This window comes from Lissotriton vulgaris, chromosome 3_1 (assembly GCF_964263255.1).
Source record: "Lissotriton vulgaris chromosome 3_1, aLisVul1.2, whole genome shotgun sequence".
Classification (NCBI taxonomy): Eukaryota; Metazoa; Chordata; class Amphibia; order Caudata; family Salamandridae; genus Lissotriton; species Lissotriton vulgaris.
This window is the reverse complement of record NC_141689.1, coordinates 1,013,736,016-1,013,808,104: the sequence shown is the minus strand read 5'-3', so window position 1 is coordinate 1,013,808,104 and position 72,089 is coordinate 1,013,736,016.

The following is a 72,089-nucleotide window of genomic DNA, read 5'->3' as shown; positions in this document are numbered from 1 at the left end:
TATACACCACACAAAGGCGCACACGCAATCCTGTAACTCGTACAGGCACTCATCCAAATGCAGATGAGATACGCCATGCACAATGCTCTTGAAATCAAAAGCCAGGGAGAGCAGCTGTGTGATCACAGAGCATACCCCACACAAAGGCGCACAGGCAATCCGGTAAATCGTACAGGTACTCGTCCAAATACAGGTGAGATATGTCACGCGCAATGTGCTTGAAATTAAAAGCCAGGGAGAGTACAAAACAAGGAAGTAGTCCCTAAATAAAAAGATAACAGCCCAGCAGCAGACCTAAACTGTAGTTGGTCGGTGCTGCTTCCTGCAAAACGGAAGCAAAACGGAAATACCTTTCGGACCACCAGCCAATCAATGAGTGAGGTAAGAGGAGCAATGGCAGATTTAACCAATGGCAAGCAAAAAAACAAATAGAAACGCAATGGGTGGAGTTTCACCACTAATACTGTTTACTTGATGCCTCGGAGATGCCGCGCATGCGCTGCCTATGCGAGACCTAAAAAAGGAGTACTGTAGTCATGAATAAAACATAAGAAAATGTGCTGTGCCTGTATATAATTATAAAGTAGTAATACTTGTTAGATATGTATTAGGAAGTGTTTTTCAATGTGGTTTTTAACTTATATGATCAGTTTGCATATGTTTCAATGGTGAGATATGGGTTTTCTGGTTCCTGATAGTTATATGTACAATGAGACTGTTGAGTTTACTTAACGATGCAGAAAACTATATACTTTTGGAAAGATGGCCTGAAGGTGTATGTTTTTTATGAAATCCCATATATGTTTACATGATGATCTATGTTCTTAATGGCTGTTGAAAGTTTTAAGTATATAGTGAGGGTTGTGTGTTTCTTTGTGCATGCTATGTTTAAAATTGGGGAGGGGTATAGGGAAGAATGCCTTTGCAGAGTTTGTGTGGTAGCTTCACTTGCCATGTAACTCTTCTTTGAGAAATTCTGAATATAAGTTTTAAAGATACAAGAAATATTTGAGAAATGATGTATGTAAGCCATTAGGAAAAGGTTTTCTGCTTTCAAAAGGTGAGAATTGTTGTTTTCAGTTTTGGAAATGTATTGATGCTTATGGACAGTGAGTAACAACAGAGCAATATACTCTTAGAGATCCATGTATGCAATTATATATCAATTGTGATGTCTAGACATGCACCCTTTTCAATCACAAAGGCACTAATGTACTCATTGAACTACACAGCCAACTCCCATGTGTTCATCCAATCACCCAGATGGTATCAATATAGTTACGTGAATACACAGGCAATAACTGTGCAGCTATGGAACCACTGATGTAGTTCCTTTATACTCTGGGAATCATGAAGGCACTGCCTATATTCTGAGGTAATTATGTAGGCACTATCTATGCACTCATCCATTCATTCAGGGAGCATTGGTGTACTCAACCAGAAACACATGTCTTTACAAGTTTAGTGAGGAATATGTATTCTTTTAGACCCTCATGCTGAATTCTATATGCAATCTGTCACACACTGTTCGCATGTACTCAGAAGAATTTGTGAACTGTATGCTGTGATGCACATTAATGTGCAGATTTTTATATGGAGTGTTTCCCAAAACTTAAATCTGACACATCTAAGTAGAAAAGTATTAAAACACTAAACGTACCGGTGACACAGTTGTAGAAAGGCACAGAAATAGGTCTTACGTTGTGTTTTTGGATTTACCGTATTGAGACACTGTACGTACTTTTACACTTTGGTTGATGTTTATTTTAGAATTGAGTACATAAGGGATAAAGTGGTCTTTTAGCGTGTGTAAGTTAGAAATGAGGTATGGTCCAGCTGTGTTGTTGGAGAGGGTTGTATAATATTGAAAGATAAATAATAAATTAAGTTTTGTGTTTTGGTTTAGGTTTGGTACATTGAAGTAAGTGCTTGTAGTTATGTAGGTAGATTGATTTGTTCATTTAAAACTGCAACATAACATCAAAACGATCTTTGTATTATGTGTAAGCCAGTAGTAAAGTAGCTGGTACATTGGCTAAAAATAAAATTCAAATATAGTTTTGTTTTCTTTCCAGAATGATATCTGCATGATAACATACAGAGTGCATGCAAAAGCTCACAGGGAAAAGGAACAGAAGCAAGTACAGTATCTATGCAGAACTGAGACTCAAAAGGGGCAAAATGAGGAAAAAGTGCTAAACGAAAAAAGAGCTATTGGCAAGAGAGCAAACTAATTTCTTAAAATATATGTGGACATTTTCAAAGATTATGAAATCATGAAAATAAAATTCAAACTATGAGAAAGAATAACAATGGACAACGTCTATTTAGGAAGAACAGGAAATAATGTAACAAAGATGTATATACCTTACCCAGGAGACAGAAGCAGTTTGAGGAAATCTGAGCTAGGATGTTTTGTAGAAGAGTAGTTATAAATCTACTAAGAAATATTAAGAAGTATAGAGGAAGGAGACATGCATTGAAACAGAAATAACAAGTTGAGAGGGTAGTTGATAAGGCATTTGCTTTGAAGGTGAAGGTTTATATTTTGATTATAAATAGAATGAAGACTCTTGACAAAATGGTTTTGTACTCAAGGACACAAAACCAGAAAAACAGATTAGTGAATAGAAGTAACATTTGTACAGGTTTTTGTGGAGAATTCATACATACTTCTAGTACAGAATCTTTTGAATCTTTCTTTAATGAAGAAAGCTGTCTCTGGGATAATAGATTAGATCATGCTTTTGATTACCGAGGACGATATTAATAAATGAAGAATGGCATTCCTATAGTGAAAGAGGTGATGGTACCTACAAATGTAGAACAAGTTATTGGAGAACAAGTACAAGGAAGGCAGAGTCAGGTGCCGGTATAGAAATGGAACTGTAGTAGTGTTTGTAGTATTCAACAGCAATTCATTGTTATATTAAGGACATTTCAAAAAATCTTTCTAAGGTGAAGTTTAAAAACAGAAAATAAATACTTTACAAGGATTGGATCCTTGCAATATTAGAAAGCATACAGATTTGCAGGGACACTGACTAGCTTGTTTATCAAACAAGCATTTACAATGCAGTAGGTCTCGCAATTACACAAGTTTAAGCTATTGGTATTGTAAATGACAATGCCTTTTATTTATGTTTTTAAAACAAAAATAAAAGGCCTTGTTATTTGCAATGTCAATAGCTTAAACTCGCGTAAATGCGAGACCTATTGCGTTACAAATGCTTGTTTCAAGTGACACCAGCAGTTTAAGTGGGAATAAAAGGTGTATCTTTGCCCGCAGGCTCTTTCTACTGTGGATCCGGGGACATGTGGGGGCAGAAAAGAAAAAGCTGAATAGAATAACTACCTAGCTGAGATCCAGGATATATATCTCCAGTTGGGAGGGAAGCTGTTCTGCCCACCTTCCACAGACTGCCTCTGTGGAACAAGCGCTCTCGATCCGTTGCACATTGAGCGTGCCCAAAACGTCAGGGTAGACAACACAGGTTTGCCGAACTCATTAAAATCTCCTTTATTGTCTGGCCGGGCTCTACCTAACCTGACGTTAAGCAGCACGCACCTGACGTCCGTGAAAATGGAGGATGTCACGCAATCCTTGCCCAAAATATATTTAAAGGGCAAGAAAGAGAAATGCATTTCGGGGTATTGTTAAACTGCGACTCTGACTTTATCACACAGAGTTCCTCGACAGTCTCTCGTGGGAACTGTCTTTCTCAGGTGCTGTATGACATGTTGTGAAGCAGCTCTCTGTATAGAGCAGCATATGCACTGCCTGGGTCCATACTAGAGACTACTTTAGATTAATTTCATTGGATAGCGGCTCTGCTCCACCCTGTGGCAATTTTAATTGTAAGTGTATTCATATAGCGCTTACTGCCCTTGGCGAGGAGTTGAAGAGCTTTATGGCATGCAGCAGGCTGCTCTGGAAGGTTAATTGAGTCATTGAACCTTCTCCTGATGCATGTGTGGCGAGCAGTCTCAAACAGTATCCTGTGTCACTGAAGCCTGTCTAAGGCAAGAGCAGTGTCCGCACCCCATCCTGTGGCACCAGAGTTTTTATCGGGATATGTGGCATCAGCAGATTCTATACTGTATCCTGTTTCACCAGCGCTTGCCTATGTCTCAAGCAGTCTCTGTATCCAACACTTTACTTTTAGCTTGTTTCTTCTGAAAATGTTAGGAATAGCTGAGTGTGTGGCTCAGTTTCACTCGAGTCATAAATCTTCGACAACGCCCCTGGCCTCTGTCTCGGTGGACAGGAGGAGGAAAGTATTCCCTCAGAAAACAAGCGCCCAAGGAGCACCTTGGAAAGCCTTGGGGCACTGCAGGGGTAGCCTTTGTGCCCAGGATTGTGCATGGAGTAACCACAGTCTATCCATGCAGCCTATTTCTTCTGAAAGGGCTGTGTAAGGATTTACACCACCCTCCTCATTTGCTTGGCTGGAAAATGCCAAACATTCACTTTTTAAAACACATCAAAGTTGGAGAGAAAAGCTACTCCAGATGCAACCAAAAAATTACACTCAAGAAAAAATTTCCATTCACATTATAAATCTCGGCTTTTGACACATTACCAAATCTCTGTTCATGAAAAGTAGTGGGCAGTTCACTCCAGGTGAGGGCCTCTCTACTATGGACAAACTCGCCACAGTAGGAGCAACTTTCCATTGCAAGAGTGAAGTTCTCGGCAGTAGGTCAACACTTCTCTACTTTCGGAAAACATCTCTACTCTGCAAGACAGCACATCCTCAAGTCCAGAGAGGACTTTGCCACTGAACGAAAGCCCATTGCCAATCCAAAGATCATCTTTCCTCCACAAAAGTGAACAATGCTGCTGCCAGAGAACACCTCACAGATGTACAAAATGCCACCCTCCATTCGGAACAGTACACTCCCGGCTGCATGAGAAAACATCTTCAATGACAAAGAGCACCTTACTACTGAGCAAAAGCCCATTCTTGCTTTAGAACAATCCCTCCTAAGGTGTCTCTACCGAAGGATGGACTCACTCCTCCGAAGGAACCCGTGTACATTAATGGGTCAATGAGAAAACTGCCAAAGAACCTCAATACAGTAAGGACAGCTTTTCTAGTCCTTTTGATAATCTCACAGCTCTGCTAATACTTCTAAATGGCATCTCCGCCTCCTCCAAGCAGTGAGCACGTCCACAGCTCTGTCAAGAGACTGGAACCCTACGGGACAGAACACCCTGCTATTCAAGAAGATGGGCCTGAGCAGCTATGTCAATGCAGCTAACTTCTAATGCCTGCCATGCTATGCCATTCATTTAGTAGGACACCGACATTCCTGCCACTGCATCTCAAACCTAAAGCACAGCATTTTCCACCATTTCACTGGTGAGCCCCTGAGCAAACATGTGGGCATATGTGTGCAAACACGTCCTGTGGCCATTTTAAGTTGGGGAATTAATTCCTCTTCAATCCTGAGGGTCCCTGGGGCCAACTAGCCCACCAAGAACCTCCAGTATGTGCTAGGGAGCTGCGTTGCAGAGAGGTGTTCAGAGGCAACGTCTCTTTTTTCACCTCTCTGCAACGCAGCTCTGTGGCATGTACTGGAGGTATGTGGTGGGCTAGTTGGACCCCAGGGACCCTCTAGTACTGTGCCAGGAGGCACATATGCAGACCGGTGGAGAAAGGACACACTTGATGATTATACAGGTAGTTCCTGCATGATTCTTTGAGTGTCATTGCCAAGGGCACACAGGGAATAATAGACATATTTTACATAAAGTTTCAGTGTAGCTATTTAGTAAGATACTAATTTAACTTTCTCCATTGTATACATTTGTCGAAATAAATGTATCAAAAATGCATTTTCCTTCTTCACAGCAACACCGAAGGTTGCAATGACATCAGTAGTCACAAATACAAATAACGAAATGATAAACAGATATTTAAACATATTTTACACAAAGTTTGAATCTAGCTGTTTATTAACATTGTTTAACTTTATTTTAACAACACATTTAACAAAAACAACAATTAAAAATAATAACTTTCAACATATGAAATCACGAATAGAACATAAATACAAAACACCCATAAAACTACCATTCTTACCCAAACTCAACAGGAATCAAAAACTGCTCCAAAGCTAATACATTGCACACTATGTGAACTCTAGAGGGATGAATACAAAATATTAATGTGGGATGACATCCATGGTCTATCATCATAAACCTTAACATACAAAACATCTCCAACTGGCAATCAATTAGAGGGAAGCTGGAGGACCATCTACATCAGTGGCCCCAGCAACACTTCTCACCCAGAAAGTCATTTGAGAGGTGCAGACTACCGCAACTGATATGGCTCCAGAATTTTCAAGAATGGCCACATGCTATACCACAAAAAAAAAAAAAAAAAAACAGAAAATCATGTCACTGAGTATCATTGGATAATACCCTTTTCAACTAAAAAAATAAAAAGAACACACCCATTTATCTATCTTGAACATTCTTTAAGAGGAGTACATAGTGAGCACAAGACATTGCCAAGGGGTACTAATAAAAAATTATTTGGTGGAACAACGTCCATGCTTTACCATCTAAAACATACCAAATTAATAGTGTAAAAGCAGCTCGAAGGCAACGCAAGGCTGAAGGACCCTGAACTTCAATACCAGCCAGAACAGCACTGGACAGAGAGTCCCTTCAGAGGTCCAATCTCAACTTCCACATTTGGGTCCACAGTTATCCGGGACGGCATAATACCCCATGGATTGTGGAGTTGTAGTGAGTGCTGGAGAGCAGTCCATAAGAGCCGTTCGCAATGCTGCAAAGAATTATTAATGTAATGTTTGGTTCTTTTAGCCCTTCACAGATTTTCTACATTAGCAGGCCTTTTATTATCTTAGAAAATGGGTATCTAATAGCTATGTGGTATTCATTTTATTATCTTCTAATTTATTGTAACACTAGTTACATATAACTTGCTGTATGGACAAGTCAAAGCATTCTTCTACAAATAAATACTCAGCTAACTTTTGGCAGTTATCATTTTTTACTTTTTTACTTTTTAAATACAAGTCAACTGTCTGATTTTAAATCTTCTAGTGAGTGTGGCAACACTATATACAAACTTACTCTGGTTTTTAGACCACACTGTGTAAAAGTTTGTAATCTCTTCTTCAAAACTGTTGACTGCAATATCTGTGTCCTGTTCTACAACTCCTCCTCTTAACAACTCTTCATTTTCCCTAGAATCATGCTGAGGACCAAAGAAATGAATCTGCACATCATCACAAAATTTTTCTAGATCTGCCATAGTACCATACAAAAGTACTCCATGTATTTCTCCTAAACATAAAGCATGAGTTTTGATATAGTACAGCCTCCTAACTAAAATTTGCATTGTTCATTGTTAAGTGGTGTACAATTAACTTTCTGAAAAGATGAAAAGTGCTTTGGCACACTTTTTAGGTCTCGCTAGCGAACGCAGCGCAGCGCAGCTGCTTCACTAACGAGATCTATTGTCGTCGCTTCCCTTTGCGAAGGGAGACAAACCATGTGCGCACCCGCCGCCGGACAGGCGATGTGCACGCGCATGGCGTCTCCCACCGCGCGCCTGATTTATTACGGCTAGGCCGCTCGCTTGGTGTTCAAAAGAAGGAATCATGGAATGCTGTCTATTATTCAGGTGCATAGATAGAAGTGTGTGAGGCTGAGTGCTGGAACAGCACGGGATGCGAAGTGTGAGGACGTGTGAACATTGATGGCTCTGCACGGGGGCTCAGCAGTCGGATAGCATGAAATACCTAGTGTGAGGATGTAGGAACCTTGATGGAGTGGGCGGGGTCTCAGCATCCGGAATGCATGGAATTGTGTCTGGAATTATTCGGGGGCACAGACAGAAGTGTGCGAGGCTGAGTACTGGAATAGCACGGAATGCTGTAAATGTATAAATCTGTCCCTGAGCTCGGTACTGGAATTGTTCGAAATTATGTTATGATTCAGCCGACTGGCGGGACTCTGCAGGGGTTCATCATTCAAATGAGCAGAGATGAGTTTGAGTTCAGTACTGGAACAGCATACAATGTTATGTACTGTGATTCAGGTGCACTGACAGATGTATGCTAGGGCTCAGTGTCTTGGACGAGCCTCCCTACTGAAACATTCCCAGGCATGCTCAGGGGCTCAGGTCCGGCCCCTCCCTTCACCACTGTGCAAATTCGCCCCCTGGCACATTGTAAATTGGGGAAGTAATTTCCCTTGAATACTGAGGGTCTCTTGGGGCAAACTAGCCCACCAGGTACCTCCAGTATGTGCCAGGGAGGTGCGTTGCAGAGAGATGTTCAAAGGCCACGCCCCTTTTTAACACCTCTCTGCAATGCAGCTCTGTGGCGCTTACTGGAGGTACCTTGTGAGATAGTTGGACCCCAGGCACCCTCAGGATTCAAGGAGACTTAATCTCCCAACTTAAAACGCCCACAGGCGCGTTTGCACAGTGGTGAAGGGAGGGGCAGGGCCTGAGGTGACATGTGCAAACACAACCTGTGGTGCGTTTTAAGTTGGGGAATTAATTCCTCTTCAATTCTGAGGGTCCCTGGGGGCCAACACCCCCACCAGGTACCTCCAGTAAGGGCCACAGAGCTGCGTTGCAGAGAGGTGGGCCAGGCCACTCCCCTTTTCATACCTCTCTGCAACGCAGCTCTGTGGCGCTTACTGGCTGTACCTGGTTGGCTAGTTGGAACCCAGGGATTGTCAGGATTCAAGGGGACTTAATTTCCCAATTTGAAACGGCCACAGGGCATGTTTGCACACGTCACCTCAGGCCCCCCTCCTATCACCACTGTGCAAACGCGCCCCGTAGCGTTTTATTATTTCAATACTTTTTTTTTTACATACATATAAACGTACACATAAAACATACACTTCTTATGGAAAACTCGTTACAGGGTTTCAGCCAAGGCTCGCTGATTTGTGTGACGCAACTTTACATATTTTTCCGTGCAAGGTTGACCCCCTTATCCAATTGTCCCCTTATTAGGTAGGGGGGTGAGAAGGAGGAAAGAGGGAGAAAGTAGAAAGTATGAAGAAAAGATACAAGAAGTTTGTTATTCCTGCCATCGTCTCGGCTCCCTAAAATGGGGGTATGCTGTACTAGGCTGGTGGCTACGTGTTGGTATTATTTATGGTGGGTCATAAGTGTCCAGGTATTTCTCTAGGGTCTCCTACATGCCCCTGTGTGGTTGCTTCCATGGTGATTGTTGGAGGGCGGTTGAGTCAGCCCCCCTTAGATATGTCCCCCAATTGAGATAGCCATTGAACGTTGCCTTTGATGTGTCTTTCCATTTGGAGAGGACTATTTTAACTGCCGCTGTGATTATCAGGTCCACTAGGTCTCTGTCTTGTTGTGAGGCTAGCTCAGTGGTTAGGAATGCAGTTGTGAGGGAGGCAAATTCTGGTTTGATTGTGCATCCTAGTGTTTTGTTTATGAATTTGAAAATTTTGGCCCAGAATTCTCTGACCCTGGAACAGTGGTATAGTAGGTGTGCAAGGTCGCCCTTCTCCTTGTCACAGTTCCAGCAAAGGTTGTTTTCTGTGAGCCCTAAAGTCACCAGACGGGCTGGTGTCCAATAGATATTGTGCAGTAGCCAGAATTTTGTTTGTGCTAGTGTTGGGGTTATTTTGTTTATTGTGGGGGAAGACCATAGAAATTGATGCTCTCTTTCGCTGAGCTTAGTCACTAGCTCTTTCTCCCAGTATGCAGTTGCCTTATTGTTTAGTTTTGTGGTGCCAGGACGTAAAAGGCGGTATAGGTGTGATACCTGGTGCCCTGTTCTGTTAATGTTAGTCATGTACTGGATGATTGAGGGTTTGTGCTTACTGAGTTTCGCTTTAGACAGGGCGGTTCTAATTTTAAGGAAGTTGCAAAATTCTAACTCAGGGAGGTTAAGCTTTGTTTTTAGCATGTTAAAGGTGGCTGGGTTATCCTCCACATCTAGTTGGTAGGGGTAAGAGATGCCCTTTCTTTTCCATGTCTCTATGGATATTGGTTTTCCCCTGTATCTTATCTTTCTGTTCCCCCACAGTGATTCCCATCTCATGTTTTTTATGCTGATGTCCATTTTCTGGTCTACTTAGAGTAGGGCGTTGCGTATGTTTTTGAGTATTGGGTTTGAGGGTTGTGTGTGTTTGTTGGCTGTGAGGAGGGTTATGGGCTCTTGGTTGTTTAGTAAGCTCCTCTCAATCTTGAGCCACATTGGTGTATATTCTTGTTCCGGGAGAACCCAGTATGCCCCTTGTTTTGCCAGGAAGGCAGTTTGGAACGTTTTGAACTCCATGAGGTTCAAACCCCCCAGCTTCTTATGCAGCCTAAGCTTCTTTAGGCTTATCCTCTCTCTCTTATCTCTCCACAGGAATTTGTTGATCAGCTGGTCTATCTTCTGGTGGAAATCATCTGTTAGTATTGTGGGAAGCATATTGGCTAAGTAGTTGACCATTGGTGTAATCATCATTTTTATTGTTTCTATCCTCCCCCACCATGTTATGTATCTGGGTTACCATACTTCCAGGAGCCCTTTTATTTTTGCAACCAATTGGCTCTCATTCTAGTCTAGTGTGCTCCTGAGGTCCCTGCCGAATTGTATGCCCAGGTATTTAATGAATCCAGTCTGCCAAGCAAGGCCCGAATCCCAGAGTGTTTCTTTGGTGGTGTGGATATTAAGGTGTTTACACTCTGATTTGTCTTTGTTTAGCTTGTATCCAGAGTCGATAGAGTACCTTCCTATGGTCTCCATTAGGGCATTGATAGATGTTTGGGGCCTCTCCGTGATTATGAGTATTTCATCCGCGTATGCAGCTATTTTAACTGTCACATCATTGATGGGAAAGCCCCTTCATCTCTTCATTGGCATCGATTTCTCTGATCAGAGGGTCTAGGGCCAGCAGGAACAGTGAGGGCAACAGAGGACAGCCCTGTCTTGTCCCCAGCTGCAGGTTGATCGGTTCTGAGACCGCTCCATTGATTACTATCCTCGTGCTAGAGTTTTTGTTTAGGGCCATTATTCTGTTCATGAATGCCTCCCCCAGGTTTAAAGTCTGCATGCATTGCTCCAGGAAGCGCCAGGATACCCTATCAAACGCTTTCTCGGCGTCTAATGTTATCGCCACCGCAGGCTCATCAGTCGTCACTGCTTGCTTTAGTATGTGACACAGGAGCCTTGTGTTGTTGTGCGACATGCGTGTCTTTAGCAATCCTACTTGTGCATTGCATATTAACTGTGGCAGTACTCTGTTTAGTTTTTGCCTACATTTTATAATCGACATTGATTAGTGAGATAGGCCTATAGTTTTGGGGTAGCTGTGTGTTTTTGCCTTCCTTTGGGATTACTACTATGTTTGCTTCCGACATGGTCTGGGTCACCGCTCCTGCCTTGTCTTGGTGGTTGAAAGTTTTCTTCATGGTAGGGGTCAGTAGGCCTAGAAATGTTTTATAGAATGTGGCCGTGTAGCCATCCGGGCCCGGGGCCTTGTTGTCCTTAAGAGACTTCCCTGACCCCTCAATTTCAGCATCGCTTATCTCTTGCACTAGGCTCCGTGCTTCCTTGTCTGTTATCTTAGGTAGGCTTAGTCTTTCCAGGTTCTCTGTGCATCCTTCCTCATCCAATGACTGGTCTTTGTTGTATAGGTCCTGATAAAATTCGCTGAATGTTTTAGCATCTCTTTGTGCCTCGTGTGTGTGATGTTTTTCGAGTCAGTGATTGATGATATGGTGTGTTGCTTTTGCTAGTGTTTCAAGTGAGAAGCTAGAATCCTACCTGCCTTGTTTGCTTCACAGAGGTTTATTGCCTTATACTTGTTTACCCATAGTCCTGCCCTTTCGCTCAGGATTTTATTGAATTTGTGTTTCCTTCTTGTGAGCACTGTTAAGGTGGTGCTGTTCTTTGTATCTGTGATGTGGGCTGTTTCTAATCTTTTTATCTCTTCTTCCAGTTGGTCTAGTTGTACTTTTGCCCTCTTATTCATTTACCCCGTAATCTCTATTATTGTGCCCCTGATTGTAGCCTTAAGTGTGTCCCATATTGTTGAGTCTTATGTATTCTTTAATGTCTTCTTCTGTTTTACTTTTGTTACTCTCATCTTTCAGGACATCACCGTTGAACCTCCATCTACATGGCAAATCCTCGTTGTGCCGTCCGCTTAATCAATCAATCAATCAGTACATTTATAGAGCGCGCTACTCACCCGTGAGGGTCTCAAGGTGCTGGAGGGAGGGGGGGTCGCTACTGCTCGAAAAGCCAGTTCTTGAGGTGTTTTCTTAAGGTAAGATGGTCCTCGGTCCGTCGTAGGTGTACGGGGAGGGAGTTCCATGTTTTGGCTGCCAGGTAGGAGAATGATCTTCCTTCGGTGGTGGTTCTGCGGATCCGTGGGACGGTGGCGAGGGCGAGGCTGGCAGATCGTAGCTGGTGGGTGGGGGTGTAGAACGATAGGCGGTTGTTGAGGTATTCGGGGCTATTGTCGTGGAGTGGTTTGTGTGCATATGTGAGGATCCTGAACGTGATCCTTTTGTTGACGGGGAGCCAGTGCAGGTTTCTCAGGTGGGCGGATATGTGGTTGTGGCTGGGGATGTCGAGGATGAGTCGTACGGAGGTGTTCTGTATTTGCTGGAGTCGTTTCTGTAGTTTAGCTGTGGTTCCTGCGTATAGGGCATTTCCGTAGTCCAGTCGGCTGGTGACGAGGGCCTGGATGACGGTTTTTCTGGTTTCGGTAGGGATCCACCGAAAGATCTTACGGAGCATGCGCAGGGTGTTGAAGCAAGATGATGAGACGGCGTTGACTTGCTTGGTCATTGTGAGGGAGGAGTCCAGGATGAATCCCAGGTTGCGTGCATGGTCCATGGGTTTTGGTGCTGAGCCCAGAGCTGTGGGCCACCAGGAGTCGTCCCAGGCAGAAGGGGATTGTCCGAGGATGAGGACCTCCGTCTTGTCTGAGTTCAATTTCAGGCGACTGAGTTTCATCCATTCTGCGACTTCTTTCATTCCTTCCTGGAGGTTGGTTTTGGCGGTGGCTGGGTCTTTGGTGAGGGAGAATATCAGTTGGGTGTCGTCGCCGTAGGAGATGATGTTGATGTTGAGTTTGCGTGCAATGGCGGCAATGGGGCTCATGTAGATACTGAAGAGGGTCGGGCCGAGCGAGGAGCCTTGGGGTACGCCACAGATGATCTTGGTGGCCGCTGAGCGGAAAGGAGGTAGGCGGACTCTCTGTCGGAGAGGAATGCAGTGATCCAGTCCAGAGCCTTTCCTTGGATCCCTGTGTTGAAGAGGCGGGTTATCAGGGTGTGGTGGCATACGGTGTCGAAGGTGGCCAAGAGGTCTAGGAGGATGAGAGCGGTTGTTTCTCTGTTGTCCATCAGGGTCCTGATGTCGTCGGTGACTGCGATGAGGGCGGTCTCGGTGCTGTGGTTGGCTCGAAATCCAGACTGGGACGGGTCGAGCGAGTTGTTTGCCTCAAGGAAAGCAGTCAGCTGTTTATTGAAGCTCTTGTCGATTACTTTAGCCGGGAAGGGAAGAAGAGAGATGGTGCGGAAGTTCTTGAGGTCTTTGGGGTCCGCTGTGGGTTTCTTCAGAAGGGCGTTGATTTCTGCGTGCTTCCAGCTCTCAGGGAAGGTGGCTGATGTGAAGGAGTTGTTTATGATGTTCCGGAGGTGGGGTGCGATGATGATGTCGGCTTTGTTGAAGATGTGGTGGGGGCAAGGGTCAGAGGGGGAGCCCGAGTGGATGGTGTTCATGACGTGGGTGGTGTCTTCAGTGCTGATGGGGGTCCAGGCGCTGAGGATGGTGGTGGTTTTCAGTGGTTCGGTGGCTGGAGGCGGAGTCTGGGGTCCAAAGCTGTCATGTATGTCTGTGATTTTGCGGTAGAAGAACGTGGCGAGGGAGTTGCAGAGGTCTTGTGATGGTGTGATGTCGTTGCTGGTGCTGGGTTTGGAGAGCTCTTTGACAATGCTGTTCCTTGCTGTTGTGGGTGTTGCTGTCTAGCCGCTCGTTGAACGATGCCCTTTTTGGTGATCCACTGTGTGAGGTTGCGGGCTGCGTTGTTGGTGTCCGCTGTGTCGGCTGGTGGGTTCTGGCTCAGTGATGAGAGGAGCTGGTCTGTGGTGATTTTGCTCCAGCATCTGCGGGGAATTTGTTGCGTGTGGAGGTGGGAGGTAGTATTTTTGAAGGTGAAGTGGATGCATCTGTGGTCGGTCCAGTGTAGCCTGGTGGAGTGGCTGAAGGAGACGTAGTTGCTGGGGGTAAAAATGGGGTCGAGCGTGTGGCCAGCTAGGTCTGTGGGGGTGTTCACCAGCTGCTTCAGTCCGAGGTTGTTGAGGTTGTCGAGTAGGGTGGTTTTGTTGTTGTCGTTGTTTTTCTCCAGGTGGAAATTCAGGTCCCCTAGGAGGATGTATTCTGGTGAGGTAGGGCGTGCGGGCTGATGAAGTCGGCGATGGTTTCGCTGAATTGTGTGCGCGGACCCGGGGGTCTGTAGATGAGTGTTCCTCTAAGGGTGGTCTTGGGGTCGGTGTGAATCTGGAAGTGTAGGTGTTCGGCGGCAGAGAGTGTGTCTTCGTTGTTGGTCGTGATGTTGATGGTGTTCCTGTAGATAATGGCGATTCCTCCTTCGGTTTGGTTGACGCGGTCCTTCCGGGTGATCTTGTAGCCGTCCGGGATGGCTATGGCGATGTCTGGGGCCGTATTATTGTGCCCCTGATTGTAGCCTTAAGTGTGTCCCATATTGTTGAGTCTTATGTATTCTTTAATGTCTTCTTCTGTTTTACTTTTGTTACTCTCATCTTTCAGGACATCACTATGGCATCACATGGCTATGGCGATGTCTGGGGCCGAGGAGGCATTCATCCAGGTTTCCGTGAGGAAGGCAATGTCTGGAGCTGTTGTGTCGAGAAGGTCCCAGAGTTATACGGCGTGCTTGTGGACGGAGCGGGTGTTGAGGAGGATGCACTTGAGGTGATTGTTGGTGATGTTAGGTCCGGTGGGAGGTCTGCCGGTTCGGAGGCAGGTGAATTTGCAGGCTTGACAGGTGAAGGGTCCCTGAGTTCACTTCGGGTTGCTCTGTAGCAGGCGGGTTGACGTCCGGTGCTGAGTGCGTTGAGGGCGGAGGAGTCGTATCTCAGTCGAGTTCCCTGGCTCCGGTGGTGGCCAGGGGTTCTGGCGCTGGGCGCGGTCAGATGGGCGCAGATGGGCTTGCCCGCTTCACGGCCTCCATAAGAGGGGCTGTGGGAGGGAGGGGCAGCTGAGAGGCGGAAGTGGGGCGGAAAGTGGGAACGGCGGGGGGCGGGGCCGGAGGGACGCAGCGGCAGGGAGAGGGCACAGAGGGGAGCGGGGGAGTGGGGGACTGGGCACAGGTTCTGAAACGAGGCAAAAGGGGAACAGAAGGCAAAAGGGGGTACAAGGAGCAATCAAAGAATCACAGAATGCAAAAACAAAATACAGTAACACAAGTAAGATACAGTAAGCAGAAGGGGGACTCACACAGCAGCGGCAGGGGCAGAGGGGACAGCGGGTGCAGCGTCACAGGAGGACCATGGGGAGGCTGGGGAGCGACCTACCTGAGGACAGGGTAAAAGGCCACTCAGCAGTAGGCTGATGCACGAGTGGTCTGAGATAGTCCTAGCCGCTATGTCTGAGTGGTCTATTAAGTGGGTGGGAGTGCTTGATATTAAAATGTAATCTATTCTACTGTAGGAGTTGTGAGGGTTGGAGTAGAATGTGTTGTCTCTGGTTACTGGGTGATCTAATCGCCAAGGGTCCTTGAGATTGTATTTGTTGCAGATGTTCTTTAAGGTGACCTGTGCTTTGGGCGGTAGAGAGTTGGAGTGTGACTGTCTGTCTAATGTATGGTCTTATGCTAGGTTGAAATCACCTGCCAGGACTAGTAATTCAGTCTGGGGGATTATCTCCAGTCTTCTCGAGACCCCCTCCCAAAATTCTGGGTCGTCTTTGTTCGGCCCGTATATGTTAGCAATATGACAGGTCTCTTCCCCTCTTTTCAGCTGTGTGATAAGTATCCTCCCTTTCTCGTTGCATTGTTGGTCCACTATGTTAATGTTGGAGTTCCTAGCCATCAGCGTAATCAGCCCCTGTTTCTTCCCAGATGCTGGGGAGCAGGCCATCTGCTCGATCCACCTCGCACTCAATCTTTGTGAGTCCTCTAATGTGAGTCTGGTTTCCTGCAGTAGTAGAACATCCCCTTTGGGCTTTGATAAATAGTCTAGGGTCTTTTTCCTTTTTATTGGGTTTTTGAGGCCTTTAACATTTAGAGACACTATTTTTAGGCTCGTCGCTATTGAGTAACTGCTGTTATGTGTCATTGATGCTTGGTGCCAGTCGCCTTTCCTCCTTCGTGTCTGGAGTTGGCTAACCTGTGTTTCACCTTTATTAGCACTATGTGGTATCTGTACTTTGTTGTGTCGGGCCACTCCCCCTCCCCTTCCCCCCAGGTTCCGATTCCATGTTCCTTCTTGTCATTGAAGGAAAAGTGGATAGTAAAGTGTTAGAGTAGAGGACAATGGATAACATATAAGCATATAGACTAGACAGACAGTACAGACAGCCCTACCCCCTCTCTGGTCCCCCTCCCCACCTCCCTCCACCTTGTAAAAAAACTTGTACAATGGGCGTGCGACGCAATATCCCCACTCCGTCCCTCCCGAGAGCTTATATTCTTGATTTCTGTTGTTGCCTTCCCATCCTTTTATGTTTTATTCTTCATTGTGGACCACCCAAATACTGATTGAACTAAGCTCAAATAACATTGGGGTTCACAGTTAGTAGGGGGAATTTTGATGTCCGCTATAGTTTATCTGCTTAATCGTCTCTGAGCAGGCAGCCTATTCTAGTCGCAGACATTTGGGAGGCACTATTGTAATCTTCTCTTATTTAACAGTCTCCCCTTCCGCCCTTGTGCTCTCCCCCCTTCTCCCGTCACTTCTTTCCCCCAAAGTGCTACTTCCTTAGTAGGAAAAGGATATAGTGTTCTCTGAAGTTCCTGTCCTTAGGTGCCTCTAGTCTGTCCACCAGCTCCTTCCTTGCCCTCTATGGTGTTCTGCCGCGTTGGTTCTTCTTGTGTTGTCATGGACGTTTTGAGGTAGTTAGTTTGTTTCATATTTGAGGTAGATGTGTTGTTGTTTCTTCATTTCGGTCATTGGTAGTTCGCTGTGTTCGCCTGCTGTCTTCCTGAGGTAGATGTGGTTCTATATTGTGTTTTCTGATGCCTCGTTATGGCCCTTCTGTTACTCAACTCTCGGTTCTGGTGACGCTCTTCTTTTACTCGTTCCTGCCTGCGCTGTTTACATTTCTTGTGGTGTCGTTCCTCTCAAATACCTGCTGAGCTCTGTTGGGTCTTCAAAGAGCAGCGTCTTTCCTTTATCCACGATTCTGAATCTTGCAGGACCGGAAAAAGAGAATGTTTTGCTCTCTTTCCTCAGTTTGTCTCTCAGCGCTAAGAAACCTTTTCTTGTGTGTGTCTACCGTTGTCTTTGAGTAGTCCTGTGTGAGGATTATTTTGTGCCCGTTCCATTGCATGTTCTGTGACTTTCTCGCCGCCCCAAAGATAGCTTCAATGTGCATAGAGCGTATCGGTTTGCATATTATTGGGCGCGGTCCTGCCCGGTTTGACAATTTGGTGGTTGGAACTCTATATGCTTTGTCAAGCTCAAGTGGGCGGCTAAATTCGATTCCCGTTATTTTTGGGGTCAGCTCCTCCACCAGGGCCATACAAGACCCTGCTTTGTCCTCAAACCCCTCCGGAACTCCCAGAATTCTTATGTTGCCGTTCCTGTGTTTGTCCTCCAACTCAGCAGTCTGCCTTTGTAGCATTAGTGTGGTGTTCGATAGTGCACTAAGGGTTTTATTTGTTGGCTGATCACCATCCTCAATATCGCTCAACTACAGACAGCCTGTTGTTTGCGCCGTGGATATCTGCTCCCATGGCTGCCAGTTCCAGCTGGATTGTGTCAGTGGTCTGCTTTGTTGTTTTGGCCAATTCATGGACCTCGGCCAGTTTTCTTATGATCATGTCCAGTGTGGTGTTTATGTCTTACTTTTGTTTAATGGGGGAGTCTGTTTGCAAGTCTCCCTTCTTCTTTTCTTGTTGCTGTACTTTCCCCTCCGTTCCGGCCATGGCTGTTAGACCCCTTCTGGTTAGGTGGAGTTTGTATCTCTTGTCCTCCTTCCTTCTGCTCTGTGATTAGTTGTCTGCGCAGTGGCAGGGAAGATAGGGGCCGAGGCAAAGGCAGCGTTAGGGGCAGTGCGTGTGATTGTGATTGTGGTAGGGATATGCTCACACTCTGAGTTTCTGCGTAGTCTCCCCGAGTTAAGACTCTTGCCTCTCGCCCTTTCTTCTGCTCTCGGGACCTCCATGCCGCTCTTGTGGTAGCCACCGCCCCAGTTCTAAGAACTGTTTTTGCTGTTCAGTGCTGTGTTTTCCTTCTTTCCCCAGCCTCTTAGGTCTCTGCCTGATTGGCGTGTAGCTGGCCTTGGTATATTTCCTGCGTTAGAGCTTCTCTGTATTTGGTGGTACTTGGTATTAACATGCTTGCTCCTCCGCTTAGTAGGGTAGTGGTTGTTTCTTTCTGGGGTATTGCGGGATGGTGTCGCTGATGTGAGATCCCTCGGACTGATCACTGAGAGGGCAATCCTGTGTACAATTAGTAGGCTTGCCTGTTTGGAGCTCACTGTTTCTCTTTTGTCTTTGTTGGGATGCTCCCCTTATTTGCAAGTACTGTTGTGGTTTCCCGGCACCCTCTTTTTATTTTTTTTTGTTTGTTTTCAAGATGTGCCTAGCAGGGGTGGGCTCAGTCTTTCACCTCTATTAAACGATTGCGGTACGAAATTGTCCCCCCGTGCTGCACTGTATCTCCTTGCTCTATCGTAGCAGACCGTAGCAATTGCAGCCCCGCTCTCTACTTTTGGTTTTGTTTTTCTTTGTTGATGTGTTCGATTTTTACTCTTCCGCTTTCAGCTCACCACTACTCGGCGCCCGATGCTTCCCCGACCCTCCCTTCCTTCACGCATCTGCCTCAGCACTACCTTAGACTTGTTAGGTACTGGTGTGTTGGTGAGTCAGGTTTAGCCTCTCTCGGACTCTTTAAAATGGCGACCACCTCGTTATCCTTGCTATCGTCAGCTCAGCACTACCCCGCCTCTCCACACACCTCTCAGGTTTCTCTGCGCCTTGCTGCTTTGTTTATTGGGTTGCTGTTGTCACCCTGGTTCACAGCATCTTCTTTTTTTTGAAGAAGAAAATGGCGGCCTCCTGTGCAGTTGCGGTTTCGCTTTACTGCGCCCCGGTCTATGTGCGCTGTAATCTCTTCTCTGTTTGCCGTGTGCGCTTACCGGGGGAGAGCGGGTGGCTCTGCTCGTGTCCCAGACTGCTTCTCCTCTCCCGCTTCTTCCTTGTCTTGCCAGGAGTTAGCGGTCACCCGGAATCGCCTTTAGCAGATGGCCGCCATCTTTGGAGATCTTCATGTTTTTCTCCGCGCGGGCTTTCTCGCAGCCGGACTATTCCGACACCCTCCTCGGTGCTTATTTCTCAGATCTGTTTGGCAGCTCTGGCATGCTTTCTTACTTTGCTCCCAGGGTACGACGGAGCAGAGATCTTAGGTGGGTTTCACCATTGCTGTTCCACTGCCCCGCTTCTTTGTGCATTTCTTTTGCTTCTTTATGTGCGTTTTTCTTCTTTCTTCACATGTCCTACCTCTGTAGGCATAGTTAGAAACTAGGATTTGCAAAACCTTTGAACTTCACCGAATAAAAAGTAGGTTTCAGGCACGTTATAGTTAGAAATAAGCTTTTAAAAAACCTTGGAAATTCACTGAAAAAACCATAGGTTTAAGGGGTGTTATAGTTAGATGGACTTTCACTCGTACAAAACCATAGAAATTCCTCCGTTATAGTTAGTTCTGCTAACTATAACTCACGCCCACGCAATGCACTACTGATGATGTCACATATTACATCACTCATGACATGGTCAGTGACATCACAGATGACATCACTGATGACATTTCAAATGGCATCACTGATAACATCATCCATGTGATAAATTGATGCATCTTCTCACACCCTAATATAACCTTTGATATACCCATTATAAATTACAAACTGCCATTCTCTAAACCATAGACACTCCAACCGCAATATCTACATACACACTCACTGATTCTTAGGTTTACACACACACCCACTCACTCACCCGTACAGTTACTCATACTTATGGTCACTCAATACAGGACTATCATATGCACTCATACACCTATATGCACTCACACACCACCACTCATCCATAGAGGTACTCACACACCTAGTCATTCATGCAAATAATTAATCACACTGCCATTTACTTACCTATACAGTTAAACACACACCAGATCAATCACTCATACAAATACTAGCACATTCTTACACTCTTATACAATCACTGATACAAGCACACACTCATCCATACATCCACTTTCAGAATCACACTCTCACTTATAGCCATTTATATACTGCAACACACATCTATACTGCCTTTCACATATGTAGTTACTCACACAAGTACCACTGAGATATACATTCACTCACTAACACACCCATACACACACTCACCCACCGATACAGTCCATCACAGATGCACTCTTGAAACCATGCACCCAGTGAATCACCCACTCACACATCTATGCACAGAGTCACATACACCCCACCCACGTAAACACTCAGGCACCCATACAGATACTCAGACAGCCAATCAATAACACATATAGACACTCATGTAGCTATTCACAAACCCATGTATCCGGTTACCCACCAACAGACAGACAGGTACAGACATTCACACAGTTAAGTCACTAATCCATGCATTCAGTAAGATCTGTCTAATCACTCACTTATAGAGTCCGTCACGTACCTACTAAATCATCCATTCTGACACTTATACACCCACTTCTTCAATAGGCCTTTCTCTATATATTAAACATATTTAAACTTTACAGAAACACACAGTCACTGGATGATGTCATCAGTGATGTCATTTGAGATGTCATCAGTGATGTCACTGACCATGTCATGAGTGATGTAATATGTGACGTCCTCAGCAGTGCATTGCGGGAGCGGAAGTTACAGTTAGCAGAACTAACTACAACGGAGGAATTTCTATGGTTTTGTATGAGTGAAATGTCTAGCTAACTATAACACCCATAAAACCTATGGTTTTTTTCAGTGCATTTCTAATGTTTTTTAAGTGCTAATTTCTAACTACAACGTGCCTGAAACCTATGTTTTTTTCAGTGAAAAAAAATATATATATAAAGACTGAAGCAGCCAAGTGGTGGGAATGCACATCTCTCAAAAAATACTTTGATGTTGGCAGAGTACCCAGAGGCCTAAGAATTCTGGTAGCGCCCACGTATGAGGATCCCGACCCAGCTATGCTGCAGGAGGGGGCCGATAATAGCGCTGAATCATCGAGCACCATGCTGCGCATCCTGGTAAAATATGCCACTTCGGACAGGGAAAAGTTACTCCTAAAAATCAACCATCTCATGGAAGAGTTGGCAAAAGTGTCAAACCAGGAGCTGGTCAAAAAAGGATTGGAGGATATTAACACAAGAGTACAAAAACTTGAAAGCACCATCAAAACCAGAAAAGCGGAAAAATTCTAGAGAGATAGAAATGACTATCTGCAAGGCCGAATCTACACCTTTGCAAGGAAATTTGAAAATATACGCAGGCAGCAACATTCTGGTTCAGGTGGCGCTCCCTCTTGCCCCCAGGTGTTGAGCGAATCTGAAATAAGCTCAGGTGCAGAGTCGGAACCAGAAACAGGAGTAAACGCAAACACAACAAAGACCATCCCAACACCTATGGATGAGTTTGCTTTTTTACGAATGGAAAGACTAATGAGCCTAAGACCCAGAACGCAAAGGGGAAACACGAGCACAAATATCCAAACCAATCGAGCAGCAGAAGAAGGAAAGACAGACGCCGGGGCTGAAATGGCAAAAATAACAAAAACCACATACAGACACAACAGGAGACGATGAACACAGACATTTCAACCACAAACACAGTCATAAATATAACAACAATGGAGCTGACAACTGAAGAAATAAAGACTTTGACACTGGGACTTTCTTTTTGTAAAGAAACCAATTTTAACTATGCTGAAACAAGGATTGATCTCTACCAGTTTACACGCAAACTGAAACTGCAAAAACACTTCTCATCACAAAAAGTTAAAACGCAAGAAATCGGGTGTGCAACGGATCGAATGGCTAATCCACACCCCATGAGAGTGGCAGACTTTGAGGCATTGAAAGATATCACAGAACTGGAATTGAACTTGGAAGATGGTAGTTTAACAAATACCCAAACAGGGCAACTATCTAACATCCAAATCCACGCCACTGAAAAAAGTCTATTCAGACCAAAATCAACGTTCCACTCCCCAACGCCCAGAGATAATATCGACATGTTTGTGGACAAAGTTGTAAATGACCTCAAGGAATTGGCCATCTTGAGCAGTAATCATTTCAACAAAAATATCAATAACCAGAGGAAAAAATATGACACACTGATGTAAAAGCTGAGACAAAGACCCGACATTGTAGTCCGCAATGCGGACAAAGGAGGAAACATTGTACTTTGGCCCTTTGAGATGTATGAAAAAGAGGCTCTCCTCCAACTACAAGACAAAGAATGCTACATTAGAACTAATAGCACAAACATCTACAATATCAAGGAAAGATATCACTCATGCCTTTACAACTGGAGAGGGAAAGGACTCATCTCTAACAAGAGCTGGATTTCCTCAAAAATGATTATCCAGTTACACCACAACTGTATTTACTCCCTAAAGTCCACAAAAATCCCAGCTGCCCACCAGGAAGACCTATAATTTCTGCTATAGGCAGTCTCTTTGAAAATACAAGCAAATACATTGACTTTTTTCTCCAACCCATAGTCAGATCTTTGCCAGCCTATGTTTAGGACACTGGGGATTTCTTAAATTGTATGTATTACTATGTTTGGGATCAAGAATTCTGCTTTGTCACCTTAGATGTCCAGAGCTTATATACAAGCATTAGTATATGGTTTAAAAGCAGTGCAACATTTCCTTGGCAATTTCCTTGGCATTAGTCTTTTCCAACACACTTTAATGCTGGTACATATGGCAGAGTGGTGCCTGCAGAACAATACCTTCACTTACCACAAGTTACTGTACAAGCAAATACAGGGGACCGCATGGGTACTTGCTTCGCCCCCAGCCATGCTAATTTGCATATGGGCTGGTGGAGGAGCAAGTACTCATGACCCAACACCTTGATACCATCACCAATAATATTGTCTTATACAGACGCTACATAGATGATATATTCATCCTATGGCGAGGTAGAGAAGAAAGTGCACTGCAATTCTCCAGAGACATCAACTTAAACAACCTGAATCTGAAATTTACATGCACAGCTAGTAGAAACAGCATTACCTTCTTAGACTTAGAGGTTTTCCATGAGGGAGGCGAAATACACACTCGCACCAACAGAAAAGAAACGGCAGGGAACACCATTTTGCACTCAACAAGCTCCCATCCTCTAAGTTTAAAAGAGAGCATACCTTATGCTGAATGCATAAGAATGAAACGAAATTGCAAGCTAGCTGTAGACCTCCAAAAAAGCACAGACAACCTCTGCACCAGACTTAAGGAAAGAGGCTATAGTTCTACCACCCTTAACAAAGCAAGACAAAAAAGTGAACGCCTGGATAGGTCGGTCTTGCTCCAAAGAAAGTCAGAAACAACTAATAACAAGAAACCAACAACCACTAATGCCACGCCTAGACTAATTACAGGGTTCAACATACATCACAAAAACATCAGAAAAATCCTGCATAGGCATTGGCATTTGACTAAAAATGACACTGTCATAGGACAAAACTGTGCCAAACTACCTCAATTAACATTCAGAAGAGCAACCTCAATGAGTCAGGAATTGGGCAATTGCGCACCATCGGCTCCCACTAAAGAAATCTGGTTACATTCCCAGCCGGGTTTCTACAAATGTACCAAGTGCAAAGCATGCCAACATGGGGTAAACACGAAAGCAGTCAAGTTCCCCTTCAGAAAGTCCCCATTTAAAATCAGACAGCACTACACATGCAAAACTGACTTTGCTGTGTACGTCCTTAAGTGCTCCTGCAATTTAATATACGTGGGGAGTACCATTCATCCAGCTCATGTGAGGATCCTGCAACACCTCAGAGCGATAACCAACGATGATCCCGCGTCTCCTGTGGCCCACCATATCAATGCTCACCACAATGGCAAGACAGAAAATCTAACATACTTTGTACTAGACAGTGTAGCACCAAATCCCAGGGGAGGGAACAGACAGCAGAAATTAAGACAGCTCGAATCCAAATACATTATCGAGCTCAACAGCAAGATCCCCTTTGGGCTTAACGCTGATGAAGCACTCAGTGTACATCTTTGACTATGAACCCCACTTAAACAACGTAACCCTCTCTTCACCGTCTTATTTAATTTCCCATTCCTGCAGATAAACATCTAGTTTCACCATCTAGGACTGGATCCTTTTTAAACCACCACACAGTGCACGCTTTTAAATTTGATTAAATGATTTAATTTAATCATTTTCCACATGATTTATGAGTTTAGTGGTAAAACCAAGTGCCTCCAACATTAGCACAAATCTTAAAGCAAACCTGAGTTCCTCAAAAACACAGATACTGACTCACCCAGCTACACATCAATACAGCTACTTACACACCCAGCCAAACACTGATACACTCACTTACACACACAGCCAAACACTGATACTGCCTCTAAAACACCTGTACAGACACAGATAAAGCCACTTACACACAGATGCAGTCACTGACACACCCACACACAATTATACAGGCTGACACTCCCAGGCATCCATTGTTAGACACTGACACACCCAGGCACACACTGATACAGCTAGTGACATGCCCAGTCACACTCTGATACAGAGACCGACATTCCATGCACAAACCAATACAGTCATTGACACACCCATGCACTGACCAATACAGCCACTGACACACCAATGCACTGACCGATAGACCCACTGACATGGTGAACAACGTTTACAACAAATCTTTTACAACGCACTACCATTACAACGCGACCATTAATTAATTAATTAATTAATTGTGTGCTTATATAGCGCAGGAATCACTCCCGAAGGGGTACCTCCGCGCTTCGACCGCTGCGAAACCCTTCCTGGCTTCCCTGAGAGATGGTCCCTTAATGGGTATCTCCAGGGTGAGACCAGGCATCCCCGGCGGTCTGGTGGGGCCGTTAGTGAAGATGAGGCAAGCTAGTGCCCAGAGTTGCCGAGTGTGATCGCTGATCAGAGTGGGCACCGAGGCGAGAGAATTATCGAGTCCGCTGACCCTGGTCCAGAAACCTGCCGCGTCGGGAATCGAACCCTGGTCCCGGGCCGTCCTCTGCTCTCGGGTCTGCCGCCTCTAACCAGTGAGCCACACTACTTCACTACAACGCAAACCCTTACAACGCATTGCGCTGGGGGGTGCTCTAGGATAGGGAATAAGTTTAATTTACTATCCAACACCTTCCCTAGTGTCCACGGGGACTGAAGTTGGAATAGTAAATTAAACTATTCACTATCCAGCACCCCAAAGCGCTTTGCGTTGTAAAGGCTTGCGATGTAAAAACCGCGTTGTAAAGGCATGCGTGGTAAAAGTATGCGTTGTAACGCCATACATCCACTGACATACCCAAGTTCACACTGATGCAGCCTTTGACACATCCAGGGACATACCAATACAGCCACTGACACACACTGATGCAGCTACTAACACACCCAGCCACACTCCGATACAGAAACCGACACACGCAGGCACATACTCATGCAGCCAATGACACACCCAGTCACTTATCAATAAAGCCACTTAGGCTTTCAGTCAAACACTGATACAGCCTCTGCACGTCACTTTGCTACACTGCCCTGCATCAAAAGAAAAGGACAGGAATGTACCGTACCTATGAGATAGGGCACATTCCTGTCCTCTTTCACTTCACTGGTGCACAAAAGGCTGGCTAGCTCCAACACAAGCACCATTTCACCCTGGTGCAAAGGTGTTTGTGTTGTTGGTATGACTTTTTTCGTACAAGAAGGGGCACTTTCCCGCACAAAAACAATTGTTATGCCTGCCCTGAGGAGGTGCACGGTTTTGAAGCATTCCCAGATTTACGCTGTGTTGCAAATCTGGGATGTGTCAAATACCATGGGAGTTGAGTGGGAACATCCACTGCAACACCCATGGCACGCCTTCCCAATGCAGTGTGAGGCAACGAAGCGACTTGCACTGCATTGCCTTACACCATATCTACGTGACCATGAAAAGCCAAGCAGGGTGGCTTTTTGTGGCCTTGTAGATATGGCTCTTCACTCTGCACCACCTGAACATCTGAGAAGGTGATGTTATGCTGGTGTACAGGGCTTGTAAATAAGCCTCTAGTCTCACACCAATACAGTCACTGATGCATTAAAAACACAGACTTAGCTCTTTGTTTGACCAGATGGTGGCCCTAAAAAGAACCTTTTTTTAGAGAAGGTAAGCAGTGTACTAAAAGGGTATGGTAAGGGAAATGCAAAGAGGCAGTTGGATTCAGTGCTCAAAAAACATTAAGTGGCAACTGGAAGAAAAAAATAAAACCGAACAGCAATGCTTCTTAACATGTATCCCAGTGAGAAGCATGTGGAATTTTGCACAGTGAGAAACCATCTCACTTAATTCTTCATCCGCAACTGGTATATAACTGTAACTGATGACGGTTTCCCCAAGTGTGCTGTAGAGGTGGATGTCCAGCTGCACCTGCTTTCTCACCCATAAGGGTTGTAGACCCTTTCATAAAATTGTCCCAGTTGAATACTGCTTTGCAGTGCCCCTGGATAACTGCTTGCCATAAATACTGCACTGCACATATTTAGATGTAACCTTCTTTTCCCCTGAAGGTATTGTACGATTATTCCAGACATCACTTTGCTTTGTTCGAGGTGGTGTATCTTGCTCCTCATCCTCAACAGGTTGATGATGTTCATGCTGGACAGAAGAGGAAGCTTCAGCCATTCCATAAATGTATTCACGAAAGTCAACATAAAACAAAACACCACTGCTTCAGAATCCCCTTTCTACAGAATTCACTGTAGAAATAACTGTTTTCGGGAGTGATTTTACATGTACCTGGGTGGGGTCCTTATGTGCCCAATCAAAAGGCAAGGGTTGGGTGTGTCATTGAGCGAATTCGCGATTCCAGTCCATAGATTCACAAGTCCGCGAAACTCATAAAACGGATAACTTTCTTGAAATACAGATATAGGGTGCCATACTTATTCTTATAAATATGTTCATACTGATGTCATTAATGAAAATAGAGGGATGTACATATTGAATATAACTTTTAAAAATTTCTGTGAATCCGCAAATCACAATTCACAGATTGATTACGATTACATGATCAGAATTGATAACTATAGAGTACTTGTAATCCTGTCTATGTTTTTGGACTCGCTTAGATCCCACAGTACAAACAAATATTATTAAAAAAACAAACATGTTCAATTACATTACAAAAGCGTTATTTATTTTACATTAAGTACATATCTGATTTTTACCTTTTAAAATGTATATAAAGTATATATATTAAAAAAACAAATAACTATAGTTTAAACAGCAAAATAAACTGTTGTATACCTTAGAAATTAACTCAAAAAAATAAATTTTACAGGGACATAATACTTTGAAAATAGAATTTGAAAATCTTTTGAAATTCATTGATGTAATTTGAGATGTTATCAGTGATATTGTTAGTGATGTCAGTGACCATGTAATGAGTGATTTAATATGTGAGGTCATGAGCAGTGCACTGCGAGGGCGAAAGTTATAGTTTGCTCAGATAACCATAACTACTGAATTCCGATGGTTTTGTGCATGTATAATTTGAATCTAACTATAATATCCATATAAACTTTGTTTTTTTCTGTGAATTTCTCAGTTTAAAAAAAATCTATTTCCTAATAATAACATCCCTGTAAGATTTGTTTTTTTAGTGAATATCTATATATATCTGTATAGAGTTTTTCTGTGAATTTCTATGTTTTTTTTTAACATAAAGTAATATTTAATTACCATACGTTAATCCAACTGGTACCACACATGGTCTTTGGCCATATGCAGCGGATGGTTGACCAGCGCCAGGTCCTGCCATCCACCACCCGCATGCAGCCACCCACACGCATGCAGCCAATTCCATGCCGTGCATGGCCTTCAGCTGTGTGTGGTTAGGGTTGGGCACAGGGTTTGGCCTGTGGCCAACCCCCCAGAGGCAGTCAACCCGGGACTGGCCATGTTGTTAATGGGGAGTGGGGCAGGCAGTCTCCCCATCCAGTCCCTATACCCTACAGCTCGGCCAGTACAGGGTGGATGTCTTGGAGCCCACCCAGGGCACCCAAAACATCATAGTTGAAAGCTGTGGGAGGAGCCCCCATGGCCCCAAGCCACCTCCAGTGGGAGCCAATATTGTACCCGCCTGCAGGGAGCAGCTAAAAATGCTGCTGCCTGCGGGTGGGAACCATTTTTTCAATTGTTTTCCTGCCTTATTCAGTGCTCATCCCAAGCCTCCCTCCCATTTCTTTGCACAGCCGGACCCCAGGTTTGGGTCCCCAGTGGTGACAATGGACCCCTTCCTGTAATTTTTTCATGCTAAGACCTCAGGGTGTGGCAGCCCTTTGCCAAAATCGGCTTAGGAGTGGGGCCATATGCCCCCTCTCCTTCGCTATTTCGGCTGAACCCCAGGGGGTGTTGGTCACCAGAGTCAAAATCAGCCTGGGAGGGGAGCCTCGTGCCCCCCTCTCAATTTTCCAAAAGGCTGATTCCCAGATGATGGGGTCCTTGGGGCCACAATCTGCCAGTTTAGGGTGGCTACACAGCCCCCCCTTATACATATCATCCGAGCCTCCTGGGGTGACGGTCCCCATGGCTGAAAGTGGCCCATGGAGAGAGGCTTCGTGTGACCCTTTCCCCAATTCAAATTATAAAGAATCCCCCCTGGCACCAGGCCCACCCAGAGAACTAATAACAAACACAGGAAACCATGCTTGTTTTTTACAAATTTTCCTACAGATCCTCCACAAATTCACAGGGGAAAAGAGAAGCTTTTTAGGCTTGGCGGTGTTGTTGTGGGATGCCACAACAGGCCTGCGGGTTCAGGGTGTTCCTAGCGTGTCGTTCTTCATTTTGCGGTGTTTTTGGGGCACCTGGTTGAAGTGGTGGCAGCCAATCAGATGTCACCAGGAGATCTGTCAGATCCACAGAGTGTCCTCATCCCCAGATATCTATAAATCTTTTTTCTTGAATAACTCTAAAACTATTGAATGTATCTTCACCAAATTGTAAAACAAAGCACTCTTTCTGAACAAAGACCTACTTTTCTGCCAAATTTGATGTAATTCCATTCAGCGGTCCGGCTGTAGCCTTGTCTAAAATCCCAATGGAAAATTGCTTGGGGAAAACGTATTTTCTCTGCCCCGCTTGACAGAACACCCTGACACTTTCCAGACAGCAGCTAAAGTGACAAGGGCAATAAATAGGCAGCAGCCTAGGCAAGATCCCAATAACACCAACCATTGTGCGTGTGCCCTATCACCATTGTATATACATATCAAGCTCTACAGGCGATGGATGTGCCGTCTCCATGTAGTATAATGTTACTGTTGTGCAGGCAAGATTTTAAAAGCACCAACTGTTGTAGATGCGCCTATCACTGTTGTGTAGACATGCGTAGGTGTGCCTGTCACTGTGAAGTAAAGCATCCACCCAGGATATTTAATTAACTTTCAGCAACCAAAGGTGCTCCAGAACTACATGGATTACATGGTTTCTTTATGCAGCAATGAAGTTTAACCCAAATCCTCAAAATGGTTGCACAGTGTGTAGCACATTTGTTTTCCAAGAAAAATAGGCCTTGTTTTCAAAGTAAAACAACAAACCTCTTCCAAAATAGCTATCAATATACGTGGTATATTTTCTACAGGCTATAGATCTTGTTTCAAACAATGAACCTGGTTGCCTGTGTTATTGCTCCTCATCCAGGCGCGATTTGCGGGGAGAGTTGTTTCGATGAGAAATAGTTATATTCAGTTGGGGCTTGTGGGGATGTTATCTGACCTAACTGCGGCACCAAGACATGCTGAAATGCGGCTATGCTATGTTAGTTTCTCTCGTCATGCCAGTCACTAGCCAATTGTTCACAAATCAGCCGCATCACTTGTGTTGCCATGGGCCAACACGTAACTCCACCGATTCTCCCAGCAATATAAGTCAGCCCCACTTTCAGCAAGCAGTAGCAATTGAGGTGTTAGCATATGGAATTGACCCAGCTCCTCACAAGTTTAACAAGTTCGAAAGTAATGCCTCAGACGTCCTCCAAAGTGATTCAGGTAAGAGCTTTAACGTTGATACCCCATCAAACTCCACTGCTCAGGCCGCCTGTCATCCTCAAGAATGCTGTAACCCAACATTCTTTAGTTGCTGAGCTTTGTGCAAGGAGCACGAGACAGATAACATAAAGTTACAGGACGTACCACATACTTTACCATCTAAATGGTATTACAGTTAAAGGTAGTGGAGAGTGCGCTATATAAAAATCACACAACTTAAGAGGAAAAAAAAGTTTACCAAATGGGTTTTGTGATACTTTTTAATTTGTTCACTTACCTAAATACAGCAGCTCAGTTTTGTCTTCTTGTCACATTATATAGTGTGTTTTACACATATGCTCTGAAGCTGAATAGCAGACATCCATAAAACAATGAACACAATAAAACAGAACATCTGTGCAGCAGACTATGGCATTTCTGCCTTTGCTCACTAGTTGGGGTTGGGGTTCACCCTGTGTTGGGCATGGTAAATATTTTTTTGGGTTACATGTAGTTTATTTCTGTTTCTCTTTAAAGTGCTCTTAATCCCTTGGGCCACATTCGCGCTACAGAAAACTACATGAATAACGACAGAAAATAGCACAAATATGTAATTGGTGTGAGATGCTCTACCAGGCCTCCCAGTCCCTGCAGATTCGCTGCCTGTGCAATAAGATCCCAAGTGGTAGTACAACAAAGATGACTGCAGCAATAACAAAAACCAAGATATACTGGTTTTAATAACTCCAACAAAGAGCCAAACTAAAGTAAAGAAGGCTCCTGGCTCACATCAAGCAGCTAGCTGTGCCTTATGACAACTATAACAAAGGCCCTTAACCTAATACATTGTTATCCACCACAACACCCAAGGGTTCGGGCTGGGTATCTCTCCATACCTGGAGCTCTATGGACCACAACCCTTTAGGCAATTGGGAATAGCCAGACATGAAGCTTCAGTTCAAGATAAAATGAAGAGATGTAAATGATTGTCAAAGGAGTTTTCAGAGGCTTCTTAAAATGAGAAATTGAACCAGCCTCATCACTCGATTGAAAGTTGGGTTAGCTTGTGGACACTACCCTCTTAACTTGGGAAATAATCCTAATATTACAGACGTTTGTGGACAAGAAAATGAAGAATAGTGAATACACCCATTTCCATGTTTCTGTTTTTTATCGATCATCTGATTTCAGACTCACTAGAACACTTTTTTTGTTTGCTTTTGAACCAAAAATGATCTGGAGATGTGAGAAAATAGAATGCATTATAAAAAAGATATAATTTTGAATCAGATACAATACGGATGTGAATGGGTTGAACAACCCAGTGAAATGGAGGAACGTTTTAGAACACCTGAAAAGACTCAGCACTGACATAGCATTTTTATACAAGACACATTAGAAAGGGTTTGCGGCAGAAAAAACTGAGTAGGTTGAGGATATGAAAGTTTTGCATCACTGTTTTATAATGAATGCAATAGATGTAAGTCTTCTATTTAAACAGGCACTTGATGTAAAAAGACAAAACGGTGTTAAGGCCAATGATGGTGGATGCATGTTAAAAGATATGTGCATACACTACAAATTCATTTGGCTCTTAAAAGTTGACTACACAAATAATAATTTGTATCCATTAAAGGAAGGCATGAAATCGGAATAATTGTCTTGCCATACAGGGAGAATAATATTACCTCGTGATTTTAATGTGGTGCGGGGCAATATTCGACAAATCTGATCCCATAATACTGAGTTACGAGAATGACTATAGGAAATACTAGGTGATTTGGATATCCCTAAGGGCCTTCTGCATATAATACAAGGGTTACATAGTCAGAATTGGACCCAGGTTATTCAGAAGATTTTGATTGAAAATGGGTTAAGACAGGGGTGTGTCTTGGCCCCGTTGCTCTTTTCCTTGTTCATAGCAGATCTGCCTGCCATTTTGAGAATGGTACAGGGTGCCAGTGCAAAAATAGATGGGAAATATATTGAATGCTTACTATATGCAGACGACTTGATGAATGTGGACCAAACAGAGATTGGTCTGCAATGAATGCTCAAAGTATTTGGTGACTACTATAGACATAAGAAATTAACAGTAAACTTGGAAAAAATCAAAGATTCTATGCTTTAGCAAAAAGAGGAAGATCTTCAACTTAGTATAAGGCCCCATAAAATTGGAGATAGTTAAGGATTACAAATACCTAGGAAATTAGGAATCTGGTTTGAGAAATCTATGAAGTTGAAAGTACACCTGGACGCATTAATAATTCGGATCCTATCCTCAGTTATTGGCCTAATGAAATTTAATAACATCTATGGTGAAAATATGGCTAGACCAGTTCTGAAAGCTTTCATAGCTATGGTACCTCCTCAGTTCTTACATGGTGCAGAGTTGATATTCTAAAGTGGTAAGAGGAAGTGGAATGGTGAAGAAGGGAAATGTAAAAAAATGACTGTCCGTACCCAGATCCTCCATGATCCAGGCAATAAGATTAGAAACCGGAATGGTTTCATGGGAGAAAATGGCAAGCATGGCACTAATAAGATTCTGGCAATGCCTGGGCTGGGAAGAGGAGCAAAAAGTTTCCTTTTGGTGCAAATGTGAGATCCTACAGAGTGAAATGAAGTGGGCAAAGGGGGTCAGAGAAACGATTGTTACGGTGTGTAGGGAATTGAGATCTGACGTTTGCCAGAAGAATTTTCATCCAACTATAAGTAAGAAGTAATTTAGGACAGTAGGGAAAGAAATATCATGGGACCAGGACAGGCGATACTTGGAAGGGAAAAGATCTGTATGTTTTATGATGAAATCTTGGCAAAACGGTCTACAATTCCCATAAATGGATACTCTTACCATTCATTGGTTAAGGAGAGAATTATTAAAAATAAGGATTGGGATTAGTCCATGTTATGAGGATGATAGGATTAAGAGGGCCATGATATACCACAAAGGAAATTGTACCTGAAATCTAGGCAAAAAATGTGATAATTTGCACATCTTATTAGATTGTCTAAATGTTCTCGAAGCAAGAAAACTGTGGCTATGACTAGTCTTCCTAAAATATGAGGTTAGGAATCGTGCACAGGCAGTAGACTTGTTACCCGATATGCACTCATTAGAGTAGCATGTGCAACAGGGACATTTATGCTTAAAGTTAGAAAAGTGTTTAAAAATGTGTAGACGGATGTTTTGTTACCAGCATTGATTTGATGAGTTGTACTCCAGTCTTTATTAATGATTCTTGGAATTTAAATAATTGTCCTAGAATATTCTCCTTTTAGAAGATTTTTTTTTAAACGGATTTAGAGTTTTATACGGTGATTATATCGTTTTTAACTCGAGTTGGTTTTTAAATTGAAGATCGCCATGTTTGTACATGTTTAAGGACCTACGGTCTGAATAAACAATCTTTTTGACTGACTCACAAATCTGATCCCATAATACTGAATTCCTCTAAATGAACAGTATGCAATAAGGTGCACAACCCATTCATACGTCCTCCTTGTCCCAGTCCTAACTTTCCGACGTGCACCCCCACCAAGCAGACATCTCTCAAAAGCACCTAAAAATGAAACCACTTCTTTAGAGTAGTTTTTCTTTAGTTACAGTTATATCAATATGAATCCCCTCTTCCTTTCAATGATCCGCCTGCAGATCTTTCAAAAACCTAGAGACATACGGCCAGATTCATGAAACGAAAATCGGCTCGCAAAGGGCCAGATTCTGAGAATCTGGCCCTTTGCGAGCACAATTTTTGCATTTGGGATTCTATTACAGGACCGGAGGCTTCAGATTATGCTTCTCAAACTTTACTGCATCAACACAGCAGCCAATGAAAATATATTATTTTCGCAACAAACAATAAATTACTACATTTCCCATGAACACCATGGTTATAGGCACGCCCCCATAGTCCATAAGAACCCTCTGCGTGCGTTACACATCCTCTTTCTTTGCTGCTCAAGTCAGAGTTAAGTGCACCTCCCCTGGGTCCCCTCACTCTGCTTGTGTTTGGGTTGTTCCTTTGGGGTTGCTTTGTATTGATTTAACATGTGTTGTATGATTGAGCCATAGCTCTGAATTGAATTATTTTATTATTTCTGTTGGACTTGTTGTTGCACTTTTCTCTGTCCGTTTACGAACCACTTCAGAGCCGTTGACTTAGGACGTCAGTCTTTCGGTCCTCGCGCTTCTAGCGCTCAGGACAACGGTCTTTGGCCGGCAAGGGGGCCGCCACGCTAACGCATACGAGCCCGATACCGGCAGCCGCAAGGCGAGCAGAGGCTTCCCTCGTACGCCCTGACGCTTCTCCGGGTGGCTCTCGGCCGACGCGCGCTACCTTCACGCTTACCAATTTGGGCCAATTGGGCGGTTTTGATAGCGTTTGGGCGGCGCGCCTCGTGCTGATCCCTTGGCTTTCTGCGAACGCATTGCACACGCGTTCCACACACCGGCGGGTCCCCTTGTGTGATCGCCAGCGCTCTTGAGCCTGTTGGTTGGAAAATCTGCGAGGCCCAGAGTGTGCACACGCTCTCAGAATCAAGGGCCCAGGTCTTTGACCTTTGACTACAGCTTTGCTGAGGGGGTTTGGGTAACGTTACCGTCGAACTTGTTCACGTGTGCCCGGGCTGACCCCCCCCGTTACCTCCCCTTTGTACCGGCAGTCGGCCGCCGTTTCTTCACGATGGAGGGCTGGGTTCGCTACCCAGATGAGGAACATCAGGATGAGGAGGAGATTGTGGAAAGGACAGCGGGAGGCTGTTCTAGAGGATAATATCGTGGAAGCCCTGGATGCCTCGGTCCAGGCTTCGGTTTCGAAAGCTATGGAGACGCAAGTCCCGCAGACGGTGCATCAGGCGCTTGCAGAGGCTCTGCGCCCTATCCGGAAACAGCTAGAGGGTTTTGCCAAACGACACGGCTATGGGAAGAAGAAGAAGCAGAAATCCAAACACGCAGCCACTTCTTCCGAGACGTGCTCGGCGGGTCAGCAGTGGCCGCATGCTCAGTCTCTGGCTTCCCTGCCGGCGAAAGGGCCATCGGACCAACACTACGTGGGCGGAAGGGCCAAGTCCAAACGCCCAATACCTGTGGATACGGACACGGATGACACCAATACGGACACGGGTACCGACACCGACACCTCGGAGGAGCGCCTTCCTCCCTTTAAGAAGGCCAGAACCGAACCGAACCCGGCGGTGGAGAAAATCGGAACATTCAATTTTGACCCAGCGGATATCATCCACCCCCGGTCCTCGGACTGGATCCCTCCCCCGGCGGTCGCTGAGTATCTACACGAGAACCTCCGCAAGCCTTTCAGCAGGGAGGTCCGCAATCGTTTAAGGTCGGAGTGTCCCGGGCCTGAGATTCAAGATGGCGTAGCAGACACTCCGGAGATAGACGCGAGCATGCTCACGTTCTTACGTAAATTCTCCAAAGACCCAAAGAGGGGGTTGGATAGGGCCTGGCGAGGCTGCCAGGATAAAAAGTGGGATGTCGTGGGGCCCCTAGCGAAAATTCTGGATATGGCACTAAAGGCCAAGGAGGGTCCGGACGCAGTGGACCCGGACATTCTGGCGGGCTGGGCCCAGCGCGCCATTTGCCTCGTGGGCAACGCGAACTGCGCCATCTCTTCCGAGAGGCGGAAATCCCTACTCCTTCGGATGGACAGCAACCTCACCGAACTTGCGGAAGCGGAACCTGGGCCCCTGGCAGGGGGGTTTCCTCTTTGGCGACAAGTTCGTGAAGGACGTTACGAAATATGTCGGCACCTTCACCGCCCTTGACAAAGCCCAGAGCGGTATCAAGCGAGCCCTAAGCCAGGGGGTTTTCAACAGGGCCGGACGAGGCGGGGGCCGCTCGTCAGGCCGAGGATTCCAGCAAGGCTCCCAGCGTGGAGACTTTGGCCGTGGCTGTGGAGAGTGGGGCTCCACCCGCGGTGGGACTTTCTACCCTTCCAAGCGAAGATTCTCGAAGGGCCGTTTCCAGTCGGGAAACACCAGGGCCAACTTCAAGTCCAGCCAGAACTCCGGTGAGTGTTCCAGATCTTTCCATTCTTCCGTTGGGGGGACGAACGCAGCATTGCATGGCGCAGTGGCGAGCTTTGACACAAGATGCATGGGTGCTGCAAACAATTCAGGGTTTTCACCTGGAATTTTATTCCCGCTCAGAGCAGGGTTCTCCCCCTCCGCCTCTCCATTTTTTCCCTACAAGATCACAATTTTATAAACAAAGAGGTGGAAGAATTGCTGAAGAAAGGGGCGATCGCAAGGGTTCAAAGGGGCCCTCGGTCTTTCTTCAGCAACGTCTTGCTTGTCCAAAAGAAAGGAGGCGGCAACGGGTTGGTTCTCAATCTCAGGCATTTCAACGAATACCTTACCTACAACCATTTCAAAATGGAGGGGATCCACCTCCTGGCAGATTTGCTGCAGGAAAGGGATTGGTTTGTCCGCCTGGACCTCAAGGACGCTTATCTGTCTATCCCGATTTTCCCACCGCATCGCAGGTTTCTGCAATTCATTTGGGGCAACCAATGTTACGAATACTTGGCACTTCCCTTCGGTCTCTCCTCGGCTCCATGGTGCTTCACGAAAGTGATGAAACCGGTGGTCGCCTTCCTCAGGAAAGAGGGGTAAGACTGATCATCTATCTAGACGATATATTAATTATGGCACAGGATCGAATTTGTCTCCTGCGGCATCTGAGCATGACCATGTCCTTACTCCAAAGCTTGGGTTTTGTAGTCAACTCAAAGAAATCGGTACTGGTTCCGACGCAGTCAGTGGATATTCTGGGTTTCACTATAGATTCTCTTTCGGCTCAACTATTCCTTCCGCAGGCCAAGTTGCGGGATTTGAAATCAGAGATACGGAAGTTGTTGGACAGTCAGGTAGTGACTCTCAGGACGCTGGCCAGAGTAGTGGGCATTCTGGCATCGTACATTCAAGCGATCTTTCCAGGGCCCTTACATTACAGAGCCCTTCAAAGGCTCAAGATACAACATCTACGGAGGGGCCTCTCTTACACAGACTCGGTACCTCTCTCGGAGGAAGTACGGACAGAATTACAGTGGTGGTTAAGTCACGTAGACGCATGGAATGGCAGGGCGAATTTCGGGTCACAACCAGAGGTGGTGATCGAGTCCGACGCCAGCAGATGGGGCTGGGGCGCGCGCTGTGGAGAAGTTTCTACAGGCGGCAGATGGTCGGCGCAGGAACTGGAAATGCACATAAATTGTCTGGAACTGTTGGCGGGGTCATTTGCAATTCGCACTTTGTCCCCGAAACAGTCGTCTTGTTGCATCCTCCTCCGCCTGGACAATGTGTTGGCGGTGAGGTATATCAACAAGCTGGGCGGCACGAGGTCGTCGATGCTTGTTCAAATAGCCAAAGATTTTTGGCATTATTGTCTCCAGAACCAGATTTCGGTGGTGGCGGAATATATTCCGGGCCAGGCCAATCAGGTAGCGGATTGGAATTCCAGACATCTCAGGGATTACAGCGAGTGGAAGCTGCTCCCTCGTGTCTTTCGGTGGCTTCAGGCCACATGGGGCCCGTTTCAGACGGACCTGTGTGCCTCCAGGCTCTCGTTTCAGATTTACCGGTTCTTCAGCTGGAGACCAGATCCAATGGCGGCGGCGACGGACGCCTTTCTCCAGGACTGGTCTCAGGGGATACAGTATGCGTTTCCTCCCTTCCTCATGATTCCCAGGGTGATGACACAGGTAATCAGACAGAAAGCGGAGATAGTCATGGTGACTCTGTGGTGGACGTCTCAGGCTTGGTTCCCCAAGCTCTTGCAGTGGAGCTGCGATTGCACACGGATGCTTCCGGACTCGAAATGGTTGCTGCAGGGCCCTCAACGGGAACAGCACCCGTTGCTTCTGGAGGGCAAGCTGTCGCTGATGGCATGGAGGCTTTCCGGGAACAGTGGCAGTTGCCGGGAATTTCGGACGAAACTGCTGAGTTTATCAGACAGGCATGGGCGCCTTCCACCAGGAAACGTTATTCCTCAGCCTGGAAAAACTGGATGGATTGGTGCGTGGGACGACGTTTGGATCCCGTGGGGGCAGAGTTGTCCCAGGTTCTGAATTTCCTGACGGAAAAGGCCGGTTCAGGTTTAGCGTACCGGTCGGTTAATAATTTTCGGTCGGCAATTTCAGCGGGGCATGCCCAGGTAGACGGGAAACTGGTGGGCATGCACCCAATGGTAAGCAAGCTGTTAAAGGGCATCAAGGCTGCCAAGCCGCTCGCGCCCAAATATACAGGTTTGTGGGATGTATCCTTAGTGCTTTCCTTATTCAATACATGGCCGAGTGATGCTCTTCTGTCCAGAAAGCAGCTATCGGCAAAACTGGCTATGTTATTGTGTTTATCGTCTTGCAGACGGACTTCGGATGTGAGAGCGCTCGACGTAACAGGTAGAGTGTTCACCCCGGAAGGGGTTTCCTTTCATATTACAGGTCGTACTAAAACTTTGTCACGTCACATTTCATATAATGCTTTTCCTTCAAATGACAAATTGTGTGTGGTTCATTGCTTGAAAGCTTACGAGGAATGTACTAAGGCCTTGCGGCCGCAGGGTTGTAAACAATTGTTGATCGCCATTCAGAAACCCTTCAAACCTGTGGCTGCGGCCAAGATTGCTAGATGGCTTCGTTATGTGATGGTCGAAGCTGGTGTAGATACTAGAATATTTGGTGCTCATTCTGTGAGAGGCGCAATGGCGTCGAAATCGTTTGGGTTGGGATCAAGTATCCAAGATATCATGCGTTGTGCTGATTGGTCGTCCGAATCGACTTTCAAAACGTTTTACTGTAAGCCGGTGGGAGATATTACTTCTGTTGTATTTAATCAAGCTTTAAACCAAGCATAATCTGAAGCCTCCGGTCCTGTAATAGAATCAAAAATTTGCTAGCATTCGCGCCAAGAATTTTCAATTCTATTAAGGACACGGAGGCGAGGATTATCCCACCCGGCTTAATGTCTGTATATCATACGCTTGCCCACCCTGTATTTCAGTGATTACGGTGGTGTTATCCTTTTTTCCAGGAGCTGAGAAAAAGTCGGATTAAGAGACGATGACCGTCAAGCTGTTGAGCTGAAGTTATTCTTCCATGTTGGAGTTCGTGTTGGTTCATGCAATGGACTTTCGCCTCAAAGAAAGAGGATGTGTAACGCACGCAGAGGGTTCTTATGGACTATGGGGGCGTGCCTATAACCATGGTGGTCATGGGAAATGTAGTAATTTATTGTTTGTTGCGAAAATAATATATTTTCATTGGCTGCTGTGTTGATGCAGTAAAGTTTGAGAAGCATAATCCTCGCCTCCGTGTCCTTAATAGAATTGAAAATTCTTGGCGCGAATGCTAGCAAATTTTTGATTCATCATCCCAAATGCAAAAATCGCTATTATAGAATTCGCAAATTCACAGATTCCTTAAATGCAATTCTTGATACATTTAAAAAATGCGAAATCGCTATTTCGGGCCGCTATTTACCGCAAAGTCAAACCTCGTGGTAAATAGCGAAAACTTAGAAAAATGCACTTAAGTGCATTTTTCTAAGTTGTATGTTACACACACACATGTCCTTGGGACATGTGTGTGCATAACACCAGCGTCAAATGTCATTTATGGGGTGCAACAGGGTGTCCTTTGGACACCCCTGCACCCTTGAAATCGCGTTTTGCGAGTCTGTAATAGCGATTCCTTAATAATCGCTATTACTGACTCGTAAAACGGGACTTTGATTAATCTAGCTAATTGTTTCAATAGGTAAGACTGCTTATTTATGTGTATTACACTCACATCGTCCTGTAGAGTGGATGGTTGTATAGTGCAGCATTTTGAGACATATACACCACTTATTTGCTGAGATGGGGGTAGGACCGATAACGGCACAGGGTCTTATTTATGAGGCAGCGCGTCACTTTTACGCCGCCGGTGCATCACTTTTTGTGAAACACCAGCAGCGTAAAAAATGTGCCTTTTTGCACCATATTTAGAAAGTGACGCATCTAGGTAGATGCGTCACTTTCTACACCCCTGCGCTACATTATACCTACGCCAGGTATAATGTATGCTGGTGGGGGGGCGTTCTGACGCAAGAAAGGGTCATAGAAGTGACGCAGTGAAATCTATAAGATTTCACTGCGCTACTTCTAGGACACAAATGCGACAATTTCTTACGCCTGCCTCACAGCAGGCGTAAGACTGACGCGGCCCTTTCACATTGGGCTTGCCCCATGTGAAAGGACACATTGCTGGAGTTGCGTCACTTTTGTGCCACACTCCAGCAATGCGTAACTTTTGCGCCATACAGATACGTCAGAGATACTGGCGTATCTGTAACTCCTTGCGCCATGATGCGTCATACTGTAAATATGACGCATCCATGGTGTCGCAAGGAGGGTGCAGTGAAAAGTGACGCATCGCTGTTTTCACGCAGCCATGCGTCACTTTTCATAAATGATGCCCACATTGTGTAGCTCTTGAAAATAAAGGTATTCCCTATTTCATACAATGACCTATAAATAAGAACCACAGCTCCAGCACGGTCCTATTCAAACAGCCATTATGGAGTCCAGGAAGTGCTCTGAGAAATCCACGAAAACGATTCTGAGAAATAGGAGGAAGAAGTTATCTCCATGATCCGAAATGAATTGGGGATTAAAATGAAGGAGGCAGTGAGTACTGCATCAAGTGTGCAGCAAGTGTGCATCCTGGTTAGAGGCAAAAGATAAATACTGACATAGAAGAGTACCAGGTTAGACGTCCAAAAGGAAATTACGTTCAAGGGCAACAGCTTCAGGATTTATTGAAGCACATAAAAGATGCATAGGGTTTCAAGATGCACCTCAGGAAAAGGAAAAATAAATGAATGCCTATGTACTACTCAGAATGCTGATGATCTACCTTTGCATGAGTAATGAAAAGATAATTCTTAAAGAATGGAAACACATTGATAAAAACCTCCTTCCTAACATGTTTATCCAAAGATATCCACTGGAGACTTTTGATGAGGAGTTTCCCCAGATACCGATGATGAAATCTATGTTGCCTAGTAGGACCTCCCCTTCATCTCTAGCTTCCAAAGAAGCTGGGTTGCCAGACACAGTGGATAGGAAGGTGAAGGCATTGTTGAAGAGGTTATATGCTTCAACTACATTTTCTTTAACAACTGAAGCATAGCATAGCATAGCATCACAAGATTTATAAAAAGATTTTCAGCCAATTTTTTATTATTTTCTGGAAAGGGACCTACCCTCCACCTTTTCTAAGAAATATGGAGCTTTCAGCTCAGCTTTTGTCAAATACAAATTTTATATTGTGATCTTCCGTGATGGCAGCGAGTGCCGCAGTGGAAGGAAGAGCATTGTTGTGGATTAAGTTAGAGAAGCTAGATCCACACCATAGGTCCTTAATTCATCATCTTCATTCATAAGGCCCTAAGCTGTTTGGTTCACAACAAAATGAGCTGATAGAGAGGTCTGCAGAAGAAAGGGGAACTCTGGAACATTTCAGAATATAAGTAGGTGGTGAGAAGGTATGTGAACAGACAGGGGGCCACAAAAAAACAAAGATCTAGAAAAAAGAGCTCATTCCCTTTGTGTAAAGTCACATCTAATCTCCCTAAAAGTGATGTATATCTCATGGAGGGTGAATATTCATGCAATCGGCCTCAGTTGCAACTTTCCATCCTCAATTTTGTTCCAGTATGAAAATCTTTCATTCTGTGGTTGGGCTTGTTCGACTCCAGGACCTGTACTCTACTGCCCTTATTCTGTTCAGAGAAGTGGTGCCAGCAAGCTTGGGGAATGAATGCTCTCTCAATTCATTGCCCAGGGATGATTCTAAATACATTCAAGCAATTCCTTCTGATGGTGCTGCAGAAGATACCGGGTGGAGAGGGTCCCAGTGATATTGATAGCCCCGTTCCGGTCTCGCCGGCTGTGATATCATTGCTGAGTCAGCTGGCAAAAGAACACTATTGGAGCTTCCACCTCTCCAATTTCCAGTGCTGTCTCAGAAGCAGGTGTTCAGTTTACATCTCATGGCATGGAAGTTGAGAGGCTTGCCTTTTAACAACTAAGGGCCAGATGTAGGAAGGCTATTACCGGTTGGTAACGGCCGAAATTCACGAATTTCGGCCGTTTCCGAACGGTAATAGGCTTTTCTGATGTAGGGGCCGAAAGTAACGATTCAGTAATTTACCGAATCGGTAATTTAAGGAATCGGTAAATTACTGATTTCTTAAATACAGATTCAGTAAATTGCCGAATTCCTAATGTAGGGAGCACTTAAATGAGTGCTTATCCCATGTTAGGATTCGTTATTTACCACCAACTACAAGTTGGTGGTAAATAACGAAAACACTGCAAAAAATGTTTTTATGCAAATTGCTTCAGTGCCATGTTGCAGACATACATGCCCTTAGGGCATGTATGTCTGCAACATGTGCACCCATACACAATTGAGGGGTGCAACAGGGTGTCAAAGTGGGTAAACAGACAAAATATCGACTGCAAAATATCGAATGGACATAATATCGAGTACAAAATATAGGCTGGACAGAATATCGAATGGGCAGAATATAGACATCAAAAATATCGTTTTGAAGGTAAGTAATGTATTATCGAAATTTAAAATATAGATAGTCAAAATATCGAAGTACATAATATAGGTTAATAAAGTATAGAACATTTTATAATATTGAATTTTTTATAGTGTATTTTATGTGTTAAAAAAGTTTATTTATGTTATAATGCAATTTAATTAATGAACTTAATGGAATAGGGTGGGAAGTAGTTTAATTATAATTAATTAAATATGTAAATGTAATTATTGGTATTTGTTTATATTTAATTGTTAATTAATTTTTATTTTGTGATTAATTACATTTTAATTGCCAATTAATGTTATTTAATTGATTAATTGATAATTATGTTAATTTAATTAATTTAATTTTTGTAGCGGGTTGTGGGTTTATAGGGGAATAGGGTGGGAAGTAATTTAATTATAATTAATTAAATATGCACATTTAATTATTGGTATTTGTTTATAATTAATTGTTAATTAATTTTTATTTTGTAATTAATTACATTTTAATTGCCAATTAATTTTATTTAGTTGATTAATATTCTAATTATGTTAATTTAATTAATTTAATTTTTGTCGCAGGTTGTGGGTTTATAGGGGAATAGGGTGGGAAGTAATTTAATTATAATTAAATATGTAAATTTATTTATTGGTCTTTGATTATAATTATTGTTAATTAATTTTTAATTTGTAAATAATTACATTTTAATTGCCAATTAATTTTATTTAATTGATTAATTGATAATTATGTTAATTTAATACATGTAATTTTTGTAGAGGGTTGTGGGTTTATAGGGGAGTAGGGTGGGAAGTAATTTAATAATAATTAATTAAATATGTACATTTATTTATTGGTATTTGTTTATAATTAATTGTAAATTAATTTTTATTTTTTAATTTATTACATTTTAATTGACAATTAATTTTATTTAATTGATTAATTGATAATTATGTTAATTTAACTAATTTATTTTATGTAGTGGGTTGTAGGTTTACAGGGGAATAGGGTGGGAAGTAATTTAATTATAACTAATTACATATGTTAATTTTTTGGGGTAATTATAAGATTTTAATTGTTAAGTAAGTTTTTAATAAAAAAATTAATTAATTGTTAATTTGTAATTAATTAGTATTACTAGATAACTAATTGTAATGATTAAATTAAATTCGCATTTGGAAATAAATAATTTTTATATTATATTAAATTGGTAATTACTTTTAATTAAATTTTTTATAGATATTAATATATATATATATATTTTTAAATAATATATGAAGTATCTACTTTCCCTACTGTTGCACTCTTTGGAGTGGGAATAGTAATTTTTACCCCTACGCTATCCAACGCTTTCCCTAATGTTGCACTCTTTGGAGTGGGAATAGTAATTTTTACCCCTACGCTATCCAACGCTTTCCCTACTGTTGCACTCTCTGGAGTGGGAATAGTAATTTTTACCCCTATGCTATCCAACGCTTTCCCTACTGTTGCACTCTCTGGAGTGGGAATAGTAATTTTTACTCATACGCTATCCAATGCTTTCCCTACTGTTGCACTCTCTGGAGTGGGAATAGTAATTTTTACCCCTACGCTATCCAACGCTTTCCCTACTGTTGCACTCTCTGGAGTGGGAATAGTAATTTTTACCTCTACGCTATCCAACACTTTCCCTACTGTTGCACTCTCTGGAGTGGGAATAGTAATTTTGAGCCCTACGCTATCCAACCCTTTCCCTACTGTTGCACTCTTTGGAGTGGGAATAGTCATTTTTACCCCTACGCTATCCAATGCTTTCCCTACTGTTGCACTCTATGGAGTGGGAATAGTAATTTTTACCCCTACGCTATCCAACGCTTTCCCTACTGTTGCACTCTCTGGAGTGGGAATAGTAATTTTTACTCATACGCTATCCAATGCTTTCCCTACTGTTGCACTCTCTGGAGTGGGAATATAATTTTTACCCCTACGCTATCCAACGCTTTCCCTACTGTTGTACTCTCTGGAGTGGGAATAGTAATTTTTATCCCTACGCTATCCAACCCTTTCCCTACTGTTGCACTCTCTGGAATGGGAATAGTAATTTTTACCTCTACGCTATCCAACGCTTACCCTACTGTTACACTCACTGTAGTTGGAATAGTAATTTTTACCCCTACGCTATCTAGCGCTTTCCCTACTGTTGCACTCTTTGGAGTGGGAATAGTAATTTTTACCCCTACACTATCCAATGCTTTCCCTACTGTTGCACTCACTGGAGTGGGAATAGTAATTTTTACCTCTACGCTATCCAACGCTTTCCTTACTGTTGCACTCTCTGGAGTGGGAATAGTAATTTTTACCTCTACGCTATCCAACGCTTTCCCTACTGTTGTACTCTCTGGAGTTGGAATAGTAATTTTTACTCCTACGCTATCCAACGCTTACCCTACTGTTACACACACTGGAGTTGGAATAGTAATTTAAACCCCTACGCTATCCAACGCTTTCCCTACTGTTGCACTCACTGGAGTGGGAATAGTAATTTTTACCTCTACGCTATCCAACGCTTTCCCTACTGTTGCACTCACTGGAGTCGTTACAGTAAATGTAACCCTTTCGCTATCCTACGGTAAAAATATTGTATATGTTTTGTAAATAATATGTATATATTTATATATGCATTAAAAATATATATTTTTTTAAAGTTACAATAACTATTTCTCAATTTTACGTTTATTTAAGTATTTTAAATATGTTTAAATTAATTTAATTTATTATTATATTGCTTTTAATTTACTTTTAAGACATTTAAAAAATTCGATATTTTGACAGTCTATATTTTTTACACTCGTTATTTTGGAGTCGATATTTTTGTACTTACCTGTTTGAAGATAGAAAGTCGATATTTTTGCAGTCGATATTTTGACCTCGATATTTTGTCCTCTCGATATTTTGTCTGTCGATGTTCTGTCAGTGATCCGGAACAATCCCAGCCCAGCTCTGGTACCCCACAAGCTCAACGGTCTTCCAGATTAAGGAACTATGACCTTTCAAAGGCAAAGCAGCAGCTAGCTACCCCGGGGAGAGCCACAATCCAACTGAGAGAAACATCTGTGCCAGCAGTGCGATAGTCAACCTGCACTTCAACACATAAACTAGAGCTTTCACCTAACTGTTGTCCATTTGTGGCCATATTGACTGATGTTCCCCATCTGAATACCAGCAAAGATGAAATGACAAAGTCTCCCACTGGTTATCCCAATTCATGGATTTTAGGCCACATGAATACAGGGACATTTTTTTGTGAGAAGGGTTGGGTGGATTGGTCCATCAGTTAAAACTAAGAGTGGGGACTGTGTCATAATGAACTGTTAGCAACCGAGGCTGGCTGAGAGACTAATTCACTTTGGTACTTAGTTGAATATAGATAAAGTTGGAACTGGTGTGAGCACTGTCCCATTGGTTTTTTTTTATATTCACACAATGCCTCAGCGTCTGAAAATGAATGTAGGAAGACAGAGTGATCCTGATATGGTTGCTGAAAAGAGTCACTTTACTGTACCTATATACAACAGGTTCCAGCATCTCTCTGATGTTGAGAGTCAAGATTGATGCCCCGGGAGCCACTGCATCCACTCTGTGTCAGCTCCCGGTAGGTGTCCGCAGCAAGACACTCACACTCAGGTGAATGATGGGAATAGCATGGTGAGTAGAAAAGATGAGGCACATTTTAGCCAAGGTAAATGTGAACAAACAAATCCTTGCCCGGGTTAGAGATTCTTTGATCATTCTTCCAGTCTCCTTATCCATTCTGATTGCATCCATCCCTGCACCAGTAGCACTGAACAGTCACTCCCCTTACTATATCATAATGTGTTGGAAACAGTTCCTAATGAATTTGAACATGCTATTTTGCTACTTTCATGGAATGTAGTGAGACTAAAGGGGAAAATTGCAGACTCAGATTGGGTGGCATTCATTGACGAGCATGATATAATTACACCACGAGAAAGTTGAGTATAAGAAATATAGGCTGGAATATTCGAATTTTAGTATTGAGGCAGCCCTCAAAGGAGAGTGCCTGTCTGGGGGCCTTCTAATTTGGGTTTAGAATACTTTAGATTTAGACGTTAAAAGACAGGATGTTAATATTGAAAACATATTGGGTCTATCCCTGAGAGGCAGGATGGGCCCCTGGGTACACCTCTACAACATTTACTATCACACTGTACAGCGCAACAGAGAATCTCCGACGTTAGTGCAGCTCGCCTATCACCTGGTTCAAAGAATGGTTCAAAGAATGGAAAACCGTCCTCTTATAGTTGCGGTGATTTTTATACCACCTTAGAACCATTAGAGGGTTTAGTGTCTGTATATGGTATAGAGGATGAGGCTAGAGGTGCTAGACAGAGAGCCCTTACCGTCTTGGCCACCTGTAGCTATCCAGCTACCCTTACATGGAATAATGGCAGGTTTCCATCAGACACAAAGTGTGCACCCTCTTTTGACCATGGATCCATATTTAGTAATATCGATCATGATCTTCTAGATCTTGAACTTTGGCATTTTGTTGAGGATTTTATGGTCATTAGGAAGGCAGATACTGATCATAACGGGCTGAGGCTCTTGGATGGTGTTTTTTTTCAGGGAACTCGGAAGACAAGTGGGATAAGACAGAAAACTCTGTAATCCTAGGAAATAATAGGAAGTCGATTTACTGGGCAAAATTGAGTCTGAATAGGGAAATCGTAGATGGTATTTATAACACCTTCAATACCTTTCTGGCTCTCTTTAATAATAATTCCCATGACAAACCACCATTAATCGACCACCATGCAGCGCCATCTGTTTCCCTAAAGTACTATTGCAATAAGGACCGTAATGGGGAAAAGATCTCCTTCACACAGTCTCCTAAATGGTACAGTAAGGAATCCCAAGGGGCAACTTATTAAGGCCACTAAGAATAGGGTTAAAGAGATAGTCTGGGCTACCCTAACCAAATAAAAATGGTTAATCTCTATTCATAAATAACAATGGGAAGTTGATAATTGGGTAGCACTTGTTGAGGCTTCTAATAGTAAAGACGCCAATACATTTTGGCATATCTTCGCCCATGGATGCCCCAGATCTAATAGCCCCTCAGAACAAACAGTTTTGCCTCAACTATGGGTAGGATATTTTTCAATGGATTACGCTCTACCCCCTTTAGGAAGTTGCACTGGTAGCCTGAAACCAAGAATTTGGCACTGTCATTGGGACCAACTCACTCAATTTCTCCTTTCAGGAAAATATCTGAGCCATACCGGGTATGCCCCTAGGTAAAGCCCCAGGTAATTTGTATTGATTTGAACTTGTTGTCTAGAGCCCCTATATAAACCATAAATGAAATAGATGTAGATGGGGGGATACCAGAAACATGGACAAACACTGCAATCATACCAGTCTATAAAAAGGGAGATAGAGACATCCCAAACAACTATTGTCCAATTAGTTTAATCAATCACCTTCAGAAGATCTTTTGCCATCAGAGATTAGATGGACTGCAGGATTGGATTGGGGAGCTTCAATTCTCTCCCACTTGTAGGTGGGGTTCTGGGCATGGGTGAGTACTATTGATCAAACCTTTTGATTTGTCCTTACTGTGGCAAAATATCTGAGGCATGTTAGGGACCACCTTTATTTGGCCTTTGTGGACCTAAGGATAGCCTTTGATTTACTTTGTAGGCAGCCCTTGTGGCCAAAATGGGCATTGACTATAATCTGCTGTATGTTCCTATCAGACTCCATAATAATACTACTGCTTGAGTCGAAAGGGGGATGAGTGGAAATCTGACAGAACATATCCCGGTGCAGAGAGGAGTGAGGCAAGGGTAGGTCCTCGCGCCAACACTCTTTTCGTTATATATAAATTACTTTGTTAAAACATTAAGTGAGTGTGTCCATGACTCCCTAAGAGGAGCTGGCTCCTTCATTCCCACCCTGCTGTTTGCCAGCGACACTCTCCTGTTGTCACAAACACCAATTGGATTTCAAAACCTTTTAAACAAATGCATTGAGTTCTGTGATATTCCTGTCATAGAAATCATGATTTTTAACTGGCTTAGAGCCTGTAGAGTTAATTTTACCATTAATGGTGAACCATAACAGCTGGTAGAGCGATTTGACTACTGAGGGATTAGACTTGACAAACATAGAACCTGGAACTCCCACATTGAAAAAAGTGAACTGGAATTGGCACATTCTGCCTCTTCAATTAATAAGAGCGGCAAGGTAACTAGTCCTAAATCTATCTTCCCAGCAGTGGAGACATACAGGGCAAAGGCCCTGGCAGCAGCTCTTTATGGAGCAGACGTTTGGGGTGCTTCCAATGTTAGAAGCTTGACCATTAAAGAAAATTATTTGATATGATCTCTTTTTTCTTTGCCTCACAGCACTCCCAGTACACTCCTATTCTTTGATTTAGGGCTTTAACGGGTAGATGATCTGGTGATGCTGAGATCTCTTTTATACTGGGTTAGGTTGTGTTCTACCAATGAGCTACACCATTATAGATTGCCCATGGAAGAAGTTTTGAGTTTAAGTAAAGCTCACTTATTTCCCTGGTTTAAGTTTCTGAAGTACCGTCTCACCGTGCTTGGTCTCAGAGATTATATGATAACCCTACCTCAATTAGTCCTGATACTAAGTGTAGAGTTAAAACGGATTTTTGGGAGAAGAAAGTCATTGAATATCATAGTGTGGCCATGTCAAGGAGTATGGTGGAGGACTTTCTAGCCTGTAAGCCATGCTCGGTAAAATAATCTTACCTAGATGACATCCAATCACCTATAGCTCGTCCACTTTTTGTTAAGTTTAGGGTTGGAAATCTTTTAGTCAATACATTTGCAAGCAAATGGAAATCCCATACACTCACAATGGTTGCATGCCAGTTCTGCAACTACACTAATGAGGACATAGACCATGTCTAATGTTTTTTCTCTAGTCATCAAAAGCAGTGGCAATTTGGCTTAAACCATTGTGTAATAACACTGGGGGTAAACCCTATTGGGAGACCCATAGAATATTGTGCTTGAACTTGGGTCAGGCTACTGTCTTTGCGGTCAGTCGGTATCTCCATGCTGTATGGTTAATCAGGAAAAGGGCAGGAATTATATTTGAAACATAATTGTTGCTTGGATCTCCCCAATCATCCTAACATGATGATGCTTAGAATTGTGCCTGTTTCTGGATGGTTTGATGAATTAAATTTATGCTGAACTGAAGTTTTTATCGCTGTTTCTTTAATTTATTATATTTGGTGGTATTTTAATGTATTGTTACTTGTATTTGTTTAATTGACTTTTTTTACTTATAGGTTTAGTTTGTGTGTTTTATGAGCTGTGCCCAAAATAAACTATTTTCATGGATATTTCCCAATGTCTAATCACCTTGACTTGCAGAAAACCAACATCTACCTGTTTAACTTTTCCTGGTCTGATTTTTCGCTGCTGGCTTTTGTGCCCCTATCCATCCTTTCTGTAGCAACAACTGCATCCATCCAAACTCCATCTTAGTTCACCTCCCCTACAGGCTCTCTAAATCGCATTTCATCAGTGTTATTTATTCAAGGCCGGTGGATTAAACTAAGTCATTTTCCTCTAGGTGCACTAACACCAAATCTGGTCAAGGCCAATTACTCCTGGATTCCCCCAATGTGGGCATGACTTAACCCCATCTAACCCCCCTAATCCTTAATACCACAACTACACCCTAGCCTGATCAAACCCCGACTGTTTGTCAAAAGAATAGCTTTCTGGCTTCATGCCCATCTCATTTAACACTAGAATGCCACAAATCCACACTTCTTTCTTGAAACTATTCAACATACCTAAACCTGTGGAATAGAAGCAAACCGTTAGGCCATGTTTTGCACCCCAAAACATTCCAATGTCAAATTTGCCCCAAACAGCCAGCTCTTCTAGGTGGACGTGAACACAGTTCTCACCTGCTTCAATTCTTTCCTCAGTATCTATATCGTCATTTATTTATTTATTTATTTATTTTGCATCTTGTACTGCGCGAACTAAAACCCGAAGGTGTCAAGGCGCCTATCAAAAAAGATCAGAAAGCGGGCAGTCATGCACTTACATGTACGCTTGGACAAAGAGGCGTGTTTTAAGGGCTGCTCTGAAGGTTTGGAGGGAAGGGAGGGACCTAAGTTCTAGTGGAAGATCATTCCACCATTTAGGGGCCAGAAGGGAGAAAGCCTTACCACCCCATCTAGCTTTCCGGATACGTGGGATGTGGAGGAAAGAATGATTTGAGGAGCGGAGGCTCCTGCCAGGGTTGTAGTATGTCAGGATGGCTCTGATCCCTGTGGGGCTGCTTTTGGCCAAGGCTTTATAGACCATACACATGGACTTGAAAACAATCCGCTCCTTAATCGGAAGCCAATGTAGCTGCTTCCTGGCCAGCGTGGCCGAAGTGCGACGGGGGAGATCAAGGACAAATCTAGCTGCCGCATTCTGGACTACCTGCAAGCGCTGCATCTGACTCTTATTCAGCCCAGCATACAGCGCATTGCAGTAGTCCAGACGCGATCCCAGAAGGGCGACAGCAAGTTGTCTTCTTGCCGGCTGGGAAAGGTAATTCCTTATTTTCCTGAGGACATGAATTATGCCCCAGCAGGTCGATACCGTCCTGTTGACTTGCTGGCGCATGTCAAGAGTAGGGTCAATCATTACCCCAAGATGTTTAGCTACAGAGGTAGGGTTGGGGCACAGACCAAGCGAGTCAGGCCACCACTCCGTGGACCAGATATCTTCCCTTCCGCCGAACACCATCACCTCGGTCTTCTCCCCATTCAATTTGAGTGAGTTGTAAATCATCCACTGGCCGACGGCCTCCATACAGGATCTAAATCTGGAGGCGGTCAGCTCAATTGACTGGGAGAGAGACACGAGGATCTGCGTGTCGTCCGCGTAGGAAACTACCTCCATCCCAAAAGATCTGATAAGTCTGGCAAGGGGGGTCACATAGATGTTAAAAAGGGTGGGACTAAGCGCCGACCCTTGAGGGACCCCACATTGCACAGACAGGGATGGAGATAGAAATTTTTCCAACATTACCCTCTGCTCCCTATGCTCGAGAAAGGAAGAGAGCAGACCCAGGGCTGCCCCCCGGACCTCAATCTCACCCAGTCGAGATGTTAAAACCTGGGGAGATAGGGTATCGAAGGCAGCTGTGAGATCCAGAAGGATCAGGAGGGATGTCCGGCCCTCATCCACACTCATACGGATGGAATCGAGAACCAGGGTGAGGGCGGACTCGGTGCTATGTTCCCTCCTGAAACCATGCTGGGAAGGGTCAAAACAGCCTGAATTCTCCACAAAGGCAGCTAGATGCTCGTTAAGATGGGACTCAAGCATCTTTGCAGGGGCCGGAAGCAGTGAGATGGGGCGAAAGTTTTTTAAGACCCCAGGATCAAGGGAGGGTTTCTTAAGAAGGGGCTTGACCACAGCCTTTTTCCACTGCTGTGGGAAGACACCCTCCCTCATGGCCCCATTCATGATCTCAAGTAAAGGGGGTAGAAGAGATCCCCTGCACTGCTTCAAGATCTTAAGAGGGCAAGCATCTAGTGGAGACCCTGATTTGGTTTTATCAAGCCGCTTGTCGAGTTCTTGTAGGGAAAGCGGGGGGAAGGATTCCAGATAACTGGCCAAGGGAGGCTCTGCCGATGGAACATCCGGGGCTGCAGTAGCTGGTGGCTCCGCCGTAGAAAGCCTTTGAGACTCCAGAGCAGTGTAAATGTCTGCTATTTTGGACTGGAAGAACCGAGCGATGTCATTACAGAGCTCCTGGGATGGAACAACTGGATCGGGGACCTGAAGAGATGTGAGGGAGTCCACGATCCTGAAGAGCTCTTTGGGAGATGAAAGAGAGGAAGACAGGGCCACAAAGTGGTCTTGCTTGGTCCTGATAACTTCAGATTTATATCTCTTGAGTCATTGGCTGCATTATTCTTTCTGCCCTACCCTTTTTCCTAGCCTAGCCTTCTAATATCCTCTTCTCCAACTTTCCCAGCCAAGGGTCATACTCCACCACAGCTTCTCCTAAAAGGTAATTCCCGCCAGCTTCCCTGAAATCATAACAGGCACCAAACCTATCTCCATTTGCCCCAAAATAAAATGTATCATTTCCTGCTATTTGTCCTCTAACCTAATTCCCCCTGTCTGCCACCTTGTCAGTCAATATTTTAAGAACTCTGTGAATCCAATCCTGTAAGTTTGCCTCTTTGAGTCTGTCAAAGATTACTCTACTAGCTGCATTATTCACACATTCCGATTTCCCACAATTGCTCTGGCATCTTCAAGCCTCACATATCCACTCCCGGAGATAAACCACGGAACCTTGTCCACTGTAAATGTAATAGCACATCAGCTATCCCTAGTCTAATCCTGCAATGTGCCTAGCCCTGAACAGCATGTTCGCTTTCAAAGATGCTAACACCATAAATCTCAGTAGGTTCAATACATATTCATCTTTGGTGACTATGCTGTTGACCACATGCACCACTGCTTGATTGTCACCCACAAACATCACTTTCCTATTCTTCGGGTCACTGCCCCACAGCAGTAACGCCAGCACCAGTGGAAAAAAACTTGACAAAGGTTGTACTGTGGTGTTTATCATCCCATGGTTGGGCCACTCTTCTTCATGACAGAGATGATCCCAGTTACCTCCAAATCTCTCTACTCCAGTCACATTAGAAAATATTTCCACCATCCAAGTCAGCGGGTCACCTTGGAGCCACAACAAATCATTCAAGTAGTGCAGCACATGCATCATTGCTGCTTTCTGTGTCACCACCTACTCCTCAAAGGTGCTGTTCTTTTCAAATAGCTTGCATGCTACTGTACACCCTATCAGGATGGCTTTGCCCACACAGTATGACCCCTGGAGGTGAATAATAAGGAGTTGAAAGTCATCCTGATGAATCAGTAGTAACAGGAACACTGATTTCTTCGTTTACCTTCTCCGCTTTCCTGCTGCACTCTCTCACCAACTTAGTGACAGTGTCAATGCTGGCATAGGATAGTATGCAATAAGTATGATCAATACACTCATTCATTGATGCCCCTTCTGGTCATGAGAGGTGGTGAATCAGACAAAACGTGTCAGCCACTTTTTTCTGAACAACTCCAAATAGAGAAATAATGAGGTTGCCCAATAGAGGGGCCTCAAACGGGCCTGCCATTCTGACACCTCCCCTTCTTTGTTCGGCTCCCTGCCACCACCTTGGAGGCATCCTAACAAGATCTCAGGTTCGCTACCCATCTTCCTAGTCTTGGCCTTGTGTCTGGTATTTGAAAACCCTGTGAAAAACGGTAACACAACACCCTCGTGCCATCCCATCTGCATATCTCAACTGCCAGGGATGGGATGCCCTTAAAAAGGTGTGTATTGCGTGAGTACACAGCTCACTGTGTGAATGTTCTGTATCAGCCTGGTTGTGGTCATATACTTTAGCCACAACTTATTATCTACGTCAGCCCAAGATTTAGTTAATGTAATGATTTTCCTTTATCTAAATTTCGCATTATATTTTAGCCAGGCCAGGCCTCCGAAGCCGATACTTGCCAATGACATCCTTATAGTTCAATAGTACCACACTGCACTCTGGTGACTTCTCACAAATAATAATGGCATAAGTTGTAATAGCCGTTGCCCAAGTGTTGATAGGGAATGGTACCTTGGGGCAGTTCCCTGGCCTCAGCTTTTGGCCCTTCTTTTTGTTTTGTTTCCTTGTAGAGTAGTTTTCATTCACCATACCTTTTCCTTGGTGCTTAGTAACAGGTAGCCCCCAAGTGGATCCCTAATCTCCATGTATGGCAACTTTGTTGGTTGGTCAATGTTCCCTACTTTCACACTTCATGGCTCCATTTGCTGGTCTTCTTCCTTTTGGAATATGGGTTCCTTCATCACCACTTTGTATGACCTACTTTCTTCCTCTTCATTTGGGTCATCCCTTGGCAAATCAATCCTGATGGAGCGTAAAAGTTTAAAGATGATTACCTCTATCAATTGTCACTAATAAATGAGATTTACTATACTAATTTTAATAAAATGTGAAAAATAGATGATGACACAAAACAAGATCTTTTACTGCATCATAAAAGCATGCAGAAGTGTTCTGATAAAACCTGAAAATTTGAAAGATGTACATAAAGAGAGAGAAAAGCAATTATTTATTTATGCAATGTAAACATGCATTTAAGAAATCAAGCATGGTTAACTCAGAATATGTGCTGCTAAATACCTAATGTGACAAATGAAAAAAATGCTTACATGGTGAAACACTAGAAAAATATATTAATGTTAGTTTAAAGTTGCTTGATGGTACAAGATTTGCTGCTTTACTATAGTAATAACATGCAAATAAACGTGAATAACAAAAGTGATGCAAATATTAATTCGTATGAGAAATAAAAGTGTGTGAAATGTTCTTTTTAGTAGTACCTAATATTGACATGTAACCTTTGACCTTTGGAGAAAAAAATAAATCAGTGAATTTACTAAGACAACTGAGATATTCATATTAATGTATGTTTTATAATAATCATAACATGGTAATGGTTTAACAAGTTTCATGTAGGCCTCAAAATGTTCTTTTACTCGTTTAGAAAAGCAGAATCTAGCTGAAGTATTAATTTCAGACAGCTATGAGAACATTTACAAGAGTTTCTTTTCATGCTTCTGAAAAATAGGCCCTTTTCTGATTCAGCAACACTTTTGACTGAAATGTATCAATATAATTGCAAACCCAGAGAGAGTGTCTGAGAACAGACAGACAGTAAACAAATGAACTTCCTTGCTTCCGAGGAAAGGAAGATAATTATAAAGTCTTTGGAATTAATGATTTGACAAAAGGATTACTTAATGCTTCCAGATTTCTTAGTGAGGTACTGATCACACCATGAGCAGCCCACTGTGGACAACCAATGGAAATCATAGCACACAATGGAACTATTACTTTGTGGTCGTTAACTGAGAACTTCTGACACTATAATTGCCCCATAGTGGAGGAGTCGGGCTGGTTATCATTTCCAATTTCCTTGCCTAGCATGCTGTCGGACTGAAATCTGATTCTTGTTCCTATGCCAAACCCATTTGAACAGAACTTTCTGAACTGGCTCAACCTGTACTTTGCCGGCTGGTGAAGTGAGCAGGTATAACTCTTCAGCTGGATAGTTACAGACTTCTTCTTGTGACTTTTATGCTTCATTTCTACACATTTGGTGTATATGACCTGAATGCTGAACATGATTTTTCCCTATGTTCTCTCTCTCTCTCTTATCCCTTAGGTGATCAGCAAAATGTCTATTTACTTAATCTGTATGGCATTGTGTGACTAATTGTGCTGAATGATTTATATAAACAAATGCTAAAATGTGACTTGTGTTTCTTGACCATTCACATTGAGGCTCGATAAACGATATACATGAGTAGTTTTATCGTATTCGAGTCATTTTTTGGTGTACAAATTTCCTTCTCGTAAGTTTTATTATTTAATGCCTATAGAACGGTTGTTTATTGTCATTATGAATTTGGCATTTTCTTATTCTAGGTCTTCATAAGGATTTCTGTTCCTTCCCTTCCGCTCTCCTGTGGGCACCTCTCCTGCTCCTCTGCCCATTCCCAAATTGCATCCTCAGGAGGGACATTAATGTTGCATCAAATCCTAGGTGGCTCATTAAAAGTGAACCTCACAAGAGCCTCTTTGTCAGTGTGTCTGTGCCCATCACATGGCATGAGTGCAGAAGCAATAGCATTCTTGCATTTGCATGGTGTCATGTACCCATTTAAATGACAGAGCCCTCCTTGACACTGTGGAAGCACAAACTCTGTGCTTCCCCAATTCATGACAACAATTGTCATGGCATTAAATAGATCCCCATATAAAACAATACTGCATATACTGCAACTCACTCCTCTCTCCACCACAACATATAAAACCATACTACCCTTAACCAAATGAGAACATGAAAAGGACACCAGATCACCTCACTGACATCATGCTACCTAATATTATACTTAACAATATGACACCAGGCGCCATAACATATGTGATGGTGCCCCAGATACTAGCCCTGTGACATCCCTCAAATTAGTATACTCACGCAGTTCGGTGGATATTGGATAAACCACTTCAAGATGATCCCGAAGCGTGGCTCCTTCGTAATAGCGGAGGAGTGTCGCCCCTCTGCCAACAGATGAAAAATAAAATGATAGTAAATAAATATATTATCAGTTTATTTATCACTGCCTGAGCAATGGAGTCTTGGGTGGGGCCAGGCCATGGCAGGGAGGAGGAGTGGTGGGCACTTATAAGTGCGCATGTCAGTTTCGCTGGCTGTCTTAGGCCAGCCAAACAGACATGCGCACATATATTTCTCCAACCCAGCTCTGTTGTACAGCCAGGTTGGAGAAGAGCCGCAGGCTTCCTGTGCCTGGGCGAGCATCAGACCAGCCCGCTCAGGCCTATCTAGGAGCTTCTCTCTTAGTAACTATAGCATGAGAGCAGTATCTGGATTGGCTGGGGAGTCTGCGCTGTGGCCCATGAACTGCCGGGAGGAGAGCTTGAAAGGAGACCAGAGACGGCTGGCAGAGTCAGCAGCAGGTAAGACATTTTTTTATTATTGATTATTATTCCCCTAACCCCCACCCGCACCACCCCTCCCTTTTAGATTTGCCCCGCCGCCACTGGAGATTTCCTCTGTTGATAATCGATAATACAAGTTAGCAGTCGGGGGGACTGAGATCAGACAGTGAAAAAAAGAGAGGACGCCCTGTCTCACATTAAGATGTGCAAAATTGTTCACTACACTGAGGAAGACCTATGTTCTCAGGATGACATAGCACAACTGTAGTCAGAATATGAACACACACACAGGAATGGAGGCTGTGAGCCCCATCTGACCAACGTGACGTCAGGACAAAACATGAAAGAAAGCACAGGGGACAATGGACATGGTGGATGTTACGCTACAGAAATATCTGTAAATTAACAACATGCCTCAGATGAAACATTACGCTTTAAAATAATGAATTGAGATTATTGATGCAAAATCTGTTCAAATAATCTAGCAATCAATGCATTAATCAATTAAAAATGAATTCCAAATCATTGATCAATCCCTTGCCCCATACTTTTAAAACAATGGGGAAAACAGTTAAAGATAGTTGGGTGTGAGGGGATCACAAAATAATAGTTTGCTGTCAATGTTTATTTTTAATGTCATCGAACCTATGGATATTGTTGCGATTTTGCACTAATATTTCTATAGATTCTATAGATTTTACTGGTGTAATTCTGCCAAACATTTCTGGTTTCCACAGTTTGCACTTATGCTTTGTTGCATCAACATTTAAGGATTACCCAGATTACATAAATGCAATTTTATATTGAAATTTCCACAACTCACAAGAGCCAGTGGCGGTCAGTCGAAATGGTGAGGCAAATATCGGTGCAAAATTGCAATGGGACTAGTGCAATCTATATAATCATGGCCTTAAACTAGCATTTATCGTTTCTCTATGTTTCAGTGAGAATGTAGCAATCGTTAGCCACGCAGCTTTTTCTATTTCCTTCGAACCAGCATGGCATTTCACAAAATCACAGCGAAAAAATGATGCCAAGTTTTCATAAAATACTCTTTTTTCTGCTATGCTGGTTCCTGCAACAAAGAATGCACACATCTTAAGCATGCTGAAAGAAAAACAAAAGCGAGGATTGGACTATTACAACACAATTGTTTCTATTGAATTATTTTCAGCATTTACCCACACACATACAAAAACCCAACAAGCTTTAAGTGGGCTGTTACAGAAGTGTTGTTAATATATCTCGGCAATTAAACTCTTGAAATTAAATAGCAAACCACTTTATGTGTGTTGTAAATGTCACGCTGCTTTAAGCATTGTTATGCCGAGATTTACATCTCTTCAGGGGATGACCGGCTGCAGACTCAAAGGGTGGGAGGCCCCGGGTTTTGTGTTTATTTTTTTTCATACCTTGCCAGGTTGCATTCCAATGAAAACCATCAGAAATGTCATAATTGCCTCAGTACTCAGCATATTAGCGGTTTGGGAGTATTAAGAGATTTTCTTTTCCATTACCAAGGCCTTCATTACCAAACTGTGAAAAAACACCCCCAGGCATATTGTAATGCGTCTGACCTTCATTCTAGCGTGCGAAAGGGTTTGGGTGCACTTTGTGTCACGTTAAGGTCTAAAAATAAGGTTTTTGCAGTTTTGGGAATCTATTACATTTTCGGATATTCTATTGAGAGTCGAATGTAAACATCTATTTTAGATATTGTAAAGGAAAATTGTAACTGAGTGAGTGGGGAAGTCACTGACAGTGCAGAGGTGAAAAAGTATTTATCAGCTTAACCCTTTTTTTTGCTGAGGTCTCATAACACCCTTAGAGGCCAGTCCATCTGACCAGTTGTAAATGGTTTCTACTAAATCAATGTGTATCCAGTGGAAGTCTGGCTACGGGACTAGGAGAACAGTACCTTTCTATTCCATAAAGAAATGCGCACAAAATGTGTCAAGGCCAAGATTTCCATTACTAGGCAAGTAGGCTTACATCACCAAATTGGGTCATTTCACAGCCCTCAAGAAGTTTCCCATAGCATCAGAACTGGCATGCATATTTCTGGAAGCATCTTTAGATGTCATGTGACTCCTGTCAACACCGATTGGGGCTCCCAGATCTTGGCTCAGTTTTGGACTGAACTGATGAAGCAAAGTAGTACTGTATATATTATAAGCCTACTAGTTACCATCTGCAGATGGAAGGACAGACACCATGGTCCTAACTTAATTTCGTCTCTGTTTTTTATATTTAGGACTCCACAGAGTGCCCCAAGTCAATAAATCATAGGGAGAGCGACCTGCTTACTGGAAGTTTTTTTAAAGAACTATCAGCTCTTAGATTGCACCTAAAATAAAAGAAGGCTAGTCAGTGTCGTTTACCCCTCCATTGGTTTGCATATCAAACTGGAAATAGTACTGAAATTATAAGGGTCCTTGATAGAACTGCTCCCGAGGAGACCCTTAAACATAAAAAATGGGCCGAAATGCATGAATCCTAGCTGGGGATACCATTGGACTGTTTTAAAGCATGCCAAATAACAGAATTTAGACAAATGGAAAATAATTGCTAATTTGTTTGTCCTTTTTTATGTATATATCCTGTTCAAAATAATAGTACAAAGTTATATGTTTTCTGTGATTCGCTAACAAGTAATAGACTCTACTAGGACGGTGCAATAAATGTATATAATTTTAATATTGCCTTTAATATTTTGTATCAATTGTGTATTGTATGAAAAAACCAATAGAGTCATTTATATAACTACTCGGTTTCTACCAAGTCCTTCCTAATCGAATCAGGTACCCTAACAATGGCGAATTCATCATTGTTTTAATAACAAAGATTTTTCTCTAAAATATCAATATATGAAATAGCCATACCTTGAACTGTATTACGGATGTCTAGTAGTGCTATTGTAACTTTTAGAACAGCCACTATTATAAGTTACCTATCCCCTGTAGTCGGTGTTAAAAAATGGGATATCACCTGAAATTAAACGTGGTTAAACAGTTAAGCGCTCTGACAACCACGTTTTTGGGTCATGTTCGCACTATAGAAAACATTAAGGGGCCGATTATGATTGCGGAATTTCCGCAACCTCTGGGCCGGTGGAAGCCACCGCCGGCCCAGAGGATGCGGAAAAACCGCAGCGGACCCACCAAAGACCCACCGCCACATTAGGATGGCTGGTGGGTCCTGGTTTCCGTCCGCAGCTTTTCCGCCGCGGTTGGCTTACAACCGCGGCGGAAAAGCTCTAATATGGTGGCAGTGTCTCTCAGACACCGTCCACCATATTAGGATGGGCTTACAAAGATGCTTTTCCGCGGCGGGTTTTCCGCTGAGGAAAAGCATGTGTATCTTCAATGCGGTGGCCCGTTGCGGGCCCCCTAGGTGAAGGGGGAGTGGGGGGTGCACATGGGGGGTACCTATGGTACCCCCCTGCATTTGTATACAGAAATCGGCAGGCACCGCGCGGTGCCTGCCGCTGTCTGCATACAAATGCATTGTATGCATTTTTAACATTGCGGTGGGTGCAGCTTGAAGCTGCATCCGCCGCAATGTTAAAGATATAGGATGTGACCGCCACCCTGGCGGTCACATCCTAATCAGCACAGAGGGAACGCTGCTGCCCATGCGGACGTTCCCTCATATTCTGGGGTCGCGGACGGACTCAAGTCCGTCCGCGTTCCTAATGACACCCCTAAATAAATACAAATACCTTAAACTGTGGTCATACACAATGGATATAAAATGGATTCCCTGCTGGGATTGTACAGATAATTAATTATTCTGTCCTCATAGGGCTACTGGACCCCCATCGAAGATTGCAGGCTTATGAGAGGCACATTCACTGAGCCTCTTCCTTGGCCTGAGTATTAGAGTTATTTTTGTCTCACACATAGAGGGGACTAGGCAGGGTAATGAGGGAAAGTATTCAAGAGAGGAACTAGGGTTTCACTCAACTGAACGAAGAAAGTTTTTAGGGAAGGAGACAGACTGTCCGGCCCGAAGGTTTATTGGGGATGCATAGTTTTCAGGGTGTCTTGGATTTCAGTTGTATCTATTGACTTCTCCAGAGATTCTCTGATTTCATTTAAGAGAGTTGACCAAATGCATCCCTCGAAATAAACCTGAATGTCCTCAGATGCTTTATGCCCTTATTGCAAATGCCTTAATAGAACCCCTACATCCATCTTGCAAATTCTGCTCATGAATAAGCCCTGAGCCATCGTACATTTTTTACCCTAGTAATGTGGTTTTTGCTCTCTGAAAGGTCAGTCCTCTAGCTAGTAGTGCAACTATTCTGTCTCCCCTCTCATAGAAGATCGGCCTCGACTTCAAGAGGGTAGCCTCTGCTCTTTTTGTTCTGTGGACTCTTAGTTGGTCGTTGCCGTACAACTCATGTTCCTTTGTGAGAGATTTTTTTTTAAATCCGGAGTCTCTAGCCCACTTAGGCCCAGATTTACTTTGACTTTTTTGTTGGGTTTTAACACAGACTAGATGCAAAGTCTACTGGTAGGATTTACAATGCAATGCAAATTGTAATTTGTGTTCGACTGTAACCCAAAGTAAAACAGCGCAGAACTATGTGCTGCCTTGTGTTACTTTGTGTCAAGGGGGCATTCCATGAGTGGTGCATGGGCGTTCCCATGCAACCCCCGGTGGGTTTTTAAGCAAATCCCTGTCTACCAAAATTTTGCACCTCTCTGATGCGGGTGTCAGGGAGAAGTGTTTTTATTTCTTTATTTCCTCTCATTAGTTTACTCTTTGCGTGTGCTGGATTCTGTAATCCACATTCGAAGAGGGAAATGCCTTCAAACAAAGTTTTTGGACAGGAAGTGACATATTGACCCTTACTGGCAGGTCGTTCCCCATGCCGCAACAGCACCACCTGTTGTGCCCATCCCACAGCTCACTGCTGCTGCCTGACAACGAGATTGAGGTCCTCCTCCACCCGTAGGCTACCACCTGCACCTCATCCCTGGTGGCCAGTGGTAGGCTGTAGGTTTGCTCACTGTATCAGTATTTGTACTGTTCGTGGCTGTACTTGTCATTTGTTTTAATTTCCATTTTTTCACTCCTGTGATTTTCTGTGCCCAGTTTTGCCTTCTGTTTTCCTCTGCAGTTCATCCCCGTTTTTTCTCGCCGGTGCGTCCCCCCCCGCTCGCCCATTTGCCGCCCCGCTCCTGCCTCCCAGCTGCTACTCCCTCCCACCTCCCCTTATATGGCGGCCCCTGCGCGGTGAGTAGAGCGACCCTTGACCCTTACTGGTAGGTCGCTCCCCACGCCGCAATTGCACCACCTGTTGTGCCCGTCCCCCAGCTCGCTGCTGCTGCCTGACGCGAGTTTGAGGCCCTCCTCCACCCGCAGGCTACCACCTGTGCCTCATCCCTGGTGGCCAGTGTTAAGCTGTAGGTTTGCTCACTGTTTCTGTATTTGTATTGTTTGTGGCTGTATTTGTCATTTGGTTTAATTTCCATTTTTTCCTTCCTGTGATTTTCTGTACCCCGTTTTGCCTTCTGTTTTCCTCCGCCGTTCTGCCCCCGTTGTTTCCCACCGCTGCGTCCCCGCCTCTTGTTCACCCATTTGCCGCCCCGCTCCCGCCTCTCAGCTACTCCTCCCTCCCAGCTCCCCTTATATGGTGGCCGCACCGCTGGAGCACCAAAGGCGTGCTTAAGGCAAGCCCGTCTGTGCCCATCCGCACCTTGACCGCGCCCAGTGCCAGAACCCCTGGCCCTTGCGAACACCACGACGCCCGTCTCCACTACGATGTCAGGACACTCCACGCACTCAACATCGGATGTTCACACACCTGCTTCCTGGCCACCCCAAAGCGCACCCAAAGACCCTTCCCCTACCGGTATTGCAGCTTCACCAGCATCCGATCCGCCAATCCACCCACCAGGACAGGACGCAACCACCTCTGATGCATACTCCTGAACACCTGCTCCGCACGCAAACACGCCGTCGAACTCTGGGACCTGCTCGACACATCCTCCCCGGACATCGCCTTCCTGGCAGAGACCTGGATGAATGACTCCTCAGCACCCTACATCGCCATAGCCACCCCGGATGGCTAAAAGATCACCCACAGAGACCGCACCAATGGAGTAGGAATGGGAATCGCCATCATCCACAAGTCCACCCTTAAGGTCTCAACCAACTTCGACGACACCCTCAGCACCACCGAACACCTGCACTTCCAGATCCACACTGATCCCAACTCCACCCTCAGAGGAACTCTGATCTACAGACGGCCTCAGTTCAGCGACTCCATCGCTGACTTCATCAGCACACACGCCCTCACCTCCACGGACTACATCCACCTTGGAGACCTGAATTTCCACCTCAAGAACAACAACACCAACTCCACCACCCTGATCAACAACCGCGCCGACCTCGGACTCAGACAGCTCATCAAAATGTCAACCCACTCTGCCTGCCACACGCTTGACCCCATCATCTCCGCTAGCTCCCACGTCTCCTTCAGCCACACCACCAAACTCCACTGGACCGACCATCGCTGCATCCATTTCACCTTCCGGAAACCCACCACGCACCACTGCACCCAACAGATCCACCGCCGCAGCTGGAGCAAAATCACTGAAGACCAGCTAAACACTGCCCTCGCCCGAAGCCCACCCACAGACCCCACCGACCCTGGCGCTGCCGCCAGTAACCTCAGGCGTTGGATCGACGACTGAGGCCCGATCAAGAGACCCTCCAACAGATGCATCAACAAGAATGCCAGCTGGTTCTCCACGGACCATCAGACCTCCAAACAAACATGCCGAAAACTAGAGAAGAAATGGCGCCACGAACAGACACCGGAAAACCATGCAACCCATAAGAACGTTATGCGCCAACACCTCATCAGATCCACCAAAAAGTCCTCCTTCAAGGACCGCCTCAACAACAATGCACGCAAAAGCAAAGAGCTCTTCAACATCGTGAAGGAACTCTCCAACCCCAGCTCCAACACCAACAACATCCCACAATTGCAAGACCAGTGCAACTCCCTTGCCTCCTCTTTCCATCACAAGATCGCAGACATCCATGAATGCTTCAACAACCAGATCACCATGATGGCCAAGGACACTTCAGACTCCACGGCCACCACCCACAGCAACCCCCTGCTCACCTGGACTAACATCAACTACGACACCATCAAAATCATGAGCACCATCCACTCTGGCTCCCTGTCAGACCCATGCCCACACCACATCTTCAACAAGGTCAGTGCCACCATCACACCACATCTCCTTCGAGACCGCGAACTTCCCGGAGAGCTGGAAGCACGCCGAGATCAACGCCATGCTCAGGAAACCCAAGGCAGACCCGAGTGTCCTCAAGAACTTCCGGCCCATCTCCCTGCTCCCGGCAAAGGTCATTCAGAAAACTGTCAACAAACAGCTGACGCGCTACCTCGAAGAGAACAAAATCCTGGACCCATCTCAGTCTGGGTTCCGCAGCAACTACAGCACCAAAACGGCCCTCATCGGCGCCACCGATGACATCAGCGCCTTGCTGGACAACGGCGAGACCGCGGGCCCTCATCTTCCTGGACTTATCTGCCGCCATCAACATGGTCTGCCACCGCACCCTACGCACACACCTCCACAACACAGGAATCTGAGACAAAGCACTGGACTGGACCACCTCCTTCCTCTACGGCAGAATATAGAGCGTCTGCCTCCCCCCTTTCCGATCTGAAGCCTCCAAGATCATCTGCGGCATATCCCAAGGATCATCCCTCTGCCCGTCACTGTTTAACATCTACATGGCCCGCACGCCCACGTCGCCAGACTACACAACCTAAACATCATCTCCTACGCCGAAGACACTCACCAAGGACCTACTCACCTCCAAAACCAACCTCCACTGAGGAATGAAAGCTGTCGCCGAATAGATGAAGAACAGCCGTCTGAAGCTGAACTCGGACAAGATGGAGGTCCTCATCTTCGGCTCCACCCCCTCAGCCTGCATGTGGCCGACCGCCCTGGGTGCAGCACCGGCACGCACCAACCACGCACGCAACCTGGGGTTCATCCTCGACTCAACACTCTCCATGACCAAGCAAGTTAACGCCATCTCATCCTCCTGCTTCAAAACCCTCTGCATGCTCCGCAGGATCTACAGGTGGATCTCCACTGACACAAGAAGAATGGTCACCCAGGCCCTCGTCAGCAGCAGGCTGAACTACGGAAATGCCCTCTACGCGGGAGCCCCGCCAAACTGCTGAAACGACTGCAACGTATACAGAACGCCTCTGAGCACATGATCCTCGACATCCCTGGACACAGTCACATCACACCCCACCTAAGAGACCTGCACGGGCTGCCAATCAACATGAGGTTCACTTTCAAGCTCCTCACCCACGCACGCAAGGCACTCCACGACACCGGAACAGCATACCTCAACAGATGACTCACCATCTACACCCCGAACCGCCGGCTCCGCTCCACCAACCGCGCCCTTGCATCCAAAAAGCGACCTCCGATGGCAGATCGTTCTCCTATCTTGCCGCCAAGACCTGGAACACTCTCCCCATCCTCCTACGGCAGACCCAAGACCTACTAACCTTCAGGAGGCTACTCAAGACCTGGCTGTTCGAGCAGTAGCAGCATCCCCCAGCGCCTTGAGACCCTTACGGGTGAGTTGTGTGCTCTACAAATTTCCTGATTGTTTGATTGATTCCTGCAGAAAAACTATGATTGTCACAACTCAGGTCCAAATGTACTATGGCGCAATTGTGCATCCATTGCCACATGGTTGCCAAATGTGTGCCTATGCATAGATATGCAGAACTGCGTCACTTCTTAGAAGACAGGTTGCAGTTCTGCTCTCTCCTGTTCACACAACGCAGGGCAGCAACTTTTCTTGCTTCGCTACATTGTTTGAACTTCTTCTAAATCTGTCCCACAGTTATTGTGTGAGGTTGTTTACCACGTGCTGTGTCTCTCTCATCATGCGACGAGACATACTGATGGCCATCCCTTGCACTATTGGCTTGAAAGTATACCAAGTGGTGGCTGGGGATGTGTATAAGAGTGGAGTGACCTTAATTAAATCGACAGTCTCTCTCTCTCCATTTAGGCCTTGTGGGCCTGATCATGGAAAGTTCCTACTTACAATCGCAAATGCTTTCTCTCAGGTGACCCTCCCTTTCGTCGCAGGTGATCCATATATGGGTGTGATCAAAATGCTATATTTCAGAGATGTCTATTGTGGAATGGAGACAAATATGTGATATGAATATATAATCTATACATGAATATATAGCATGGATATGGAAAGGTATGGAAAAGAGTAATCCCTGTCTGTAGGATGGAGATACCCTTTTCAGCCTTTCAGACATAGCACTCATAAGGAAGGGTGATTTGTGGGTTCTGTCAATCTAGAGTCTCAAGCTAAGTTAAAGTCCTACCACAACAGCAATTCACCCTCTACATCTATCATTAGCCCATGTACCACCCAAGTAAGAGGGATTCTTGTGCTGTGTTTGGGTTGTAGAGGTTAAAGTGAACATGGGCCTATGGTGGAGTGAGAGCTGGACTCTTAATATTCCATACCCATTGTCCCTCTTAACTTTGTGGCTTATAGAGATTTGCAGTTCTTGCTGTTTTCAAATCAGTTGGATGGTGTAGGCTCTGCTGAGCATATGAGTTGGTCTCCCTGGAATAGATGGGTGTCTTAAAGAAAGATGACATCGACATTCGGGATGCGTTTTCTAACATAACCTGTTAGATTTCTTCCTTACTTGGGGAATTTAGTTCTTTTTAAGAAATAATAACTTGAATGAAAATGTTTTAGTTGTGCTAGTGTGTCTCCCATTGTGCTGGTCTCTACCCTGACACCCACATCTCTACGTCTGATGGAACTATTTTAGCCACCAACCCCAACCTAAAGACAGGACCAACGGCCTACATCGGATTTGGGTATTAGAAATACTTATTTGGTGATATTGGGAGGAAACAGCCTACATCTTGTCAGAAATACGAAATGGCATAACAAAGGAAAAAGAAAATCTCCAGTTAGTATAATAATAGGAAACTTCACTCACATCATGCACTCCCCCACCCAGATCCCGTCAAAGAATTCTGCCTCGGCAGATAAGGAATTCAACATGGAGGTGGGAGCAGCATATGCCAAATCAGGAAGAAATCCAAACAAGCTCCGCCCCACTCCCACCAGTGTCATGCAGTCAGGGCCAGACTGGCTACCTGGCGTTTTGGAATGCTGCTGAGCTGGGGGCTGATTTTGTTGATGGAGACTTGCGTGTGCTGAACGAAATTCGTTTTGCTTTGTTTATTTCAAAGCACATGCAGGTCTCCATCAACAAAATCAGCCCCACCGCAGTGAAGTCAGCCACCAGCTCGGCAGCATTCCAAAACGCCTGGTAGTCAATCCGGCCATACATGCAGTTAGGGGAGTTTCAAAGAGATCTACCAAACTGGTTCTCTGTGAGATCTATAACACAATATATAATATCATAGGAGGAATCATTTACTCATTATTTTACATAATTCATCCAAAACAGGGAAGTCTAAAAATACAATGTTGTAAACAAAAGATTGTTTTAATCCAATTTTAGAAAAATAAATATTCAAACATCCTATACGGCAACAAAGTATACTACAGAATTTATCCACCTGCTTCTCAGTACTAACAATACATATTTTGCTTATTATCCATATCGGTCAACAATCCACCATATTGCAAAATTAAACAGGTATATTTTACATTGCTTTTGTTATGCCTTGCAGTGTATAAATATAAACAAAAAGATGCACTATCGTCGACGTTTCGGTCTCTAGTAACCATCTACCAGATCCCCGAGACCATCTTTAGGATGGAAGTGTTGCACAAAGAGTCTAATACAATAAAAATACAGCACAATATGTAAAGAGAGACAAAACCTGAGTTCAACACTATTTACATATATCTTCTGCCAGCCACCCAAAGAAACCAGGGAGACCAAAAGTGTTACAAGATATACACCAAAGATAGGTCTGTGCCACACACAAAGGTGTAAACTGCCACCACATCACCAAACCATAAATAACATAGACCACAAGTGACTCAAAACCACAATGGCATTAGCCCTATCCACTTTATCTCAGCTGTCACCTATTGGCTAGAGCACAGCACGTTAAACAGACAACTATAATGTTACTAGACCACCACCAAAGGAAGCCTTAAACTATAATAAGACTGTATATACCAGTCTTCTTACCTCCAACAAATTTGGCAAGTCTGAACCAAGATAATAAAATGAATTTGAGTAACCTGTTTCTAAGAAAACAAGCATATGCACAAGTAGGGCACTGAGAGTACTTATAAATGTGCCGTATATTTGTATCGTAATTCAATCAATCAATCAATCAATCAATCAATCAGGACATTTGTTAAGCGTGCTACATACCCGTAAGGGTCTCAAGGCGCTGGAGGTGTAGGGGGTAGGTGTTACTACTGATTGAAGAGACAAGTTCAATATACTGCCAAACAAAACCAGAACAAACCATTAGTCCCTACAAATCCTCATGGGACTAACACAGGCTCACAGTCTCCGTTATAAAAGTTATGTCTCAATTACTAAGAAAGGAACCAGCACCACTTGATTCACTGCCCGACTTCAAAGACCGAGTACCGCAGCCCCGGCAGTGACAACCTTTAACCTCACGCGTCTTGCCGTCAGCCCTACGTGTCTTGGCAGCCATCTTAGATAAGTATCAGATGGCTTAAAAAATAACCCCTATACGAATGCAATCATCCTCACTGGATGTAAAACATATAATGCTGACTCAAAACACTAAAATATGCACATCTAAGCGCCGATCACACGTCAATATACTAGTTAGGATACCATAAATGGAGGAAAACATTTTGTTGTACCAGAAACGAAGGTAAATAATTTAGAAACACACAATAACTGCTGGGACCACTTAAATAGCAATAACAGCGGTCAGCTATAAATTGCACCATGCATCATAGCAAACCAGGCCATAAGAGGGAACACCTCTAAAAACAGGGAGTCCCGACTCACCTAACTCCTGATCATATGTACTTACAAGTCGGCCATCTTATGTGTGTCAGATCAAAATACAATTCTCGATGTAGCTAATGTACAACCCTGCATACATGTCAAAACTGATATATTTTCTAATAACTAAAGACCAGAAGTAAGCTCTTCTTCCTACTGTTCCATAAACACAATTTATTCCACGTAGAGAAGCTCATACCTCCATGAGCTATTAACGGGTCGCCAGTGTATGCCACTCAACAAATGAGTAAAATCCATTTTCCACAGACTTACAAGACCAGATCCATATTTTTTCTTTGAGTGTGAGCAGCTGATCGATGTTTTGTCATCTCTTTGCACCTTTAACACTTTCAAGTACAAACCATTTCATGTCAGAAGGAGTATGTAGATTTTTCATGTAATGCTCAACTAACGGTGCAGACATCACTTTACAGCGTTTCCGTGATTGATGTTGCATGATGCATTTTCCCACTCTTGTGTTGTTTTCCCAATGTAAAACAGGAAGCATGGACATTGTATGTAATAATTCCATTTCTGGACAAACAATTAGTATGCTGTTGTAAACGCCATTCTTTAACATTCACATTACATGTATTCATCTCGCTTGTATGAGCGTAGGCTGCACAATTACCACATGGGTAGTGTCCCGTTACTGGTGTCAAACCCCACATATTTTGAATTGAAACTGGAATTGGTTCATTGTATGCTCTAACTACATGATCTCTTAGGTTCCTCCCTCTTTTGAAAGCAAACCGCGGATGTTTTAGATGTGGTTCCACTTTCTTTACAAGTTACCAGTTTTTTAGAATAATCTTTATGATTGCATCAGATTCGGTCACAAATGTAGCAACACAATTAATTGTATTAGATGGGTTATCTGATTGTAATTCAGTTTCTTTATACAGTGGTGCTTGTCCATCGTAATACCATACTCGTTTTATTGCATGTTTCACTAATCTGTACAGATAACTCCTCATCACCAATTTTGCCATTAGCACTTTTGCCTCGCTAAAATAATCCTCCATCCTGGTACAGTTGCGTTTAATCCGCAAAAACTGCCCAAAAGGGAGATTATCACGCAAATTGCACGGATGATGGTTATTGTATTTCATTAACGTGTTTCTAGCCGTAGGTTTTGTGTAAGGGCTAACAGCTAAATTACCTCCATCATTCCATATTTTTAAGTCCAAAAAACTTATACTGTATTGATTATTTTCCATGGTGAACTGTAGATTCATATTCTGCTGATTGAGCCAAGAAAGAAAGTCCTGTAGTTCGTCTTGAGTGCCCTTCTATATTAAGCATACATCATATATGTACACTAAATAGTTTTTTATATGTGCACTGAAGGGATTATTATTGTAAATTACCATCTTTTCAAAGGAGGCCCCATACAAGTTTGCTATGGCCGATGCAAAAATAGCACCCATAGCCACACATTTTATTTGGCCCAAAACAAAAAATCTCCATTAAACAAAAAATAATTCAGTTCGAGGGCGATTCTAGCACAATCTACAATAAATTCACTTGGGACATGATGTGGCTGTTGTCTTGTGTTTAGCATGTCCTTAATCACATTGAGAGCTTCTCCCTGGGCTATGCTTGTATACAAGCTCTCTATATCCATTGTGACTAGAATATTATTTACTACATCATATGGTTGGCCTTCAAGTTTGGTAATAACATCAGTGCTATCCTTAGTGTAGGATCGTGTCTTGGGAGCAAAAGATTTTATAAAACAATCCACATATTCTGCCAAGGGTTGCAAAATTGACTGGCAACGCGCAACGATTGGTCTACCCGGAGGGTGCAGGCTGTGCTTATGAATATTTGATAGCGTATAAAACGCCGGTATCATAAAATCTTTTTCATTTATATAATCAAATTCCTTCTTGCTCAACCAGAGACCTTCAAGTCCTTGAGAAGTCAGATGTAAAATGTACTTCCTGATTCTGTCAGTAGGATCTCTAGCTAATTTAACATAATTCACTTCATTGTTCAGTTGTCGTAGTATTCCATCATCATAATCAGTTTTATCCTGTAAGATAATACTACCCCTCCTTATCAGCCGGTTTCACAATTACGTCATCCCTGCTGGCAAAGATTTTCAAAATGAAATGTTGATCTTTTGAAAATTTTTATTTAGTGTATTTTCTTTGCTGGAACATCTGCTCTAGCTCAGTCAGTATGACATTTTCAAAAGTAATCAGTTCTTTTGGCATAAGATTAGCTGCAGGAAAGAACGTAGACTTACATTTTAAACCACTAACAATATTTTGCATTGGTGATGGATTTTCCCTAAAAAAGTGTTTTAGCCATAAAGTTCTAAAGAATCGGC